A 72,089-nucleotide genomic window follows, 5' to 3' on the forward strand; every position below is an offset into this window, starting at 1 on the left:
GACTTCCAAATATGATTGCGTTTGATTTGGATTTTAATAGCCAAAGATAATAAAGAGATGAATGAAAAGAATGGTCACTACGTCCCCTGAGCATGTGTAAAGCAATGAAACAGAATCATGACAGGTTCCTGAGATGGTAAGAACTATGAAGTCTACATCTTTTGCAAAATTTGGGATGTTTGACTAAGCAATGTAAAGGCCAAGAAAAAAATGCTAGGTTACTACAGATTCTTCCAGGAAATTAAGACTGCAAAGAAAAGAGCTACTTGTGATACAGAACACCACTTGGTCATAGGCAAAAAAAAACCCAAACAGCTTACTAACTGCCAAGAACAAATAAAGCAATAAAGTAGATGGAAGTTCTAAAAATTGGTCATGTTCTGCAACACTTTTTCACAAGGATAAGCTGAACAAAAGTTTATAAGTAGTTTTGGGAGGGAGATAGGAAAATATATCAGAGGAAATCTTTCAGCTGGTTCTGAAAAGACTAATTTCAGACATGCTTTTTCCAGGCTTCCATGTGGGACTTGCTTTCCTTGAGCCATTTTGGAAGCAAGTCATTTAATTCAAACACCATTTCCCCAACATTATGTCTCTCAGTAAGATTTGCTTTCTTCAGGGATGTGCAGATCCAATGGATGCTGCAGCACTGGCCATAGGTTAGGCTAGACTGCACTGTATGGAGCACCACAAAAGTCCCGATTTCTTTCTTTATATTGGAAGTGGAGATTCCACCAAAAGCAAATTGACATCTGGCTCATAGCAGGGCTCCTTGTCTCTTGTGTTCCTATCTCTGAAACCCTGGCAGCTTCAAAGGAAGGGTTTTGGAGCCCTATAAATTAAAACTGAAATAATACAGGGACAACTTCTGGCCCAGCCTTCATTAATGAGTGGTGTTATACCCAAAAGCACGAGGACTGATATCCTAACAATTTTTTTTCCATACTACAGATGTGCAATGGAGGGTCTACAAGTTGTCAAAATATTACTGTTCTTCCTACCAAATTCTTCTCGTGGGTGATGTCTAGTCTTAGTGAGTTCCAGTGACAAATTATGTTCTGAGAGAAGAACAAGTACAAAAAAGATTTCCTTTTGCTAGATATAACTTTAAATGCAACCCACGCTTCAGTCCCCCCACCTGAAAAATTGCTTTTGTTGAGGTGTTAATTAAAACCATCCACCATACGTTTATGGGACAAGTAGGTTTTAAATCAGCCAGAGAAAACGACTTACTGTTATTAAACCCATAGGTTATAGCATGCCTAAAATGCTCATAGTCCTAAACCCACTGCAATCTCTGTTTCAAGGGATACTAATAAAAAAAAGCATTTGGATACCATTAGGGTTTGTAAATAACACTAATCTGTTTGGTTGTCGGAGGTTGCCTATAGGCCTTCCTTATTTCCATACAACAGTATTGAAATCAATAGTCCCTGTTGCCCAACATCATTTCCATGATTTCTAGGAATTGCTTTGATTGTTTCCTTTAGTCTTTTAAAAATTTTCATTCCAAAACTACATAGACATGCTTCCTATGTTGATTTTTGCTTTAAAAGACTCATCCAAATCCTATGAAAACAGCAGCTTCTCTAATGATTGAATCAGACCCAAAAACTATTCATTATGTGCACAAAAATAGTAATGTCAAAGATATCTTTCTAGACAAAAAGTGAAGAGAGGTTCTTGGCCCTACCAAGAACCTCTAATGCTAAATGGTGTGAATGGGATCATCATAGTTACATGGATCCCAAAGACACGGCCTCAGCACCCTCTGAATTTTCTTCTCAATTCCCTTCTGAAACACTTTATAGATGATAAAGGTGGTAAGGAACAGGGAAGTGAATAGCGGGATGCAGGAAGTCGATGGCAGAGCAGTCTGTGGTTTCCTAACCTGGACTGATGCCCTAGCCATGGATATATCACCAATACCTAATTTTAAGCAAGTGACCTGCCCCCCTTTGCTTAAGCATTTTGAAAACTCTAGGTGCCATGTCCTGTTTGGGAGATACAAAGGAACAGGAGAGGAGCTCGGATGAGTGGCACGAGACATCAGAAGGAAAGGGGAGGATGTAGCCAAGTATTCAGTGAAATTAAGGGATTGGAAGGGAAGGGAAATTTCTTCTGAAATTCATGTGGAAAAACGCAAATGGTGAGATGAGGTAGCCTGCAAAATAATGTGCCAGGAAAAGTGATGGGGGCACCAGAGCTTGAGACGTTTAAATTACTTTGGATAAAGCTCTGGGGTATGGAATATAAAGAGCAGTCACAAGTGTGCTGCATGTAACTGAACAGCTCATTTCCCTCTCCTCGGGGCCTAGTTCCTCACTGCCCAAGGACAGGCAGGGTCCCTCCGGCCCCAGGACACGGGTTTCCAGAGCTGTGCTATTCCCTGACACAGCTATGGGGCTGCAGGCAGACAGGGAAGATGAGGAGAGGGACAGGCTTGTCCTGCTGATACACCTCTAAAGAGTGTCTTCTTACCCCACCACTGGCTACTGCATGCACCAAACGGGATGGGGAGCAGCGCCACTGCTGTAGGACAGAGCAGAGGAGAGCCTGGGAGGGTGTTCTGCAAATATGTGATGTCCCTTTTTTCCCCGTAGGGGTGATTAAACCACCTCTGAGCCCCACCTGGCTCCCTAACACAAGGGTTTCTCTGTGCCCACTACTTTCTGCTCTGGCCCAGGACAAACCTCAGGCTCAGGAGCCACTGATACATACAGAGCATCTGTCTTGTCAGCCCCCTCCTTTGCAGAAGATGTGGCTGGTTTGCCTTCCCGGCAAGGGCAGAAAGACCTAACCCCAGAGCATGGCAGCTGTCTGCTTGTGAGTGATTAGCCTGATAAGAAGAAAACCTATAACAAGAAAATGGGCAAGCTCTCCAGCCCTGGTTATAGCTTGTCCCTACTGTTCATGTCTTGGATAATTTGTGTTGTGTTAGAGAGATCTTTGTGCTCCTTCCTTCATCCCAAGGGCCACTGGCACAATGAGAGGATTCCAGGTCCATTGCTTTCTGTACTTGGAGACTTTAAACCAAATCCCACTGGCCGTAGACTGGGCAAACTGCTAGTGATTCTGATGGGAGACAGGCTTGTTTCTTCACTGCAAAATTTTTCTCACTGGTAAGGAAGTCTGATGCAGTTAGTGGTAGGGGTCATGGTAGATATTGTAACATATTCAGAGAGATCTGGGTAATCTGCAGGTATAATTCTAATCTACAAATAGTTACAGATGCTTTCAGGACTCCATCAAAGCTTTATCCACCCTATTTTATTCTCAGCATCAATCTGATAATAGCCTATTGGATTTTCTATCCATTACTTCTTACTCTGCAGGAAGATAGTGGTGCATTTGAAAATAAATAAATGGCTTCAAAAAAACCTGCTTTCCTATTCTTCACCTGGAAAATAAAAGCACAGTAAGAAACAGAGCACAACCTCCATGACTGCAGCACGTTAGAATTGCTAGCAAATGTTCAGAAGGCAGGAGAGGGTAAATTAAAGTGGTATGTGAAACCCACACCCCAGCCCCTTTTTCAGTTTAACCTGAATGGAGATGAATGCAATTTATCATGTGGCCATTGTGCTGATAAGAAGAAAATGTCTTGTAATATTGCAGCCAAGGGAACCCCTTTTGGAAGTCTTTACACACCAGGCAGACAGACCTGCTTAATCTGCAAAGACTGAGGAAGCCAGGCCAGCATTACAGTAGAAAAGGAACACTCCTGTTCACTTTGTGAGACGACTTCAAACCACCTTTGCAGGAGTATGTAATAGCAGGACTTAACTGTGTTTAGATTCTCAGCAAGGTGTTATAGGCCCCGTAATGCTCCACAGACAAGGAACTCACTTCTGCGTGGCATTCAGCTGATCCCAAGATCTTTTAAGTAGAAAGTAATTCTGGCTCTTTCCTTGGCATCTTTGCTTCATTTTGTGGACTTTGTTATTCCTTTGTGTAAAAGGGACCTGTTGGTCAAGTTGCCTCAGTTAGACTCACCAAACCTGAAATGCAATTCTTTTCAAGACTCTATCCCTACTGATTTGAAGTTGTCCTGTTTGGATGACATGCATTAATGCAAGCATATGGACACCTCAAGACCTCTTTGCTTTAGCTAGTACAAGAAAACAGAGCTCTTTCCAGAATAACACATGTTTCTGTGTATTGTGCTTCTCACTTTACTAGCCATCACAAGGTCTGCCATGAGCATTTTCTGGGTATTAGATGAGATTTCTACAAGGAACCAAGGAACCCACTCCATTCGGAATAGGAGTGTATGACTGTTCTTTCAACTGACTTTCCCTGCTCAAACCTCCTCAGGCATGGCTGGTGAAACATCATTTTTAACCTCCAGTCTCTATAGTCACAGCGTTCCCTGACAAGCCGTAGCAAGCAGTTAAAATCTCTCAGTATCTGATTCATTGTTTTGTTTCTTCTGCCTCCCTCAAGAGTCTCGATTTGAAAGAATGGTTCATCTTGAGTTGAGGTATTTTTTTGTCAAGTAGTCTTCATGTTAATGGATGACTATCAGCATCCCAGCCTGTATGGATGACTACAGGCATCCCAGTCTGTATCAGAAATAGTGTGGTGAGCCGGACTAGGGAAGTGATGAACCCCCTGTACTCAGCACTGGTGAGGCCCCACCTCGAGTACTGTGTTCAGTTTTGGGCCCCTCACTACCAGAAGGACATTGAGGTGTTGGAGCGTGTCCAGAGAAGGGCTACAAAGCTGGTGAGGGGTCTGGAAGACAAGTCTTATGAGGAATGACTGAAGGAACTGGGGTTGTTTAGCCTGGAGAAGAGGAGGCTGAGGGGAGACCTTATCACTCTGTACAACTACCTGAAAGGAGGATGTAGAGGGGTGGGGGCTGACCTCTTCTCCCTGGTGACAAGTGATAGGACGAGAGGAAATGGGTTCAAGTCATGTCAGACGAGGTTTAGATTAGATATTAGGAAATTTTTTTTCACTGAAAGAGTTATTAAACATTGGAATAGGCTGCCCAGGGAGGTGATGGATTCGCCATCCCTGGAGGTGCTTAAAAAAAGGGTAGATGTGGTACTTGGGAACATGGTTTAGAAGTGGTTTTGTCAGGTTAGGTTAATGGTTGGCCTTGATGATCTTAAAGGTCCCTTCCAACCTCAGCAATTCTATGATTCTATGATTCTATGAAAGAGCAGGAATCCACATAGCGACTTCCCACTATCAAGGAGAATTCAGAAACTGAGCTCAGAAATATTCTCCAAATTGCCACACAGTGCTTCAAAGCTATTTGCAGCAATTAAAGTATTGATTTGATGTAAGATTTTAGACAATTTGTTTTAATATGCTCATTCTGGGGAATAGTTCCATGATTCCCAATACCACCATGGAAACAGGATCTTCTGAACTATTATTATTTGATAAGGCTTGAAAAGTTACTGTTCTTGGAAGTCTTGTTTTTTGCATCAATGATCTCATACTTTCCACCAGAATTAACAAGTTACCTGTGTCCTTGAGTTCTTCAGTCCCTTCCTCGTATGGGAGGTCACAAGCCGCATGTTTGTGAGAAATTACAAGAGCAGAGAAAGAAGCCTGTTGCTTCTGGAAGGTTGCATGAGACCCCAGCCTCTGGAATGATTCTCTGACTCCTTTGGGATGTTGTACCGCAACACATTTTATTGCAAAAGACATTAGGTAAAGAGCAGTGAATGGCTAACTCTCACTTAGAAGAAACTACAAGTTCAGACATGCCCAGCTCCAACCTGAGCTTTGCTGCAACCCGGAACTGTGCAGCTGAGACAATCCACATCACTGAGCTTAGAATCAGAGAATCATAGTATCATTTTGGTTGGAAGAGACCTTTAAGATCACTGAGTCTAATCGTTAACCTAACACTGCTAAGTTACCACTAAACCATGTCCCTCAGCACCACATCTGTATGTCTTTTAAATACCTCCAGGGGTGGTGACTCAACCACTTCCCTAAGCAACCTGTTCCAAAGCTTGATAACCTTTCCAGTGAAGAATTTTTTCCTAATATCCAGCCTAAACCTGGTGCAATCTGAGGCCGTTTCTTCTTGTCCAATCTTCTGTTACTTGGGAGAAGAGACTGACACCCACCTCACTACAGCCTCCTTTCAGGTGGTTGTAGACAGCAAGATCTCCCCTGAGCTTCCTTTTCTCCAGGCTAAACAACTCTAGTTCCCTCAGCCACCCCTCATAAGATTTGTGCTGTAGACCCCTCACCAAGTTTGTTGCCCTTCTCTGGACACACTCCAGCACCTCAATGTCCCTCCTGCAGTGAGGGGCCTAAAAGTGAACAAAGTATTCAAGGTGCAGCCTCACCAGTGCTGAGTATGGCGGGACAAGCACTTCCCTAGTCCTGCTCACCATACTTTTTCTGATACAAGCTAGGATGATATTGGCCTTCTTGGCCACCTAGGCACACTGCTGGCTCATATTCAGCTGGCTGTCAGCCAACACCCCCAGATCCTTTTCTGCCGGGCAGCTTTCCAGCCACTGTTCCCCAAGCCTGTAGCGCTCTATGGGGTTGTTGTGACCCAAGTGCAGGACCCGGCACTTGGCCTTGTTGAACCTCATACCATTGGCCTTGGCCCATCGATCCAGCCTGTCCAGATCCCTCTGTAGAGCCATCCTACCCTCAAGCAGGTCAGCGCTCCCATCTAACTTGGTGTCATCTGCAAACTTACTGAGGGTGCACTCAATCCCCTCATCCAAATCGTTGATAAAGATATTAAAGAGAACTGGCCCCAGTACTGAGCCCTAGGGAGCACCACTTGTGACAAGCCACCAACTGGATTTAACTCCATTCACACCAACTGGATTTAACTCCATTCACCACCACTCTTGGGCCTGGCCAGCCAGCCAGTTTTTCACCCAGTGAAGCTTACACCCATCCAAGCCATAAGCAGCCAGCTTCTCCAGGAGAATGCTGTGGGAAACGGTGTCAAAAGCTTTACTAAAGTCCAGGTAGACTACTTCCACAGCCTTTTCCTCATCCACTAAACGGATCACCTTGTCACAGAGCTTGACATGATGTGGTGCAACAGACTGAGGTGGAAAACAGCAAAAACTGACATTGTATTTTCCAAACACAGTCTGAGATAGCTGTAACTTTTGCAGGTCATCTCTCTGCTCAAAAGGACAGCCACAAGTGAAATAAAGATTTTGGCTGGAGAGGGCATGAGCTTTAAAACCCTATGGTAGGAGTCAGTGAGAAAACACGGTCTTAATGCACTCTGTTCACAACAGTGAATCTAAAGTAATCCAGTCAGCATCTGGTAAAGGACAGTGCACTGACTGCAGTTAAAAAGAGGGACATTTCACCTCCTCAACACAGCCTCTCAGCTGTTGAATGCGTGGGGTCTTCTCCTTCCTGCTCCCTCCTCAATAGACTGAGAGGGGTTGATGGGGCTCAGTGCCTCATGATTCTGAGAGATCACAGACAAACATGTTTCTACCCACACAGCAATCAGCTGTTCAAAAAGGGGGTAAAAGTGTCCTCCAGGACAAGGACCACAAGGTTCAAGAGAAGCATCTGTGCTCCTAAAAGTCAAAAGATGCCATGACCATGGTCTGCAAGTCACCTGTAGGGAGAAAATACCAGCTATCAATGGGTTCTTTATTTTGATTAAAGAAAACAAAAGGAAAGGGAAAAGATTTTTTTTTAACACCAATGACAACTAAATTATAGCTGTCAGCAGCTTCCCCTTTCTCATTCTTTCCCTCTCACTGGCTACAGATAGAAATCCAATGACTTTGACTCATTTATAGCAATTCCATGAGGGACTTAGCAAGAAGTGACTTCTACAGAACCCCACAGACTGAAACCCCAAATCTCTCAGTTGCTTTGAACCACAGACAAATTAAAATCTGGATTTGCTGCTCCTGCAGAATGGCAGGAACTAAGCTTAATATGCTGCATCCATGACCAGCAATGCACAGTGAGATCCAGACATCCAGAAGTCCACATCCAGTGGATCCAAATGATGTCCCCTTTCCTACATCCGTAATCAATTCCTTAAACCTTATATCATTTATTTTATATATGCTGTCATCTTCTACCACATCTCTTGCATGCATCTCTTACAAGTGAGTAATCATTTTATCTACTCAAGAAGCACAAGTACACCTCCGGTCAGCAGCAGCAGTTCGTGCCAATTGAACACACAACCCTTGAGCATTATAAGTTCAGTGGTACCTGTTATTCATGGTCAAATACTCTAATTCCTAGGTAGTTTCTGTAAGATTTCAGCAACATCAAATGACCTTGGAGCCCATCTCTCTGCTTGAACACCACTGAAGAGCAATGCTGTGTGGAGACTGTCAATCAGTTGAAGACACCATTTGATTGATTTCAACTCATAATTCTGCTGATAGGCTTTAGGAGGTTTCTTCTCTCGTTTTGGTCACGCCAGTTCTCATTCACTGATTAATTTTCTGTTGGATGCCATGCCTTGGAGATTGGTTAGCTGCTGTTGAGTGGCAGGTCATTAATCATAGGACAAAGCCAATTGCTCTTTTAAAGGAAATTCATGCACTGTTTTTGGATGCAGAATAAAGTCATATTCCTTCAATGGCCACAACTGAATCTGTGGTATCATCAATAATGACAGGCTTCTGAAATATCATTCTTTGCAATGGTGTTCCCTTGAGGAAGAAAAGCAGGAAGGGAAATTGACTTAATTCTGCTTTTTCAAAATTATTTGGTTTACTTTTCTTTCTGGCAGGTTTTCCTGTGCCTGTTTCCACAGTGACACTAACACCCCCCTGCTAATTGACGAAATTATCTGTGTTGTTTGCTTTATTATAGCTCAGGCAGCTGATATAGGAAGAGCTGGCTCTGCAATGTCTGACAGGGTGTGTGAAAAAGGAAAATAGGAAGAAAAGCACCAAGTTACTGAGAATTATAGTAGCTCCTGTTCCAGCATGCTCATTGATCTGCTAGGTTCACATGTCTGGTAGGGCTGAGGAGTATAGGGTGGCAAGTAACCTTCAATTCAGCAGTTTGATGTTTATTTTTTGGGAGCTGCCTTCTCTTTGTTTCTCTATCTCCAAAAACTACCTGGAGACAGTCCTCGAGATTGGATTTTTCCATTTGTTTGAAATACACTGTAAGAAATGCTGCAAAGGGATAACTCTGGGTAGAACCAAGCAGAGAAGAAACTTGTACCAGATGTTACAAACCAGTTAACTGGTGCAGCATGAAAAGTTTAATAAGCAAATGTAAACTTCCAGCCTCTTCGCTTGGAAAGGGAACCAGAGTTTCTGACCCTAGAAGGTCTTGGAGCTTTATGAGCTACCTCAGGGCTTTGCATCACAGACACAGGCATACATATTGGGCTATGAACTTCAGGAGATCAGCAGCTGAGCTATTACTGCAACAAGACCAAGCAAGGAAGAGTTACAGGGGAAATGTGGGTCTGGGAAACCCTACAGACACCCCAAAGTAGTCTATTCACACCTCTTAATGACAGTCTTAAGACTGAAATAATTTCAGGATGCAGTAGGGAATCAGGAAATAGTTTGATAATTATTTCTCTATAAGACTTCTCCCCTCTGTTCTCACTACTTTTTAAGCTTTGCAGAAGTTATTTAATACCAATGCAAAATAAATTTAGGGGAAAAAGTTTTAGCATTAAATTAACTTTTCATTGCATTTTAGCATTTTTAATCCAGCAGACAAAAAAATCATTATTTTCTTAAATTTAATTAATTTACTAAACTCCTCACGGTTCATTGAATTCAATCCTGTATCTGCGATCTTTCTGGGTCCATTAAGCTCCTGGGGTTCAACTTCATCTCTTCTAACTCATAAAAATCTCATCAAAATGGAAATAAAATGCAATTTTGAACTTGCTAATGAAGGGAAAAAATGTTAACTTTCCAGTGCTGTTGAATTAATGGATTATCTTTGCCAGCCCATTTTAAAGGAGAAAACTTTCACACTGGGGCAAACTTGTAAAACTGGGAATAATTGCACAAAGAGGCATTAGCTGTGCCACTATTTTTCACCGCTTTACTCTGCCACTGCCTAAGATATTACTGCAGTAAGATTTCTTTCCCCTGAGCTTGCTTTGTCTTCTATCCAAGCAAGATGGATATGAATGTTCTTATAGCATATCACAAATTGTTGTTAACTGCAGAAATAGTCCTAGATGTCAAATGGCTTCAGTTCAGTAAAGCACAGAAACACCTGCAAAATTTTAAGTCTGGGGAGTAATCATAGGTTATTGATTTGGAGCTAGGGGGTTGAGGAATGGAAAGTGAAAATGGGTTGTAATTGCTTAAGCAGTGATTACAGTATTGGGGAGAGGGAAGGGAAGGAGGTGGGGTGACCTTTGGTTTTGGTATTTTTACAGATCAGGTGTTGTTTTATTACCAAATAACTTTTTAGTTTGCTTCCTACGTGGTCTTGCAATTTCAGCTTGGTTTGGTATCATCTTCTGATCTTAAATCAGGGCACCGTAACAAACAGTTGGAGACTGCTAAGTTCCTCTCCAGAAATACCTGCTTTCCAATGCTGTAAGAAATAGTTGGGGTTCTTCTAATTCCCAAGTAGATAAAGGAGAAGTCACATCTGGAAATTATGGAACTAGTCGTATTTTTTCTATAAATTATTTTTTTAGTTGGCCCTTCTAACACAGGACTTTTTTTACCTTATTTGTTTTTTACCTTTCTTTAAGAAATAATTTGTGTATATTGTTTGTATTCTTTCCTTTCCCCATAATTTTGTACTTTGTTTGCCTCCTTTTAATCATAATATTTTTCAAGATCATTTTCCCTAAGAAATAATTGGGAAAAGAGGACCTTGGAAAACACCAATAAATGAAAAAAGATTTTTTTTAAGCCTGCAGAAGTAGAAAAAGGATATGGAAAAATTGAGAAAAGTATTGAGAGCAGAATAAAAAAAAATAAAGTTACTTGCTTATCTCTGTGAAATAAAAACTAATTCAGAATTCCACAAGAAATAAAAAATGTAATTTCTCAAACATTTCTAACATATAGTGCAATATGCATTTATAAATAGATATATATATTGCTGAAGAAATAAGTGCTCACTATTATTTTTACTGTCGTTATCATCATTATTATTATATGCATAACTGAATCATGCTCATGGACCAAGCCACACTAGGTTAATGCCTGTGCAAATCATGCACAAGCAGTGATCCGATCAATGAGTTTTTCATATTAAGAGCACTTAATTACCATCCTTTAAACACAAAACCTGAATGACAGATGAGCAAATCTTTACGAATAACACTGATTATATTTCAGACAGACAAGGAGTTGATCGAATGACCCCAAATCCGTAGATTTGTCTCCTCCCCATGTTCCCCCTTCTGGAGAAATCACACATGGATGAATGAGGGCTTGGTAGGGTGTGGATGCTCTTTTCTGAATGAATGCGTTTGCATTTGGTTCTCAGACAAGGAGATTTTAATCTTCTGCACGTTGGATGCAGACAATTACAGCTTCTTTAGGCAAATGTCAGGATTTCTTGCTCTGGAGAAGCACATCTGAGTGTGCTGCACAGGACGCCTACGACAGGCTCTGTGCCCTGTGCCAACACTAACGAAATGGTCCCAGTGGAGGTGTTAATGTAAGAGCCTGAATCTCTAAGATTTTCCAAGGTGGCTGATTTCTGTGCTCTCTTCAACCCATTTGTGACTGTCAGTTAATTAGATAGCTAATTTTCCCACGTACACGCATGGGTGCTTGATGAAGCTTTGCCACGCTAAGAAATCTTCGGGAGTTCAACTCTGGAATAAACAACCAAGAGCTGAGCTGTAGCCTTTAGATATGCAAAACTGAGACCACAAACTCTGCAGGAAGAAGTTTCTCCCAACATTTTCAGAATTCACATTTATGCTGAATGACTGAATTGCAGAGGAAAAGGAAGGGAGGGAGCCTGACAGAGCTTTGAAGTCTCCCCCTGCTCTGCCCATACCTCCCCACTGCCCATGAGACCTGTGTGCGCTTACTCACTTCTCCGAGACCTCAGCAATGAAAAATCATCATCCTCCCCATGCAATTTTTTCCAGTGCATAACTACCCTACTGTTAGAAAGCTTTTCTTAGTGTCTAACATAAATAGCTCTTGCTACAATTTAAGCCCATTACCTCTTGTCCTTTTAACAATGAATGGGGGGAGCAATTTTCTGCCTTCTTCCATGTAGCAGCTGCTACATACATGTCTGCCTTTGGCTATGTCTTCCTTAGGTTAATCACAGTCAGTTTCTTTAAACTTTCCTAGCAGCAGCTTTCAAGTTTACAGTGTTTTTTAGGCTGTCTGCTTCTGCACAGCCTGAAATATAGTGACCAGACTTAAGTCCTGGCATCCCAGTGAGGCTTTACCGAGTCCCAAGGGTGGTCATCTCAAATAGCTTGCAAGAAACCTTCCTAGTTTATACCCTGGAATGAGATGTGCATTATTTACATGGTCTGAAACTGCTTTATTTGTTATCCTCTCTATTCCCACTGTTCTTCTCCCTAGAAATACTACCTGGCTACCTTGTTTCTCCTGTATGTTTACACTGCGGATTATTCCTGTCAGGCAGAGCACCTTACACTCACCTTGTCGAATTGCATACTATTCCCTTTTACAAATCATGTTTCCATCTTGATTCTCCAGCGCATTTGCAATCTCTTCTCATTCAACATTAGCCACAGTTTAAGAGTCGTATATACTTTTATTCCAACACCCAAGCTGTTAAAAACATTGAGTAGTTTAATGACAGCAGCTTGTGGGATCCCTCTTAACAGACCCTTCCAGTTTAATTACTGATAGCTCACGTCCCCATATGGTTTTCCAGTCTTTTCTCATTCATGGTACAATACTTTCACCCACACCACTCTTTCCTAGCCTGTTTACCCATGCTGTGCTCAAGCTTTCTTTGAGTGAGCCAAAAAACCAAACCCGGAGCTCCACATATTGGTTGCAGAATTAGCACTGTTCACCCATGTCAATTAAGAGCGAGCAATCCAGCCCACTCAGACTGATCTTTAAATCTTCAGTGTCATCACAAAATGGAAATATCTTCCAATACCAACTAGGTGTTAAGTAGTCACTGGTGTTAATATCATTGTTGTTTTTATTAAAGCTAATGCCAAGAAGACTAGTTCCACCTGAGAAGTAGGTGATTTAACAGTTCCTAGCCAGCAAGCACTTGGGGGGGGTTGGGTGTCGTTGACTTCCAGTTCTTACAGCCAGATATACACCATTACCTCTGCAAAGGGTCTGCTGAGGACTTTTAAAAGGAAAGATCTTGTCTGAAACAGGTTGACCCAGTCCGGCTTTTAGTGCTCTGATTTAAATGTTAAGGCCAATTTTAGATTATTAACATTCTGTCTACATTTCACATTTATCTCTCCTACCTAAAATATCAGGAAATAGTCTAATTGGACCCAACCTCTATAACTTCTGTTGTTATAATCTCTTTCCTTCTCTCTCTCTTTTTCTATATCTTTACACAGGACAGGAAAATAAGCAGATTTTCCAGGAACAGCCCAACTAATAGTGATGGATCCTGCTGCCTCCACTTACAATGGGAAGTCTTTCACAGTGCTTAAGTATCTGAATGCCCCTTGAACAGCACAGAGGTCCCAGCACCACGACTGAGTACTCCAAGCAGGTCAATTCAAAAGCAGCTGCTCCTTTCATCTGCTTTGTCTCTGTGTTACCTCTCACCCTGTGTTTGTACAGCATCTTACACGATGAGTCCCAGGTTGGCTTGGGATAGAAGTGCAAATGATAAACAGTAGCAGAAGGAGATACAGTAGAGTTGCCTGTGATTTAGCAAAGGTGGTGCAACAGAACTCCAGGTTACTGAGGGACGTACAACTCTTCCCTTTCCAAATTGGCGTTCGTGGGAAATCCACCCCTTTTCACCAGACCTAGCTCCTCCTGCCTGGGTTCAGTCTACGTAACCTGAAACTTGGCTGAGCATTATAAGCAGCCCAGCCTTATTCTGCAAGCAGAATAAAAGATAGACTCCCCCATAGGACTACCAAGGAGCCCACATGGGTTCTCTGTGGTTGCCTGCTTCTCCCATTGAGTAAAGACATGGGGGTGATCTCATTCTCATGTTAAATACTGAAATATAAATCAAATAAATCTACATAATTTTCTTTTGTTTGCTGCCTGTCCAGAATGGGGGTGTAACCCATGGAAAGAAAATAAACTGAATGAATAGCTGGTTCAGCTGAGATTTCCTGGCTGTGTCATTATCTAATGTCAGTTAAAACCAAAGGCGATGGGGACGCAGGGAATTAGATGTGACACAGAGAGGTGATCTGGAGGAACACTGCTTCCTGGCGTGTTCTGCGTTGCAGTCCCTGCAGCTACAGCCAACCTGGCAACATGTGCCAGTTGCTTCCTTAATGCCAGCTCTTGGAGTCACACGAATATTTGGGATCTCAGCTCTTCTTTTTTAAAGCAATGTTCTAGTCTGAATGAATAACTAAAAAAAATCTGGCAACCGTGGTATGAAAACAATTTCAGGATTTAAAACTTAGAATGAAAAGGAAAAGAATCTCTGAAGTATATAGTTTTTAGAAACCTTTATATCTGAAGATGGTGATGAGAGGCAAGGAACAGCTCATTCATGATTTTAGAATACTTGTTGTCAATACCATCAGTTTGAGGAGTGGTTCAGTGCCCAAACTCCCCACCCAGACAATGTGTTGCAATACCAGCAGTCAGAAAAAAAGCCTCTAAAAAGTAGCTGTAAAGATATTTCATATGCTGTTTTACCCCTGCTTTGATCACACATAAATTCTTTTTGTCCCTATGGAAAGCCCATAAATACCATGCATTCATTTCTCCGCAGATTTGCTCAGAATAACTCAGTGATATCCAGTTATTTCTATTCCATTCCAATTTTTTATTCTCTCCTTTCTTTTTTCTTTTTTTTAGACTATAGTTTTCCTTGCAACATGAGTATTTGGGGAAATCATTAAATTTTGCTAATTTACTGCCATTAGTTTGTCAAAACTCTTATTCCCCCCCTCACTCATACACACACACTCTCATCGACCACTGTAATTATGTTGGTTTTATAGTTCAGACTTTATTAATTGAAAAAGTGTGTTAAAATTACCTCTACCCCACTGGGGTCCCATTGTTTGCCTCATGGAGATTTTATTCAGCTGGTGAATGATGGCAATTAACTTGTGCCCTAATTATTAAATGATTCACTGATATAATTATGTGGTTTATGTCGAGCTACTGATAAACTGATAATTAATAATGCTGCTTAGACAAATAAATCACTTTATCCAAAAGAGTTGTTTGCTACATTTGTACTTTTGGTCGTAATTAATATTCCATTGGATTTGGATCCAAGCTTCAAGGACTGTTGATTTGAAGGACTGTGGTTTTGCTGAGGGTTATCATGCTCTCTGCAGAAAGCAGACTTCTCTACCCTTAAGCAGATCGCACTTGGACACCAGCATCCCAGCCCTGACACTACCCCTAAAGGGAACACCCTGGATGAGCCCCGCTGCAGGGGAACTCTCCCCCTAAAATGGGGCTCCTTTAGGGCAGCTCAAGCCGAGCAGTGGCTTGGGGATGTGCTTCCCAGAGGCCTGTATTCCCCTTTTATGACATTACTGGGGCAACTGGGGCAGCTGCCTTTCCCTGCTCTTACAAAGCCTCCAAGTCTGAAGTCACCACCTCATTCCCCAACATACCTTGAAACACCACCAGTGGAGCCAGGAAGGTGGATACTTGTGCACCTGCACTTAGAGAGGTAATGTCCAGCCCAAAACATTGTTCATGACTCAAACCATCATCTTTAACAGCCCACTGTAATGTCCCAAAATACAAGGCGGGCAAGCTGTCCCTGTAGAGCCCGGTCCAGTTGTACCTTGTACCACTGCACCAGCTATTTATCACAAAAAGCTTTCGGTCAAGTTAATTCAAGATGTATCTTGATGTACTGTCTTTTAAAACCAGGACTATAACTATAAGGAAAATCATTCTGGCAAGTGTATAATGCTGTGTTAAAGTGCATTATCTTAAATCATATCATCTTACACACAGCACTGCAGTGTTTGAATACATTAAATTTCTGCAGCCTCAGTTTGTTAGCCTTCACTTCGGAGAGTTAAGACTGCATACGCTTCCCTGCTACTTCTCTTAACGGGCAATATTTGTGATTGTGGCTTGTATCCACATGGGACTGAGAGACACCCCCAGCCCCTTAAAATCAGCAAATAAGCCATAATGTTTACCCTGTCCCTGTGCAACAGATGTACAACCTTACTAGCCAATACCAGAGCTGTGTGTCTTTTTCCTAAAACAGCAGGAAGCAGAGGTCAAAGAACTTGCCCAAAGACAAAAAGAGGATCTGTGGGAGAACCAGAAATCAGCTAAACTCTCCTGGGCAATATGCCCGAGCTTTCCCCACATGAGAAGTGTTGCTGCAAATGCTTTTAGTCTCTCATATTTAGGGATTAGTTTTCTTATTACTCCTGTGAGAGGTCTTATATAAGGACAAAGAAGACAGACTGATACTGAACAGTTTGCCACCTAAGTGAATAAAATGGTTTAAATTCGATGACTATATTTAGACATTTATTTGAACATTTGAATGACCTCCTCTTTCAGATTTATGGCATGGCAAGGACAGACAGACAGAAACACCAACTGAAGAATGAAACTGAAAAGTAGTGATGCGTAGCTTATCACAGTCAAATTTCCAGATGTTTCTTGAAATTTGACACATAGATTTTTTAGATTTTTTTTATTTTTTTCCTCTGGAAAAGCTTGATGGTCTGCAAACAGCTTTACCAGCCTGTGAAATCTGTTGCAAAGGGGAAAATGTTTCCCATTCCAGTTTTGGATGAAAATTTGACATTTCAAGACATCTACATATATAAATCCAGGGAAGAAATCTATGAATGGATTCATATCTCTACACTGAACTGATTACATTTCAGCATTTTGGCTCTGAAAATGTTTTTTAGCTCAGAAAATGCACATATGAAATACTTTCACCATTTCAAAATATTTTCTCTAAAATATTTCAAGGGGGAATAATTATTAAAAACCCCTACGAGCTTCAGACAAATCAAGATTTTTGTGTGGAACACAAAATCATGCCTCCCTGAAAAAAAATTCTCCTGCAACTCTGTTTGAGTCCAAGACTGAAAACACTTATAAATGAATAGGGCAGCCAGCACTGATGGGAGCAAAGAGGTTGCCCTCAGAGATGCACAAGCAGCTCTTTCCTTTTTAAATGAATTTCTGATACAAATTGAAATGTTTGACCCGATTAAGTTCCTTCTGCTTGGCACCTCCCAGCTGTACTGCGAGCTGGGGGACTGTGAAAGATGGATGGTGCTCACCAAAGTGAACAAAAGCTCTTCCGCTTAGGCAAAGCTCCTAATCCTATGGGCTGATGGTTTCTGAGAGCTTCAGATCCTATGATTATAATCAAGCAACTGTGCTAACAGTGAGAGTTATACAATTTGGCCCAGAGCAAGAAACAGTACATGTTGGTTGTACAATGTGACTGACTTAATGCTGCTGCAGGAACCATAATACCTTAATTTTTTTGCGTTTCTTGGCTGGTTTTAATGTTAACTGTGCAATCTTAATGGAACTGTAATGAACTCCTTTGCTAGACTGCATTTGCAATGCTGTGCTACTAAATCTTTATTTCACACCTTATTACAGCCCTTACTGCATGAGGCTGCCCAAAGTCATCAAGCACAAAGTGGTATTATTGTGCAGATAGTGCAGCTTAGCAAAAATGGCCTAAATAGTAGGGGTGATGGTGGGTGCCTTACAATACCTGCCTTAGAACCAAAAAAAACCCAAACCCAACCCTGCTTCATTCTTGTACCTGCTGACATTTCCAAAAAGTTAATAGTTACTGTCGTGGTTTGGCAGGACAGTTACGAACTGCATTTCCAAGCAAATGGTGAAATTTTTGCTGTCCCCTCTGGTAGGTGCTTCTATCAGACACCATCATCACAGAAGCCCAGTAGGTTTCGTCTTTCTTGATCAGTGTTTACAGGCAACTCATGGAGCCAAAACAACTGTCTCCAGGTCCTCTTCTTCATCCGTGTGTCTTTCCAGGCCTGAGGACAGTGGCAACACTCTGGATTGTGGAGATAGGAATGCTAGGCTGCCGCCAAACTCAACGGTGTAGTGAGAAGATCAGCAAGTCCAGACAAGTCTTGTCCTCCGTCTCTGGCTGCACGGTCCTTCCCCCAACCCTGTGTTACCACAGGTACTCACATATATGGTGTTGGATGGCGTGGTGGTGGGATGGTTAAAGGAGTTAATGAGAAGTTGATGGTAAACTAAGGAAGAAAAAAAAAAGTGTTCTGGTTTTGGCTGGTAACTGCCCAGTCACATGAGTATCAATGACAGCCAAAGCAGGAAGAGGCTGAACCATGCAGCCAAGGCAAAGGACAGGAGCACTGCAACTACTTGGCTGTAGAGACGGGTCAGCAGCCATGGCACTATATCCTTCACAAAAGTACCCTACCTCTAGAAATACAATAAGCTCTCCAGTCTTAGGGGCTTTAAAGGGAGGACGTGGGGCTTAGAACTTACTGGAGCCTTTATTATTAAGCCTAGACCTCTGTGGAGTGTTACTTTAAAAGTACTCCCTCCCAAGTATGCTGCTTCAGAAAACTCCTACAGATATCAGTGCTACTGCTTCTGCCTCATAATAAGAACTGCTTGCATGTGCTTGGGCCACATTATCCCCCACTAGATCCAGTGGGCATTTCTACAAAGCATCAGGGCTGGATTTCCTGCATCAATAATCAATGCACAACTTTGGTACAGACTCCCATACAATTGCATGAGACAATTTATGCTCTCACTGTAATGTTTCCCCTGTCTTCTCACCAATATGAATGTTACATATGTCATATCCAGCCACAAAATATTTGCAATTGAAAATTCTGAGTTTCCAAATGCCTGAGATACCCCAGGGAACTCCACAGAAGGAATCTGGATGGCACTGGACTGTAGCAACACAGGACTAGTCCCATGGAAGAATTTCAAAATGGCCAAGGCAGAGCATACGGCTGGAAAGAATTGACAGAGGATGGCATTTCACATTCATTAGCACTGTGTCATAAATATGGTAATTTCTGATCTGCCTCCCTTTTGCCCCTTGGGATGGTAAAGGGTGAATGAAAAGCAACTCTCATGTTCGATTAAAATTTTAAAGAGATACCATTGGGTATTACTGGTGCAAAAATGAAGTTTTAGTTAAAAAGTAAAAAACATGAAGGAAAAAATAAATTAAAAAATCTCTCATAAGGATAGAAGTGTGCCCTCCATTCATTTTAGTATTTGGTAGAGAGCAGAATTCAGCATTGGTTTTTACATTATTCTTCTTTTTAAAACTGAATCTTCTGTAAGATGTAGATCCAAACACAACTCACTGCAGGTAAAAATGAGTTTTCAAAATCAAAGTAGTCTCAAAATAGGAGTGTTGAATTTAATATTGAGGGGAAAACAGCCATTATTCTAGACAAGTTCTATTTTTTCAGTGTAGAAATGAGCCCAAGTAAATTATGAATATTTTCTAGGTTTTTTTCTGGGATTTCTATATATCCAGCCAGCACAATAGTTTTAACAGTTCTGATCCACATTCAGAAAAATCTAGGCAGGCTCATAATATCTTTGCAAATCAGCTGTACTCCGGATCTGCAATAACTATCACGCTGTTGGGAAGTGCTGAACAGACATACTGTATTCATGCTGTCTAGCTATTCAGTTCACACACAGTAAATCCAGCTGAAAGCTCTGGATAGATTGCACATGCTCCAGATAACTGGGACAAAATGATGGAAATTGGCCAGTAGCACCTCCAATTTAGAATTAGAGATTTTAGCAACCCATGGTAGACGTAATTTGTGATTTTTGGCATTTTCTATAGAACCTCATTTCTGGCCATCAAGTCACTGCCATTTATCAGAAAGAAAAAGAAACATGTAAACAAAAGCTTGAACAGCAAAGGAAAATAAAAAAAAAAATAAAAAAAAAAAAACAAACACAAACATACATTTCTTCTTGAAATAAAATCTGATTTTTAAGTCACTAATGATCCCTTAATGCTTTGAGTTGGCAAAGACCTGCCTCCTTTCTGCCAGTTTGATGCAGTCTGCATGGCTGGTTTACAGTCAAGTGCTAGCTTTAAAGGCTTTTTAAATCTGCAGAAAGTCTTGGATTTTTAGTGTCTAAAAAAATCTCCGTGGTGATGGATGAACGGGCCACCCACAGGTGAAGAGATCAAAGATCCATGATAATTACAATTTAGCAACAAAGGACAAAAGAGAGGGACGGAAAACTTTGTGAAATGAGAATAAGGCAAACATATAAAGGAGCTAGTTAATATCTAGTTTCCCGGGTTTCTAATGAGTCAACTTGGCGCAGGATGATGAATTACCTGCCAGCTTTGACTCCAGAGACAGAGCGGCATCACTCTGAACTGATATTCACTCATGACAGGGAAGAGAGAAGGTGGTTCTTCTTAGGAAACAGTTTATTGCCACTTCCAAAAGCAGCACTGCTACGGATATAAACCTGGGAAAGATAATTTGCATTTCACTATAGCAAAGACGACCCTCCTTTTCAAGCTTTGGAACAGTGACAGAGCAGTAACTTTATACTGACACATCAAGGATACTAATGTGAGACATCTCCATTACTAGTTCTGAAAGAATCTCAACAGGATGGTACCTTGAGGGGAGAGCGGATTTGGGCATGAATAATGCTATGTTATGGTGTGACACAGCCCATGCAAATCTCAGCAGTGTGTTTTTTCTCACGCATTGATAGCAAGACCGAACTTTCCACGTTGCATCTCCATTCACTTTAAATAGCTGCTTGATGCTTCTCAAAGGCAAAAGACATGATGGGGAGGTCTTGGGGCAATTACCTATGAAAATCATATCCTCAGAGACTTGCTCCCAGTCACCTATTAAAGTCAGTGGCCCAGATATGACTGCAAGCACATTTCCAGTCATCCAACTTCACAAGACAGTTACTAAACCAGTCTATGTTTTGCTGTTCCAAAAACTTCAGCATTCATATGGCAGAGCCAGATTCTAGTCTTGTTGGTACAAATATCACAAATGTTACTCTGCTTTTAAAGTGCTCACAGTCTAGCCCTTCACTCTTATTTCTCCCTACATTCCTTAACCTTGTACTCATTTTTTGAGTTGAATGCCTTCAGGGTGAATGCTTCATCCTCTTTTTTTATTATTATTTTTTCTCCAGCATTTCTCTAATGACCTACCCAGAGGAAGAGCAAGGGCTAAAATATTTATGTATGCAGATGAAACTGTTCCTCTAGTTGCTGTTAATGATGTTTGCTTCCATTTCTAATACCCTTTCTCCCAAAATGACATGTATGATCACCAGGCTTAATAATATTCATCTCTCTCCATCTTAATAAAACTCTACTAGGCTCTCTGTCTGCTAGCACATTTAATCCTTCTAATACCTTTAATGCACCTGACCCTGTCTGTTCAACCTGGGTGTGAGCAGATTCTGGTTTTGGACTTATGTATGTCTTCGATGAATTTACTCTCTAGATACTTGATAATACTCCCCTCCCTTCATAAACAACCTGATGGTTAGACTCTAAAAAGAATTAAGTTGTTCTCAGCAGCTGGTGTCAAGGCAGCTGGGCAAAAGGCAGAGATGTGGATGTCTGGATGAGTCCAGTTATTATTTTGACTTAATCTGACCACGAACTTGCCCACACTCATTAGGAAGTGATGTCTGTCTCCCTCGATTTTGCTTGGACTAATTATGCCCTTAGGCTTTGTTAGGCCACTTGATGTCAAAGGTTCAGCAATTTGCCTCTCTCCCCTACAAAACACTAGAGACACGCTGGAGTTGTCCAAAGGTTTTTCTTCATGTTTGTTCTATGGTTAGAGGAAGTTCAAACTCTCACAAAATAAAGTCTTTCTGAACACAGAAATATTGAGTGAGTACTACTTTTCATGGTGTCGTTCAAAGACACCAATTCATGGTGTCTTAATATATGGCACCTATGAGCTCTGCGGCACCAGCCTAGCCTACAATGGCTGGGATTCTGCAGATGTGTTTTGGAGCAGGGCATGGCTGGCAGTCATGCGAAAACGGAGAAGACATCGAGGCTCCTCTTTTTCTTAAATTCATCCTGTAGGCTCAGAAACCAGCACAATTAAATTTGCTGCATGAGGACCTTACATTATGACATTACAGCTGATCCTGCTTTGAGCAGGAGGTTGGACTACTGAGGTCCTTTCCAACTTGAAATACCCTTTAGTTCTAAAGCCAGTCTCTAGATTTGCAGGAGAAAAGAAAGGGAAAGATATTAGCTAATGACTTTTGAGCACTTCTGTTTTGACAGTTCTTAAACACTTTCTTAATTTTTAAATATGCATTTTTACACTATATTCATACAGACATGCATATATGCAGGACATCTTCTGATCAGTGCTGTCACAGCAAATAGCAAGAATAAAACTTGTCAAGCGCTAAAACATAATCGCACATGAGGGGAAAAAGAAGAAAAAATTGAAACTGCTGTGAAAGGGAGATTGTGACAAAGCAACTGGGATACTTGCCTTGCAAGTGGCAAGCAGGCAAGATTATGGGAGGAGAGGAGGCTGGAAGAAATTTGGAAAGAGATTGCAAGAGAAGACAAAAGCTTATTTTGTGTCCGCCTCTTCTGGAGCAACATAAATGGCTCTGTATAACTGAGAAGTTAATATGGCTGCTTAAACATACTACTGTTCCACAGTTTTTTTCAAGCATAATTACAGCTTCTCTTCCACCAAAAAATTTTGCCCAAAACAGGTCGTCTTTCTCTTTTCTGAGTACAGGAAAGCCTGTCCTGGGTAGGCACTTGTGAATTCGTGGCATTGGAAATGAAGCAAAACTTGCTGTTATCAAATAAGAATTCATTTCTACTTGTCTGGCTTTGTGATCTACGCTCAGGCTTGCCAGGGACCTTTCTTTTGATGTTAAGGGGGTTTGTAAGCATTTTGCTTCCCTTCCCTTTGTTTAGACTGACAGGGTGTTTAAAGTGGTTTGAAGTGCAGCATAGCTGCAAGACCATCTCCATTTTTGTATCAGACATATTTTTCCAGTGCACTGTGAATGGGTTTCACCCACATCCAGGTCAGTGTTGTTTCCCACCTTTGTCAATTTTATATTCAACAGGCAAAAAGAGGAACCAAGGTTTAATGATCCGACCCAAAATGTTAATACCTGTTTCTTTGTCTCACACAAGCTTCATGTACGCTTGAAATCTGGATGGTTTTCCCCTAAAAAAAGCAGAAGATGGAGGAGAACTGACCAGAAAGCTGTGCATCAGCTGTGGGTTGCTTGGGACAGCGTAACTGGCAGCCCAGAAGGCTTTTTAACTTAAAACTCATTTTCTAAAAAATTACTTTGCATGCTGTGTATTAAATAAATGAGTTGGGAATCTGATGCTTTCCTCAGGTCTGAGGCTGTGAAGTGATCAGTGTGGAAACACTAGCAAGGAAAGAATAAAGTCAATATCACACTGTCTTGGTCCCAGCTTCCCAGAGGTTACAGAAGAGTCAAATTCATCTCTCTTTCCCTTGTGTCTAACACTGGTTTATTAAAGAGAGTTAAAATCAGCAACTTTTACCCACTCCAAGAAGGAATGCTCATGTTAGTCCTTAATTAAGAGGCTCCCTATAGTTACAATAATCACACTCATATTAGCAGGCAGCCCCGTTGGAATAAAACAAAGGTCCTGAGCAACAAGATACAGACAATACTGAAGCAAGAACATGCAGTAAATTTGGGACAACTGATAGCCTCTGGAGGGGAAGGAGTCAGATATTTTTAGTGGAACCTCTCTGTCATAGTAATATGAGCTTAAATGAATTTACTTGTGCAGTCCTGGCATTACAGTTGCTGTAGTACAGATTGGACGGAAACAATTTTTTTCTTTTGACAATTTATTAAGCTGTAAACCTTAACATTTTAATAAAAATACAGAAGTACAAAACAAAACTCTGTGCTTCATATTTTATTCAAGAACATTGCTGAATAAGAGATATCCCCTTTAGGGCAAAAAAATGCCACTTCCATTTCATACTGTACTTATTTCTCTAATGTCTTCTAAATGATTATTTGCCAAGAAGCATATTATGGGACCATCATTTTTCCCTCTGTCTCCGAGCACAAAGGCTGTTTCCGCTTCTCAGCAATAAGAGATCTGCTGCTGCCTCTTCCCACGTTTTCTTTTTCTTTTTCTTTTTCTTTTTCTTTTTTTTTTTTTTGTGTATGTGTGCTGACAAATTCAACCTGCATTATGAACAGCAATTCTACATGCCAAGCAAGATGCTCTGCAAACTTAGCATTGCGCTCTTTTAGAACAGCATCCCCAGAGGAGTGACTTTACAGGTTATTAGTAACATCCAGAGAAATGGCAACAGATATCCCTGTCCCATCCTTCCTATGTATTATTAATAAGGCTGTAGATTTGTCATGGTAATTTATTGGGTAAATCACAGACTCCTCTCACTGGGGCATAGTCTGTGGATCTCGTGGAGAATAATAGAAAGTTGTGGACATTGCACAATATGTATTAAAGTTTTAAGTGCCACCTCAAGTTGCAGGGAATATGCACTGGAGTTTCTCTCCTTAAAGATAATCCAGATAAGAACAAGAAGAGACTATGCACATCAGGAAGAATTTATACTGATTTTGTAATGTGAATATTCATCTGGTGGAAAACAAACTGAAAACCATGGAAGTGTCAGAAGACTTAGCAGGTGATAATGGTTGGTAAATGAATCTGGAGCACGGGTTATTTTTTCCTCTCTCCTTCCAGTTGCGGCAGCAACATTGAAAATAAAACAGACAGACACGGTCTATTAATACATGGTTCTGTGGCTGGTGTCAGCGCCACAGCACCACAGTTTGGGGTTTTTTGGTACTGGGATGGCCTACATAACACCAAGCTTGCTGGTGTCAGATGGGACTCACCTTTCTCAGAGGGGGAAGAGGGTCTTTGCTCACAGGCTAGCAAGGCTCATTGACAGACCTTTAAGCTAGACTTGCAGGGGGAGGAGGATAATATCAGGCTTGCCTGTGACAAGCTGCGGGACGGCATGGCAAGGTGAGAGGGACAGGGTGCTAGCGAGGGCCCTCAGCCTGTTGTTTTGAGATGTGCTGGCTACATTTTAGCACACTTGAAGTCTTACAGAGATGAGCCAGGGGCTCCTGAGGTTATAAGAGCCAACAGGGAAACACCAGTTAAATACATCAAAGGAATTAAAGGGCATTCCTCTAAGAAGGAAGGAACATGGCCAACAGCCCAGCTGAAGTGCCTCTACACCAATGCACACAGCATGGGCAACAAACAGGAGGAGCTGGAAGCCACAATGTTGCTAGAAAGCTATGACCTAGTTGCCATTACTGAAACCTAGAGGGATGAGTCCCATGACTGGAGTGTAGTTATCAATGTCTACAGGCTGTTCAGAAGGGACAGGTGAGGAAGGAGGGGCGGAGGCATTGCCCCCTACCTCAAGAAATGGATAGAGTGTGAAGAGCTGTCTCTGAAGAATAACCATTAACAGGTTGAAAGCTTATGGGTAAGAAAAAGAGACTGAGGAAACAAAGGGAACCTTGTGGTTGGTGTCTACTACAGGCTGCTCTATCAAGGGGGGCCTATTGATGAAACCTTCTTACTCTAGCTACAGGAGGTATCACAGTCACAGGCTCTTGTCCTGCTGGGGGACTTTAACCACATTGACATCTGCTGGAAAAGTACCACAGGAAGCTGTAGGACACTCCTGGAATGCATTTGGCATAATTCCTCAAACCAGGTAATAGATAGCCCTACCAAAGGGGATATGATACTGGACCTGTCAGTCACCAGTGCAAGTGGGCTAATTGGTAACATCGAGATTGGAGGCAGCCTGGGATACAGTGATCATGCACTGGTGGGGTTCAGAGCCTTGAGGGATATGGGTCAGGTGAAGATTAAAGTCAGGACCCTGAATTTTAGAAAAGCAAGCTTCCAGCTCTTCTAGGAGTGAGTCAATAGGACCCCCTGGGAAACTGCCCTCAGGGACAATGGAGCAGAACAGAGCTGGCAGATCTGTAAGGATGCTTTCCATAGAGCGCAAGAGCTCTTGATCCCTAGGTGCAAGAAATCAGGAAAGGAAGGCAAGAGATCAATATGGGTGAGTCAAAACTTGCTGGTCAAACTAAAGGGCAAGAAGGAAATGCAGAGGCAGTGGAAGCAGGGACAGGTATCCTGGGAAGAGTATAGGGACACTGCCTGATTATGTACGGGTGGGGTCAGGAAGGCCAAGGCACAGATGGAGCTGAACTTGACAAGGGGTGCAAAGACTAATAAGAAGGGCTTCTACAGGTATGTCAGCCAGAAAAGGAAGGTCAAAGAAAGCGTACCCCCCTGATGAGCAAGACTGGCAAACTGTTAACAATGGACAAGAGAAGGCTGAGGTACTCAGCAAATTTCTGCCTCAGTTTTCACTGGCAATTTCTCTTCACACACCTCTTGAGTGGATGGACCGCAAGGCAGGGACTGGAGGACCAAAGTCCCTCCCGCTGTGAGATGAGATTCGTGGCTACCTGAGGAACCTAACATAGAGAAGTCTACAGGACCTGATGAGATGCATCCCAGAGTCCTGAAGTAATTGGCTGATGTAGCTGTCAAACCACTCTCCATGATATTTGAAAAGTCATGGCTGTCAGGTGAATTCCCCGGTGACTGGAAAAACGGAAACATTGCACCCATTTTTGAAAAGGGTTGAAAGGAGGTCCCTGGGAACTACCAACCTGTCAGCCTCATCTCTGTGCCTGGGAAGACCATGGAACAGTGTCCCCTAGAAGTTATGCTAAGGCACATGGAGGACAGGGAGGTGATTTGAGACAGCCAACATGGCTTCACCAAGGGCAAGTCCTGCCTGACCAGCCTAGCAGCCTTCTATGATGGAGTGACTACATCAGTGGACAGGGGAAGAGCTATGGATGTCATCTATCTGGACTTCTGTAAGGCCTTTGACACGGTCCCCCACAACATCCTGCTCTCTAAATTGGAGAGATTTGGAGAGGTATGGTGGACTCTTCGGTGGATGAGGAATTGGTTGGATGGTTGCATCCAGAGGGTAGTAGTCAATGGCTCAATGTCCAGATGGAAATCAGTGACAAGTAGTCTCCCTCAGGTGTCTGTAGTGGGACCAGTACTGTTCGATATCTTCATCAATGACATAGACAGTGGGATCGAGTGCACCCTCAGCAAGTCTGCAGACAACAACAAGCTGAGTAGTGCGGTTGACACACCTGAGGGACGGGAAGCCATCCAGAGGGACCCGGACAAGCTCAAGAAGTGGGCCCATGTGAACCTCATGAGGTTCAAGAAGGTCAGGTACAGGGTCCTGCACCTGGTTTGGGGCAACCCCCAGTATCAATACAGGCTGGGGGATGAAGGGATTGAGAGCAGCTCTGCAGAGAAGGGCTTGAGGGTATTGGTGGATAAAAAACTGGACGTGAGCTGACAATATGTGCTTCCAGCCTAGAAGGCCAACTATATCCTGGGATGCATCAAAAGAAGGGTGGCCAACAGGGCGAGGGAGATGGTTCTGTCCCTCTACTCTGCCCTTGTGAGACCCCATCTGGAGTACTGAGGCCAGCTGCAGAGCCCTCAGCACAAGAAATACAGGGACCTGTTGGAGCCAGTCCAAAGGAGGGCCACAAAAATGATCAGAGGGATAGAGCACCTCTCCCATGAGGACAGACTGAGAGAGTTAGGATTATTCAGCTTGGAGAAAAGAAGGCTCTAGGGAGACTTTTTTTGTGGCCCCATTGTGGCCTGCTTAATGGGGGCCTACAGGAAAGATGGGGACAAACTTTTTGGCAGGGCCTATTGCGATAGGACAAGGGGTAATGGTTTCAAACTAGAAGAGGGTAGATTTAGGATAGATATAAGGAAGAAATTTTTTACAATGAGGATGGTGAAACACTGGCACAGGTTGCCCAGAGAGGTGGTAGATACCCCATCCCTGGAAACATTCAAGGTCAGGTTGGACGGGGCTCTGCACAACCTGATCTAGTTGAAGATGTCCCTGTTCATTGCAGGGGAGGTTGGACTAGATCACCTTTAAAGGTGCTTTCCAACCCAAACTGTTCTATGAATCTGTGATAACTTTCCTTTATTACTAGACTGGGGTGTAGCTGAATCACGGTAGGGAAATGCATCAGATCCCACTTTCAATTCACCAAATCATCAAGAATTGATTTTTCCAAATGCTGAGGTGCCTTTGAACTGAGCATCTAAATCCTTTGTTCTCTCTTGAGCTTCCTTGGCCACACTAAATTGAAATATAAGTTAAAAACTTCAACAGTTTGGAAAAGTACAACTGGATAGCATACATATTTTTATCTCAAAAATAAGAAAACAGAAAGAAAACAGCTTGCAAAAAGAAAGCATACATATATGTATGAAACACACATACATATGAAATTGAGTGCCGTTATCAAATCAGTACACCTCCAGTGCTCTCATGGCTTGGACCCTACCTCTTTTACACTTGTTTTCTGCCCTGTGACTTTAGAGACAGTAACTGAATGATGTGGATCCATCAGTTCTCTGTATGACTCCTGAATGCCACATGCAACTTCAGTCACGTGTTGGAAGGGCCACAGAGTAGGTATAGACAGGAAGACTAGAGATACACAGATACTCAGAGGTTTGGAGTAGCTTCTTCGGGAAACAAAATTAATAATCTGGGACTCTTCAGCCTGGGAAAAGATGACTCAGGCAAATGGAGCAGAGGTCTATAAAATGACAAGTGGCACAGACAAGACAAATAGCAAATAATGTATTTGGTATTTCCCAGCACATGACAACCAAGGAAACAATCAGAAAGCAGTTTAAGAGCAAACAGAGGGAAGAGCTTTCTCATTCAGTACATATTTGCAGTGTGAATATCTTTGAGATGAGAATGTAAATAGATTCAAAAAGAAATTAGACAAATTCAAGGAGGAGAGGCCCATCAGGAGCTATTGATCCAGATGATCAGCTGAACTCCTCAGCTCAAGAAGTCTTATACTGCACTTCTGTGGATGCTGAATAGATGTAGCAGAGGAAGGCATATATATTCTAGAACAAGAACAAAGGAGCTTCAAATTAAACTAGAAGGAGGCAAGCTCAAATCAAATGTGTAGTTCCTCCAGGAGCACGTTATCAGACTGTGAAACTTAGGTTGATAGAGATGCAAACAGTTTAACTAGGTTCAGGGGGAGACCAGAAAAACTAATGAAAGGCAAGTTGATTGAGTTTTGCCATTAGGAAGTCACTTACTATAAATGCTCAAATAACATTCAATGTAATTTTCATACAAACTTCCTCTGTTCTTACTCACTCCTGCTACCACCCCTACTGAAGACAAATCCTGTGGATTTGACCCCACACAGCTGCTCAGATGCCAGGGGTGGCTGAGGGTCTGCAAAGCAGTGAGGAGGCCGGGGGGTATTGTTGGATTGGGTACCAAAAGGTTTTTTGTGGCACTGGATTCACTTCTCAACCCACCAAAGCCTATATGCACATCCACCCTGTGAGTCAGTTCTCTGCATAGGGGATGAAACTGTGCATTGCTCCTGAGCATTGAGAAACCCTTCAATGAAATGAGGCACAGAGCTGCTGCAGAGCTCGTTGCCATAAACATGAAGTGATAGATAGGGTAGATTTTAGATATCAAATAGATCATAAAGGCAAGAGGGTATATTTTCCATACAGCTTAGGATCAGATCCATAAAAGCATTTGGCCTCGTAACTGTCATTGACCTCAGTGGTTAGGATCCTAAATACCTCTGTATCTGATAGCCTGGTAGTGCTGGCAAAGTAAAAAATTTAGATAAACAACCAGAGGGGTGGGAACAAAAAAAAATAAATCAGCATTAAGTAAGTACAGCAACCTGGGAGTCGTCTAATCAGTGGGTTTTTCCTGTGCTATTTATCTAGGAGTTACTTTGGCTACACTTGTGTGCAGTGGATGATATGGCTCCATCTCTGTAGCATTCTGTGGCCAACCAGGAGGAAAAGAAAGTGGTCTGGTAAACGGCAAAAGTGATAAATACACTTGTCTGAGAATGATCAATTCTGTTTTGTCAAACCTGGGCAGATCCTACTAAGTGATGATTTCATTGTGCTGCTTAGCAGTGAATATTCCAGGAGCAGAAAGCTCAAGATGACAAATAATGCTCTGAATCTCCACCCCACACAACCTCTCCAACGAGTGAGACAGTGAATCATGAAGGAGGTCAGTAAATATTTGTAATGCAACACCACTACTGTGAAACAGGAGCAAAAGGAAACAGGCAGACAGACGTTCTTGCATCTGTGGTCAGGTTTCCATCCTGGGCTTTGCTGGGAAAACAGACCAGAGCAGATCCCTTGGTGCTAGCCATCACAAGTCATGGAGCTGGTTGTGGTTTGCCACATAGTTCTGCTTTGCTTGGTTCTACTCCACATTGTGGGCACCTTAGCTTCTGCCAAATCCCAGCCTGAGGATCTACCAACGCCTCCAGAACAGATGGTCCCACAGATGGTCTTTCCTGCCCCGGGTCAACGAGCTGGCACTCATCACCTTTTCCAAGAACAGGGTTTTCTCCTCAGATTCTTCACACACAAGGGATATTGCAGGAGGTGTTTGGCCCGTAGCAGTACAGAGCAAACTCCACACCAGCTTCTCTGTGGTAATAACTTGATTACGTTCCCTAGTTGGGAAGTGGATGTTATCTGTCAAATTCACAAGGCCTACGTATTCAGCAGGGAGGTCTTTGTCCTTAAGCTGAGAAATTATTCGGATTCCAAATATTTGGAAATTAAACTACACCACAATGACAGAATCTAGCCCACCAACTTACAGATGGTGTGATATCCCCATCACCTCCCGCTCACAAAAAATCAAAGCATTCCTATTTTTTTAATACCTGTGAGCTCAGACACGACTAAGAAAAAAGTGCGGAAGATTAAAACCTTACACTGAAATATCATAACCTTGAATACTCCTTCTAAGTTTTAGCATTCTTCAGCATTTTTATCATTCTCACATTAAGATGTTCGTGTGAAAATGGAAACGTTGCCTTCTGGATTTCCAGATAGTCGTGGCCTCACTTGTGAAGCACGGTATCTTTCCAATACTTGTGTGTTTGCAAGGGAAGCGAGTATATTTTTAAGGCACATCTGACATCTGTAGAGGGAAGAAAGTTAGTTCTGCAGTTCATTAATCCAAACAGCAGCTCTTCTGTGCACAAAAGGTTTTGTGATTTTTTTTCCCCCAGCCAAATTGCCATGCCCTGTATATATGTTCAGGTGTAAAATCTGCGAAAGGTAATTACTTTCCAAGAGTGCTATCAAGGCTCAGGCACTCTCCTTAGCACACAAATCTGAGGCAGCCATGCATCTCTCCAAACCTGAGGAGGCTGCTTGAAGAAATATAAAAACTCTGAATTTCCCTTTTCTTATTTAAACACATGTGATTTCCTCACAGAAGCAGTGAGTGCAGAAGCCCCACATAAATGGTTTGTAATGCAGTTCTGAATCAAGCCCTTAAGGATTATTAAAGTAATCCATCTTAATTATAGTGAAAACCTGTTACTGGCCTTACATAATAATGCTTCATTTATAATTTCCACTTAGGTCTGCTTTCCTCCCTCTCATGCTTCCCTCTCTCCCCTACAGTATTTTTCCTTTATCTGCCTTTGAACAGAATTACCTGACAGCTTTGAAAAGTGATAGAATATTCTTAAGGTGTCAGGATGACCCTGTAATTAAGGCAGAGGTCTAAGCAAAATGACTCTTTAGGTTTTCTTCCTAGTTATGTCTTCAGCCAAAGCTCCCTGCTTTATAAGCAACTTTCTGGTCATCCTTGCAGTCCCAGTCAAGATCAGAGATGAATGAAATACCATAAAGGCTCATCTCTTCCCCAGTCTAAATACTGTTTTCTATCTGTCCTATCATTTACATTACCTGTGCTATTGGTGCTAATAAACTATGGCTTCCTCAAAGGGACAATGTATCTCTTAAAGTCTGGTTAATGCAATGAGATCCCCAAAATGAAGAGCAAATTATTATTCTGTGCTAGAAGAATGATTAGGGGGCTAGGACTGTATTTTGATAAAAGAGTCTGAAGATATACATCCCAAGTGTCTCTGTTGACACCACATTAATATTTTCATTCACATTTGAAGGAAGTTTTGTGCTCTGTGCAGAATAACAGATGCCACTTTGGGTTGTGTTTTGGGGCCTGCCACAGGTTCCTTGGGTCATACTATGCCCAACACTTGTACCCCAGCTTCAAAATCTGCGCATAAAAAGCTTGCGGCCGTGCGACTCCTTCTCTGGGCAACAAGCCTGCAACCAGAGGCATCCGAAATTTTGCAAACATAGACTGACACCTAAGCAGAAGCATATGTAAATTTTTGGCTCAAGCAGTTTTAAATGCAGAAGTCTTTGGCGAGCCACGCTTCAATTCTTCCATTTATAAAATGATGGGCAAAGTAACTCAGCTGTCCCTCAGAGTCTGAGTCATCACCAATACAAGGTCATGAACAGGGTCTCCTAGACCGGTCTGAATCACTGCTGCATTCAGCACCCCCTTTGCTACTCTGGAGAAATCGTAGCTGTCCCCCACCTCTTTTCAAACTTATGTGACTGAGGGAATCCTCTTTCTTTTTCCACTAGCTCAGCCAGAGCACAGCACAATCAAGTGACTTGCTACCAGTCTCCACCTCTATCATCTCAGAACAATCCTCTTATCTTTTTATTACCATTTGAGTCCTAAACTCTTGGAAGGATTTCATAGCTATCTTTTCTAGCTTTCTGTAGCTTCAATAAAAGACTTGCATTTTATCCCTACTAAGACAGTAGAATGGGATCAGGCACAACACAGCCAGACAAAAGGTGTTTCTTGTTCAGGGACCTCACTGCTGACAACACCGAGTGTGCATCAGTCACAACACACAAAGCTTTGGCCAGTTGGCTCTGTTGGTTTTAGGTGGTCTCTGAGTTGTTCAACAAACATGTGCTACTTAGCTTTCAAAAAAAAAAAAAAAGAAACAAACCCATGCAAACCGTGAGCTCTTTTTTTTTCAGTTTTACACTTGTACAAAATAACAAGCAAGGAATTGTAATGCTCACAGACAGCTCGGGTAACCACAAGGGAATCTGCTTCTTGACAATTCAGGTGACCTCATGGAACACTCATTTCTTCTAGTCAATTGCAACATCTACATTATTTATATTAATTTCTGTTTTAATTAAAGTTAAGTCATCTATTGTCCGTTTATCATGTACAGCAGATCCAAAATGCTTTTCTGGTAAAGAGACTTTCTTTCCCCATCTTCTTTTGAGTTTTTTGGGGGGCTGTTGATACGCTGTGTTGAAAAAATAAATAATCTCCATTTTACATGCACAATGTTTGGGAAAATAGGAACAGAAAACTAATCCCCTGGGGTTAGCTGAGAATCTTGCTACACATAAATGTCTACCTTGCATAATTTCTGGGCATATTGCAGCCAATATTAGTATGGAGACTTCAAGCTTAGATGCCTTGCCTCATCTATGTGGGAAAGGGAAACCTAGTCTGTGGCAAAAACAGCTACAGATCAACATTTCCAAGATTAAAATTTAATTGAGTCAATTATTCTTCTCTTGCTCTCCCATGGAAGAAAAGGTTAAGCTAAATTTAAATAAGCCATGTTGATCTCTACATTATTCATTCAGTCACTGATATATCACTGTCTTGATAATTTACGGGTTCTAAAAACTACCTAGATGTTCACCGCCCATCCCAACATCTCAGGGAATCATCAATTAAGATGTCCCTTGGTTCCAAATTCATTTCAACTGCAATAGATTTGTAGGAATTGATCAAAATTACTATTCAATCATTTTTTCATGTGGAGCCCTCTGACCACACTGCATGGTATCAGCTTTCCTCTTGTGGTGATGTGGATGTCTCCAAGCTGAAGCTCCTCAAATTAAAAATCCACTATAAATTCTAGCTGTGATTTAATACTGCTGCACTTGTAAGTCTACCTTTTTATGTTAGCTTTACATAAAATGTCATTTATTTAGGAAATTATGACATTTTCCCTTTTGTTTTTAAGTTAATTTTAAGCAGTATTTTCAAATATAAGAAAGGAACACAGAACCTAAGCTCTGTTTTCAAAAAGTATTTAAGTACTGATATCCATCCTCTGCAATGCATTTTGTCCCACTGAGCTGCCTTGGAAACCTTAGCAGCCTAAATGAAAGAATTCACTAAATCTACAACTAAGCGTCAGCATCAAGCCTAACCATACTACCTAGGCTGCCTCTGAGTTCAGTGAACAGAAAGTTAAGCTCTCATGGGCATCCCACCCATCTTAAGGTGTTTCTAAGGTAAAGGGAGAGAAATTGTCTTCCTGATGGAATGAACATCTCTTCTTTGACAACAAAGAGAACATACATAAGGAACTTTGAACAGAAGACCAGTCCAATGCGCAGTCTCAAGCAGTAAAAATATGAAAGATAGTTTATAAAGCTGATGCTGAAACCTTCGCAGCAAGCAACACTACATTAAATAGAGGATAACGTTTCCTCAAATAAATGAAAGAATAATATGTTTTAAGTGACTTCAACGGTTGCAAGCTGAAGACCAATTGCCTTCCAATGGTACTGGGACTTCCAAGGACCCCCTTTGTAGACCTATTTGAATGTCGCTCTGCTTTGTGTTGTAAGATCTCAGCAATATGAATAACTAAGTCCCATTTTCAAGAACGAACTTGGCACTGGGAAAATGTTTCATCTCATTCAACTGTAGTCCTCAAAACCTAGCTTTTTGGTCGCTGTCCTAACATGCACTCTCATGATGCAAAGAGAAATCATATTCCTTACTGCACTGCTCGTAGTCTCACAATTACCAGTGTAGCCAAATCCTTCTTTTACACACTCCTCAGTCTCTCCTTGGTAAAACAGAAAAAAGAAAACAAACAATTAGAGGTGTAACGGATCCGCTCAGCACCAGGCAGTCATAATAATGTGTATAATAATGTATAATAATGTATATAATAATGATCCATACATGGACACTTAGCAGTTCACCCACAGGAGTTATAGAAGGGGTGGAAGAGGGAGGGGACAGACAGAGGAAGGTATTTTTGGAAGAGTGTTGGGCACAACTCCTCTAGTAGGTCTTAATGACAGGCCAAGATCTGCAAACAACCTTCCCTTGCTCCTGCCGAGTTTGTCAGCCGGCAACTAATAGCAAAGGCAACAGCAACCTTTAAAGGCAAAAGGAGGCCAAAAGATTTGTGACAGAAAGCAGCACTGGAGCTATCACGAGCTCATTGAGCATATAGAAGCATGTCAATTATTGTCAGACACTCAAAAGATTAAAAAGGACACAAAACCAAAGTAAATGACTTAACAGTGCAAGTCATTTAATGACTTACCAGTCATTTACAATGACTTAACCAGTATAAGTCATTTACAACCAGTAAGCGGAAAGCAGTGGGAAGCAGTGATTCTGAGTTCTGTAAATGATTTACACTGGTTGTTAAGCCACAGGACTGCCCAGACTACCACCAACAGAGCTCAGGATCTCTAATTCCCGCTGCTGGTGGGTTGACAGGCTAGAAAGTAGAAAGGCAGCTGTCCTTGAAAGACCTAAAAGGCAAAGACAGAACAAGATGTGTCTGCACCAACAAAGATCGAAGTAATGGCTACTCTCAGCTAAAAAGAGCCTTTCCGGAAGGCACAGGCACCACCTTGCCCCACCCCACCACCTGATTCAGTTTTTGATGCTATCCATGAGGTCTGACTTGCTGGAACAGGAGGACACTGCTGTCAGGGTGGATAGCTTGTCTTGCCAGCAGACAGAAGGGTACATCTGGTATGGGTTTGAGAGGCAGTCGCTGCAAGGTGGAGAGAGGGAGGAGGAGGAATTTACCCTTACTGTGACGCTCATGGAATTGCAAAGGCACATGTCTTCACTCCAAGAGCAAAGACTCTTCTGCTCTCTGCCCTGTTTTGCAAAAACTTCAGTCACACAGAGAAAACCCAAATCGCAATGTGCTCAGCTACTCTACTGTGTTCAAGGTGTTAATAAATAATTGACAGTGGCTCCTAAAACAGACAATGTCACCGTTGGTTCCCGTCAAGTAGAAGACATTTGGGAAGGTTTTGTTTGTGTTCTTTATGTGTGTTTGATTCGTTTTTCTCCCCTCCTTCCCCGTCCAGTTGCCCTAAAGCTATAAGAATAATATAAGATCTGTCTCATCCAGTATCTGTGACAGGTACAGCTCTGCACGCAAAGCTGTGAGGAAGCAAGAGGTCCCCAAGTCTCCTGCAGCTGGCTGAGCATGAATTAACTCCATGTCCATTGCCATGCATTTCAGATCCGAGAGAGATTTGCAGCTCAGTAGGATCCAGGCTGCCCTTTTCCCTATCCTCCTTGGTTATTTATGGGGTTTATTTTTCTATGTACTCTGTGCTGCAGCATTTTGATGTGGTAGCGGGGGAACAAGAGAGCTGCCTTCCTGGGTCAGCTCTGGCATACAGGATCCCGCTGCAATCTGGCACCATTCTACTTCCAGTGCAACGCCCCGTGAACTGCTCAGATGCTTAAAAAAAAATTACCCCAGATCCCTCCTTCAGGTTTTGCTTTGCTTATCTGTTTACAACAGCAAAGGATATTGTGAGGATATTGTAAGGTGGGGTGAGCTGTGACCAGCACTTTCTGGGAGCAGGGCAGTACTGGTTTGGTATAGACTGAAGAATAAATCAGCTTGTTCTGAAATGGTAAAAAGGGCTCCAGGTTGTTGCAGCCTGGCACAGCCTAATATTCTGAATCACAGACAGATTTCACCCTGTTGTTCTTGTTTTCAGGCTCGTGTGGTTATGTCTGCACCCTGCGTGGGCTCCTGGAGCATGACTGCAATGCAAGAAATCGCCAACAGCAGCGCAGCCCAATGGTTGGTGCCTCTGCCACTACCTCACTGCACATCCAAGGGCTGCTCACCTACTTTGTCTTGTCTGTCCCTCAAACTGTTACAGTTCATATCAGGGGAGATAGGTGTCTCTGGCCAGTAGAATGGTGCTGTTCAAGTCACCAGAAAAGCAGTTGGTGTTTACTACTTCACATGAAACACCCAATGCATCCAAACTGGGGCTTTTTTGGGATGTCTGGAGACCCCTAGAACCAACAACCAAATACAAAACCGAAGATGAGTGCAGTCAGGCATCTGGACTTCATCTCCCAGAGACCCCCCTTTAGCTCAGGTTGGATGTCTCAAAGGTTTTCATGGTCTTAAATGAGGCTGTTGCTAGGCTGAGAGCTGCAGATGCCCCTTGACATCACAGAATCACAGAATTCACAGAATTCACAGAATGGTCAGGGTTGGAAGGGACCTCTGGAGATCATCTAGTCCAACCCCCCTGCCAGAGCAGGGTCACCTACAGCAAGTTGCACAGGATGGTGTCCAGGCGGGTTTTGAATGTCTCCAGAGTGAGAGACTCCACAGCCTCTCTGGGCAGCCTGTGCCAGGGCTCTGCCACCCTCAAAGTAAAGAAGTTCCTCCTCATGTTAAGATGGAACTTCCTATGTTCAAGTTTGTGCCCGTTACCTCTTGTCCTATCACTGGGCACCACTGAAAAAAGACTGTTCCCATCCCCCTGGCACCTGACATTTCAGGCTTTCTCTGCGGTGACAGGCATGTGAGTTTGAGGAAAGAGAGGTGGCCAGTTGTTCCTGACAGAACTGCATTGGTTTTTCAGTCTCCTTTTGCTAATGGAACCTGAGACCGAAAAAGACAGGGATAGTTCTTCATTAAAGTCACCTGCTCTCTCTGTCTGTTTATTTCCATTTTTAAAAGGCCACCTTCATAACTCAGAGCAGCCTGCCCTCCTTGCTGTTACCAAAGAGAATTTCAAGCAGGCTTAGACTTTATCCTCTTTCCAGACTCTTAGATCCTCGATTTCAAAACACCAGTCTGCACTCTGCAGGACACGGGGAAAAATTGCAGCAAGGGGATTCTCTATAGAAAGAAAAGATTCGTGCTTTCCAGAAGCATAAATTTTCAGCACACAGGCTCCAACTTTTGGCTTTCCCCAACTTAGCCCAAGATATTTTACTGCAAATTTACGATTGCATCTTGAACACCAAGGGTAGTTTCTTGGTCCTTTTTTGTGTTGGTTCGTTTGGTTTTTTCTTTCCCCAGCTGACAGATATCTGCCCACATCTTTTGCTCCTGGCTGATTTAAAGTCGTCTTTGCCAGTCAAATTTAGTACTTGCTCATTCCAAGAAAACTGAAAGTAAGGCCAGGTGTGGGAAAGCAGATTTGAGTTACATTGTGCAGCTTGTCTCTGCATGACTCCTGACAAGGGCTGGGTAGTTATACTGCCTGATTCCTTTGGTGTCTTTTGTAATTCCGAATAAACGAAGGAAACCACCTACAGGGAAGTTTTTAATCTCGGATATTTTTTTTTCCTTTCTTCTTAAGCATTCTGCAGCATGAGGTATTACTGACTTGCAGAGAAAATTGCCCAGGTCCTAGGTAATATGAGGACAAGCCTAGTTTCAGAAGTAAGGCAAGTTATTTCCTGTGTGTGCTTGTTAACCTGTGCTTGGGGACCCTGTGAACTGTGCACATGAGCAGAGAGGAGCTGCTCATCCCACATGCGCACCTTGTTGGGGAGAAGTCAGCTCACAGGTGCGCGGTATGAAAGCACTGGGTAAAGCAAACAATCCCTTCCCTGCCATACAGCCCCAGGTTTTGCAGTCTGCTCACATAAAATTTCACGAGCCAAAGGTTGTACGCCTATCTCTGTGTTAACAGCCTTGGAGGGATGAATGTGTCCAACTGTTTGGGGGTTTTGACCCATTACTAATTGGTAATACTTGTAGCGGATGCAATTACTCTTCCACAGCCGAGCTACCCTTTTCTGTTGCTTTCTTTTACCCTTTTCTGTTGCTTTGTTTTACCCCTCTTGCTTGACTGCTCCACCGGATGCTCTTGTGTGTTGGTGAATTCCCTCTTCTCCTTATTCAGGCTTCTCATGATTTGAGACACCTGAGGTCCAACTCTGTCATGTCAGTTCTGCATTTTGCTCTTTGCTTTCTGTCCCAGACACCCGGGAAGGGTCTAGTGTTCCCCAGAATGGAAATACGCAGAGAATTTCCCCATGCGGAAGGAAGGATTATCCCAAAGAAAGAGCAAATTCAACCTCAGCGACAAAAGACCACAGTAGCCTGGGAGCATACATCAGAAAAACGCGATCCCTTCAAGCTGGGTTAGGACGTGGATATTTGCCCTTCTGGGAGGCCTCCCTCACCATTAGCAATGTCCCAGGTATCTCAGGTTTTCCTTGGACAAGCAATAGCTACCGGCTCTCACAATCTGCTGCCAACTGCCATTGCCAAGGGACCACCCGGCACCATGCCCACCTTCTCAAGGCACTAAGCACAGTGCTATGGCCCCAACAACACCAGACTATGTCAAAACCAGATGGGGCACATGGCTGATCCACCTACAGCTTTCTGCCCCGTGGCAGCATGGCTGGGTGCAACCATACTGTGTAATGACCACAAGACCGGTTTGTTGGTGGCAGATGCCTCCTGGAGCCAGGACAGCTTTCTTAGAAAGTGCTTGGTTCTTTCTGTAGAAATACTGCAAGTTAAAACTCAAACTGAAGCAGGCAGTTTGTATGGAAAAAATAAGCACTCCTAATTTGGGGCCAAAAATATACATACCTGGGAACGATGTGTTATCATGGAAGGTGTTAGGGAATCTAAGCCAGAGAGCAAACTCCTACAGACATAGGAGTCCATTAAAGGACTGAGCACAAATACCATATATTTTTCTTTTCATTTTTTTTTCTTCCATTCAGTACTAGCTGATTCCTTACAACATACCCAGGTATTTTTCACATATTTATGGCAGGGTATTTTGGTCCCAGCCCATCTCTACTAAACAGGTGAGAGAATAACCCTTCAGTTTTCTGCTTTACAGTTGCTATAAGGAAACATAATTCAGCCTTCATGTACAGCAAAGTTCTGATGAGATTTAATGGAATTGTAAGTTCTCTTTATGTACATACTGGGAACCAGTGGCAAGGCTGTGAATTCATTTGCTGAGGGACATTTACAATCCCTCCCCACAAAATAAAGACAGAATGTTTCATGCTTTTTTGGCAGAAGTCTGATGCTTACTTCAGCAAAAAGGGAATAAATAATATGAGAAACATAATTTCTTTTAGACCTCATGCAATGCTTAATGTATATGTTATCTATTAGATATTTTAAAGCATCCTGGTTAATGTCCTGAGAAATGTATACATTTTGCAAATTCCTAAACTGGCAGGTATTAACCATAGGGAGGCTAGAGAAAGTTCTTGTTCAGCTCTCAGAACCTGTTTCCAGCATGAGGATCACAGAGCTAAAATGTTTGATCAGCCATGATCAGTATAGCCAAGGAATACATTTTTAGAAAGCATTTTTGCAGGGTGTCCTTCTGTTTCACCCTTTACAAAACCTACCCCCTCTTGAAGAAGGTTGGAGCTTTGAAGGTTAGGGTTTTGCTGAAAGAATTTTGGCAATAAAATTAAAATCAGAGCAGTTCCTCTCTCCTTCCCAGTTAATTTCAAGTCATGAAACTGTGCGATGTGGCACAAAAGGCTATATATCTCTGCGTTTTTCCTGTGTGTTTTTTGGGGTGGAGACAGAGTTCAGACATGCCACTGACCCTGAATAAATGGCCCAAATCGTGTAAAGGTATGAAGATAGACACTTTGTGCAATGGGTAAGGTTAGATAAATGCATAAATCTGTGCCAGATCATTGCTGGCGGGGTTTCATCAATATAGATTTGTAAACAAATTAACCCCCCTCATCCGGAGGGCCTGGTTTGCTACTGCTGCAATTTTTGAACTTTAGCGTGTACTGAAATCACAGCAGCTTAAAACCAGCAGAACAGAATGATATCTCAGGCCTGGTTTGCTCTCATCTCCTTCCTATGAAAGTATATTAATAAGCAATTTGTCTTATCCCACAAAGCATTCAGGGACAAAGCATGACATTAGACCAAGGAGGATGATAAATTACCAAAAGATCTGCAAGCCATGTTTGTGAAGATTGAAAAAGATGGTGTTATTTAACGTTATGTGCTAACCTTGTGATCTATGTTTAATATGCATGGTTGAGCCTTTCCATGGGGGGTATTTACTGGGTCACTATCTGTAATGGCTTTCTTTAACATTAAATTGGTCCTGCACCCACATTTTGGATTCTTAATATGTTTCATTAGCCCTTCATCTCTAATCATTTCGAGGAAATGAAGTGTAATGAGTGATCACCACTTGTTCAAAACCGCCTCAGTGAGAATGAAATTCAGCAGGAATTTTCTTGAAAGTTTCTAAGATGTTCAGCATCAGGGTTTTTTTTGTGACGGGAATACAGTGCTTGAGTGATAGGAGAGCAAAAGGTCTATTTGCTGCATGCTCCAAGTGACAGGTTCTAAGTGAGAAGAGGGGGGAGGTGAAGCTGATGTTAATGAAGTATATCTGGTGGTAATGTGACCCCAGAGCCCATGCTCTTGTCTGACATGACAGCTAAGGGAAATCTTCATCTCTATCCTGCGGCTGAAGGAGGGAATCATAGAGAGATGCAGGCTCTCCCGACGCTGTCTTTGGTGGGAGCACAGAAACACACCACGCTTCCCAGACCAAGGGGCATATCTTGGTTGTCTCCACTCCAGGGGATCCTCTGGGCTCTTGGGGCAATCTGGTTTTGCCTGTTCTGAAGACAAGGGACATGACACGAGGTCACGACAGTCTTAGTTCACACCTGGGTCCACTGCTGGGGTGGGCACAATACGGAGCAGAGCCCATATAGGAGCGATCACAGAGGCAGCGTGGACATTTGGAGGAGTAAGAAGCAGGGACAGCATCTCAAGAGAGGGAACAGAGTTTAACCAACCTGCCTTAGGTGACAGTGGAGGAGCGTGCGAGAGCAGAGCCCAGATCTCTACGCCTGGACAGTGTCTGAGGGGCAATCCCCATGGCACGGCCTAGCCCGGCCCCACCAGCAGTGGCAAGGAGCAGAGTTTGCAGCTCCAGAAGACTCACTGAACTTCCAAGGGCTACTGAGCTGGAAGAAGCCTTTTTTATCCAAGGCTAACACAGCCCACTAGCAAAAGGTTCAAATGTAGTGCAGCTCTTGCCCGCGTTGCGCACTCACTGTTACTTTTGTGTCCTCATGCAGGGCTGCCAAGCCAGCCATGTTCCAGAGAGGGGAGATTTGCAGAAAAGCGGGGATTTAACATCACATTAAGAAGCTATTTACTGAAACTGTGAGATGCCGACTGAAACTTGGCATGAAGCAAAACTGACTGCATCTCATTGCCTAAATGCTCAGACTAATAATGGTGTTTATCTGTTGAGTACAATGTAAATTTGCAGAGCAGGGGACAGCAGAGGCCTAAAGTACAGGGTGTTCTGCAGCAGACTCAAGCTATTTTTAAGGCTTCAGCTTTTTGAAACAGTTGGTTGCAATTGCTGGGATATAATAGTACTATTAATTAAAGCCTGAAAATCTTCCTTTTTTTGCTTAGTCTCAAAACTTTCTGAGAAGCATAAACAAAAATAGTGAGAATGATACAGGGTCATATTTATTGTGATTACAGTTATTACTTCAATCATCATTATTATTATTATTATATTTCCCTCTACCCAGGATCCAGACTGAGACTAAAGCATCATATTTGAATGTTATCACCCTCTTCAGTATTTTAGAGGTGCCCATTAATGCTGGGTTTGGAAGGATGCTTATCCCACAATAAAACCAATTTCTAATTGACATCATGCTGTTTTAATATTCCCTCTGGCCTTCTGCCCTCCTGGGGTCCCAGTGTGCTGCAAATGATTTTGTGCTCCAGATTTTCTTCGGCTCCCGTCACATTTTTCAGTCTCATTTTGGGTCTTCAATCAGATTTCATCAGTGAGTGTGAGGATGAATTCCACCACACCGCACCACGCTCTTCCTCCTTCTTCCCATAAAATAGCATGGCTCCCAGCATGTATTAAAAGACAAGCATCTACCAAAAAAAAAAAAGTATTGTAGAATTATAGTCTTGCTTTTTCAACTTTATCTGATGAGTGCTTCTTAAATCTTTCTCAAAATCGAACTATCATCTATGCTATTTCCATCATTGTGAGAGTTTCAATATGCCACACAGCCTACAGGACAGGGAGGCTGCTCACTCATCTGTGTCCCCTTCCAGACCTACATCCAGCCAGGATTAGCAAAATAGATGGCAAAAGACAACTTCAGAAACTTCAGGGAATTTCAGCCTGTTTTCCAGCCCCAGCCCAGCTGTCCTTTCCCTCTTAGTTCTGCCAAACACATTTCAGAAATTCCTCCGCCTTTCTTCGTTTGAGCAAACCAGGTGATACTTTCTGGGCAGCTCAGACAAAAATACCACTTTTCTGTTTGTTTGAAAATATATTGCTTCTGCCTACAAGATAAATGCTGATTGATTTCTTTTAACTAATTTCCTGAATAAAGAGACAAAAGCAACAACAACAAAAAAATAGCAAAACCAGCTCAAAAGTGAGGTGCCAGTGAATTAGGCTAAAGTATTTCACATTGCAGACTTACGACTCATCTGGTTTCCCTTGGTGTTTGAATTCAAACACATTTTCTTCCAACTTGCAAGCTTAAATGATCACATACTGCCCAATGAAATACTCTCCAGAGTGGATGATACTGCAAAATACTGAGCACTTAGATAAATAATTTGTGCCTTTCTTCAGGGCAGTATGGACTCTTCATTCCCAAAGAAACTAAACAATTTCCTTGTATTTCTCATCATCTTTCAAATGTCATATTTATAAAATCAAGGGCTGATCAGGATTAGGCTCTTGCCATCCTCAAAATACCTTTCATGATTTAGATGATCTAGTCCATGCAATTAGCTAAACTACAGTTTAGGCGATTAGACTTCGTAAACCTGAATTTCTCACAGCCCCAACTATATCCTCCCTTTCCCATCACCTTCATCACCTCCTTTGCCTCATGAAAGACGAAGGAAAAAGAAAAGTGAAAATTCCATCAGTGCTTCCAGTCTTAAAGTAAGAAGTTGAAACGGTGATTTTTTTTCTGAAGCAAACGTCTCAGAAAGAAATGTCATTTGCAACATTTTGGCTCAGCTTGACTTTAAGTTATGTCTGTTTGTGCCGCCAGAGAACTGCAGCCTGCGTGGCCCATGCCCCCACAGCCATCAGCCACGCTCCTCCAGTGGCAGGAAGCAGAAGCTTGAGGTGCTTGACAAAAACTTCACATTGGGCATTGTGGCAGCTCAGGGAAGCACAAACTGACCTCGAGGCAATCTGAAACAGCATTTCATCCTGGTTTTCTGGCACTTTTCTTTTCCCCCAAAAAAGTAAAGTCTACATTTTCCTATGGAAAATATCCATTAAAAAGACTGTAAATGTTTACCAGTAAAACATGGGAAAAAAAAATTCTCAGTGGAACTACAATGTTGTAATCCCACACTCCGCAAATGGTCAATGAATCAGTCCCCATTTCTTTAAGTGAGTTTTTCTTTTTGCCACCTTCAAACAAAATAGTGCTGGGCATGTATCATTTAAAGAAGGCTTTAAAGCACTTTGGAGGGTAACATAAAAGAAAATGATTTCTCCTGAAAAAAAAAAGGGACCTTAATTTTTTAGAATGCAGTAGCTACATCAGTTTTAAATCAGACAGCTTGCAGGCCTTTAATTGAATATGATTCTGTGTGAATGCATTTTCTTTGCTGAAAGAGAGATGGTATTTTCTGTTAGGGAAATTGTATGCTGTGTGAAACATTGTGGGTATGATGAATCAGAGCGAGATTTGATTTTTCCAAAGAAAATGTCATTAAAGAAATCATTGCCATTCTCTCTGAGACATTTTAATGTTTTATTTAAAAAAAAAATTGAAAATCAAAAAGTTTCTGAGTTTTGCTTACATTTGGGTTCTTTTTTTGCAATGACATCTTCAGATTAATGCAGAAACCTCGCATACATAACATGAAAAATGTTTACAATCCAATTTTCTGTCAAAAATAGTTTAGATAGGATATTTTTCAGTAAATCCTAGTGACAAAATTTTGACTCTGCCTTTCAAGTTATACATCTCATTTTGAGAATAATTTAGTCTCTTCACTGCATACTGCACGTAGGTTTAGACAACTTTGTTGAGGACATAGTACATATCGCAGAAGACAAGTGAGAGAAAACGTTTTTATAACTACATTTTATTACTTTAAAAATTTAAAAGGACTTTAAAAAATGAGCATAACATTAAAGGAACAAAGATTAAATAATTATAGAAACAGAAAAATAAGGAAAATCCACTCTCGATGCATTTCTTTTTGCAAGACATTTTTTTTATTATTTTATGCCAAATTTGCTGTGTTTTGGAAATACCATGTGTTTGTCTTTATTAAATGTATTCTTTATGCAGGTGAAAAATAATTTACTGCATGGGACAACTTGTCACATGAAGTGCAAAAATGTTTTCCATTCACCATGTATGTCCAGCAAAAGTGTAAGGGAAAGTGACACATCTCGTGTCCTGCTTTGCTTTGTCTTTTTCCCTCCAGGTCCGAAAGTAAAGTAACTGTTAGCACAGCTCTGCTGATAAATTCATAACCTGTCCTCTGTCTTACACGGTAAAAAAATAAATAAATAAAAGAAAGCAAAACTTGCTTCTGCTTCCGTTGAAATGATAAACTCTCAGTGACTTTGATAGGTGATGATAAGGCACTAAATAAATAAACATGAGCTAATTCTTGGGATTTCAAACTCTAGATTTGCTATCAGAGTGCACTCTTCTAAGAAGGGTTGCTCTCCAAAGAGCATCTGCAGAGGAGTGCAGAATATATAAACTAATTACATGTACACACATGAGCCTCATGTGGCTGCCTCCTGCCTTGCCTTGCCACCGGAGCCAACAGCACCTTGTCATGGGTATGTTTCCTTTTGCTCACCCAAGGAGGGCAGCAGAGAGATTCTTCTCCCTTTCCCTACACCCATCGTCATGGCTGAGCTCAGGGAACCCCATGCCGGGAGGCTGGAGCCAGCGTGCCCAGTGTGGGGGAATATCTCCACTTGGGCGGGTATCAAATCCTAATGTCCATCTGGCCATAAGTATACAGCTGCAAGCACTCTTGCAAGGCCATGGATACTTCATTTCTTGAAGAAAAGGTCTCCAAGCCAACTGCATGGATGCAATGCTTACCCCATCCTGCTGTAGGCAACTGGGAGCCATGGTAGACCTTTGTTGGTCGCCACCAGTCTCACCACCATAATCTCCACAAAATATACTTTTTCTTTTCTGGCCCTCTTCTCCCATCTCTTTCCAAGTGACATCTTGTCCTGATTTGAACATCACAGGACTAATTTATCTTCTAATTCTTGGGAAAATGCACTTTTAGAAGACTCCAGTGTCTGAATTTGAGAAAATATTTTCTTTATAGCCAGCTATGGTGTGGGGGTTTTAAGGTCTCAGTGTTTTTTAAGCTCATCAGGTGCAGGGATAAGGAGGAGAGAGACCTGGGCACTTGACCCAAGCTGGCCAACAGGATTATTTCGTACCATGAACCTCACAGTCAATATAAAATAGAAAGTTTGCTGCAAAGTGCTCTCTTCCCTTTGATGGCAGCGATCCAGAGAACTTCTTGCCCCAGTGCCAGACCCCTGAGCCCTTCCCTTCCTCCCGAAGCTGTAGCGCTCGCAGTGTCCCACGTTTGCTGTCCACTGCTGGGAGTGCACAGCTTCCTACGGATAGAATTGGCTGGGTATAATCCTTGCATTTTTTATATTGTTATTGGTATCATTATCGGTTCTTTACTGTTATTAACGTTAATTATCTAATCTTATGCTGTTAAATCAGTTTATATTTCCTTGTTTTTTCCCAGTTCCGCTTCCTGGGTGGGGAGAGGTAATCGGGTAAGAGAATAATTGTCTAAACAACAATAAAATGTTGTGGCTTTCTCAAACCATAACACCTCTGAGCCCCCAAAGTTCCTTCCCACTTCACCCTACCAAGGTATCTCCTGCTGCAATCGTCTGACAACTGATTTCCCGAACACTCCTTGACATTCACATGCATTCACAGATGTAAATGTTGATAGCAATGAGCTTTAAATCCAGCCTTTGCCCTGGCAGATCATTAGACTGTGAATAAAACATGGAGATAGATACCTGGATTTCCGATCAGCAGTAGGTATGTTGATGACTTTCATGTGAGGCAGGAATTGCAAGTGTGACAGGACTCATTATCTATAAATCACTGGTTGGATTGTGGTTAACTTTCTGTGGTAACAAAGATAAAACACACTTTCTCCCTCATTAGCTGAGCACTGACAAAGCACTGCAGGGATTTTCTGCTGCACAGAAAACATCTGCCTGGATTAAACTTCAAGAGATCGCTCACAAAAATCTTTTCATCCGCGGCGCCTCTCCAGATGAAGTCACACACACGGGAGAGGAAGGTCTGTTCCCTGCCCCTGCCCTGGGGCAGCACAGCCACCTTCACACACACAGCTCACATTGATCCACTGTGTCCCAAACCCCAAAAGCAAAGCTGCCACCTGCAACAAACCTCCGTTGAGTCAGAGCTATGCGACTCACAGTTGCAAAAGTAATATTCAGGTGGGATTTCAAATATGGCTCCATCTTCTGTGGTTTTATTTACTGAAGAGGCTTCAGTTCACGCATGCTCTGGAGAAGTCCAACCCATCTGTGCGGTTTTCTCTCTGGCTCCATCATGGTCTCACCTGCTGCAATACAGTACCTGTAAATCTCTATCGTGCTGTTGGGCTGCCTCTTTCTGCCTCTCCTCTTTCAATTTAACTTTGGTGCCCGTGAAATACTGGACAAAACTGCTTGTGTGCTCAATATGGTGGGACCTAAGTTTTCTATCAGTGTAGTGTTGTCTTGTGTTTCATTTACCTTTCCTCTTATGGTGTGAGAAGGCAGTAAAATCCTTGGAGCAGGGACTGCAGCTTAGCAGCATGCTTCCACGGCTCTGGGTTGAACACAGCACCGGTCCTTAACTAAAACCCAGAGATGCTATTGCTGTGCAAGGATACCTGCGCCCCCATTTGCATTCATGAATTCACACACTAGACAACCTGCACCCTGCTGAGACCATTTCTCCCTGAAAATAAATCTTTAGATAACTACATCTCAGGGCATAGAATCTTCTTTGGATAAACAGCAGAGGATCTGAAGGACCAAAGAAATGGCTGGAGAAGAGAAGGCTACAAGGTAAATTGCCCCTGATATTATCAGATCAGGGGTTTTTTACAGGTTTGGGTTTTTTTACAGATAATATTAGTTATTAAAAGATTAGTAAGGACATAACTATTGCTGGGAATATAGAGTGCAAAAGAACATTGTGCAAATTATGAGTTAAAGGTGGTATCCTGCCATGGGGACCTGGAAGACCTAGTTTTTCTGCTGCTGTGCCCTTGTGAGAGGCAGTGACTAGAGGGTAATTCAGAAAATGGAAGATAAGTGCTTGTTGACCTCCAGGTCTGGCAAGTCCCTTTTCCATCAGAGAAAACCAAGAGCAAGAAAGCATGTACTGAGACCAGGTACAAGGAAGAAGGAACAGGCAGGTGACAGGAGACAAATCTCTTCCTGCTGTTGCCGGCAGCAGCGAAGTCCACTGCTACAGCCTGGGAAGGTGACAGCTACTTTCTCCAAATAATCTCGTAGCATTTTTACAAGGTATTAACCAGCCTTCACAATCCTCCAGGTGGGTAAATAGCATGTTTATCATGTGGATACACAAGTTACAGGATAACACAAAGATTAACTCAGATTCTTACAGTAAATTAGCAGTAGGTTTATAAAAAGCACTTTGTTGCTCTGAGCTTTCACTCCTAATTCTCACATCCCCTTTCTGAAATGGAAGCACTTATGCCTTCATTAACTTTTGCTAAATAACAAATAAAACCTAAAAGCCCTCCTACTTGGCCACAAATCTTAGGCTGCTTGGTCCTGACCACACTTCTTTCCAGGCCAGGGGTTCAGACTTCCTCGCTTTAAGCAGTGGACTATCCTCCTACCCTTGCTGTGACTTTCTTCTTCAGCAGCTGATGTGTCTCTCTAGGCAGCCCACAGATCAGGGAAACTCATACCGAGTGGTGGATGTCCTCCTGTTCAGTTTGGCAGCAGGTCGTTACGGTTGCATTTGCAATGCTGCTTTCCTCCATTTCTACTAAGAGCTTGATCCTGGGAAGTGGCAAGCAGCTCCTAAGGTATGCCAAGAACCCCTCCTACCCAATGGTACTTGCTACAGAAGGCAGGAGACGTTGGTCCCAATTATTACCTGGTCTATTCTACCTTGCTTGTTTTCAACCCTCAGAGTCAGATCTGGGAACCTCCACCTTTCACTGGCCATCTCTCAAGGTACTTCGACATTTTATTCCCAATCTTATTATAACTCACCTGCACCCCTTTCTAAGTTTGTTGTTGCCACTTTTTATAGCTTCTTTGTCTTTGCTGTACCTTGTTACTGGCCATGCTGATGACAATATTGTAAAATGGAACTGGCAATTTTTGAAGTGGCCGATAATGTAGAGAGAAGGCCTAAGGGTGAATGAAAGACAACCCAGCGTATGTGGACTGTCAAAGAGGATCCATGTGCTCGTGTTGAGGAAACCCAATAATAGTTAACTTTTATGGGTTGCAACTGTGCTGATGTTCCTCTCTCCTTCCTTAATCACACACATTTACCTTGTATTGATGCTGAGATGATTTGTATGCCATGGGTTTCTGCTGAATTTCAAGAAGAAATATATTAACCCAAAATGAATAGCGTTGTGTCAGTTGAGGGTGAGTATTTATTTCTGGTGTGTTGCATTTCTTTTCTGCTGTGCTGTCAGATTGTCTGCAGGGCAGCAGCACCCAGCATAGCAGGTGAATCACTGCACTTCATTCCACAGCGTGATTTATACTTCTCCAGTTTTGGTCATGCTGTTTCTGCCTCTAGTATTTATTGCTCTTTTTTCGGGCATTACACTTAACACTAGGATCTTGATCCTCTGTGCTCTCACAACTTGTGGCACCATTTGGGCCTACCAGGGCAACAAGTCATTGGATTGGAATGGCTGATTTATACCTAATTTGTACAACAGGGCCTGTTTTACATAGAGACAGAGTAGGCAGTTGTTTACAGTGGCAGATTATTGAGGGCTAGAAGACTAGAGCCTTTAGTAAGCATGAAGAGAGGAGACCATCTGAGACACACGACAACAGCTATGCAATGGTGGAAACCCTGGGCTTCATCTTCCTTGAGGGTCTCAGGGTCGTTAGACTACCGAGAGCTTATCTCTGGTAGAAGGTGATACAGTTTTACCAAGCTCTCTTCTCCACCTGCCTCACTTCCCGAGGGAGATGGAGGTTCCAGTCCCCACAGAACCTCTCTTCCTCTGGCTGTCAGTCCTGCACTGCCTGAAGTGGGTCTGGCAGATGTGTTCAGTACCAATGCAGGATGAGAGTAGAGGGAGGTACACAGTGGGGCCAGGCACAGCGTAGGAAACCCTCAACTATCTGTTACAGGAGCCAAGGAGGTTTCACAGTTACAGCCTCTTCACCTCTTGAGAAGGTCAGATTTCAGGATAACCGCTCTATTGCAGCCTTAAACACTGAACTACGATGAGAGCAAAAGGTATTACTCTGTTATCATCTTTGGAGGTTACACTACACAATTTTGCCTATGCACTAATACACCTTGTTTCTTGTAAACGGCAGGGCACGCTGCAGCTGATGAGAATCTGCTCCACGCTTGTGCCTCCCAAATCCTTCAAGGATCATCACTGTTTGACAAAGAACTTTGTATTGCGGGAGGAATGCAGCCAGCCAGACTCTCTTCTTCATCCACTCCAAAGGCATTAAATCAGAGCAGCTACAGGAACTGATCGCAAGAACAAGCTTGAATCCGCTTTTAAAACACCATCATTAGTAGCCTGGCTGCTGGCTGAGTGCAGCTGGTACAAGGGGCTTCATATTGCAAAGCAATTCTTGATGTTTATTAAATTCTTAACGTGAAAATAAAATCATGCAAGTGGGGGGGGCAGGAAAGTCGCCTAGAAATTTATAAACTAAACTATTAATTAACCATATGTAATTTCACTTGCTGGAAGAGCAATATTTTGCAAACAGTAGAAAACAGAGATGTTTGTGGGGCTCTTTTATTCTGGGTATTTACAGGGGCTAGGAGAAGGAGCCTCCTTACTACAAGATAAGCAATAAAGCTGTGTTCCTCAGTCACTAACAGGAGAAAATAATGTGCAGGCACAGAAGAATATGCAGTAGTATTTGCAAAATAGGAAGCCTTCAAAACTGTTGTTGAGTGCTACAAAGAGGACCATTTTTAACTGCCTTCTCCACTCTCCTAACTAAAGGAGCATCTTCCCCTTGTTCTTCTCTCATGCAACCAATCCCCATGAGCAGCCATTTCATGGCCTTTGCAAAACAGGGTAGAGCTTACCTACAAGCACCTATATACTAGGACCTATGTAATAACCTGAGCTTCCCAATGTCCTATAAAAGTTCTCCAGTGGAAATCTGGGAATCTTTTAACATTTCAACTAGTCTTCCCACAATATTTTTTTTTTTTTTTGCTAAGCTCCACTTCTGTGTTAAATGATACGATGCCTGCCGCTACCCAGGCTGGGTTTGATGACCCGAGAGGTCTTATCCAGTCCTACATTTCAGCATGTCATATTTGTGACATTTCCAACAGGCTGCCACTGATGCACAAATAACCCCAATTAATCTCTTGAGAGATAAGGAAGGAGAGGGCATCAGATCCATGCAAAGTGCAAAAGCAGTCAAAACTGTCCTAAAACCTTGGAGGGGATAAACATCACTCTTTTCATGACCTTGAAACCTGAGAAATCCCCAATACAACTGAAAATGGATAAGAGAGGTTTTGCTTTTTAGTCATCCAGAAAGTGAAAATCCATTTGACAGGTGTCACAACATCCTGACTGCTGGCTAACCCCCAAGGACCACAGGCAATGCGTTTACTTGGCACCTTGCTACTGCAGGTGTCAATCCCATCCAAGAGGAAACCCCACACCAATGTTCTTGCTCAAGGTCCAGTGTGGAGGGCAAGCAAGGTAACTGAAGGTAGCAGTGCCCCTGAGTTAGCTCTGCAGATGGAAAAGCTCAGATGGAGACTCCACAGCTATTAAAGGGTGGGTAGGTCAAACCTGGAAAATACAGCCAGTTGTTCTCTAATAACAGGCTTCTCTCTCCATGAGCTGGTTTTAAGGCATCCATCTACTGACCTTTTCTGGAGTGTCAATGAAAAACAAAGAAAAACCCAAGTAATTTTTTTTTTCTCAATTTTGGGTGACAATAAATGTGCTGAGAATCCAGAATTTTCTCATAGACTGGACATATTAAATTTTATGCAGGTCCAGCAGTAACACTTGTGTTCAATTTCAAAGAGAGTTCCTGGGAAATAATAACTGTCAGTCACAGTCATGTCAACTTCTCTATACTGCCTTGTTCACTGAATGTCCTCTTGAAACTTTTATTCCCCCAGTGCATCCTTCAGTCAACCGCTGCCACTGAGCTACCAAGGTATAAAATCAGAAGAAAGTGAATCAGAAGAAGTGAATAGAAAAAAAAAAAATAATAAAAGAAACAGCAAGGTGTGAGAACAAGCTCTGGAAAGAAATTATGAAAGCGGGCCACTACCCTCCTGATTTTTCCCGAAGGCTGCAACCTGCCACACTCCCTATATGTCCATATGCCATAGTCTGTATCTACAGAGACCTTATGTTTGTGGAACTATCTTGAAAAGGTGAATATCTTTCTAATGAAGACAACATTTTATCCTATGTCAGCTATGCATATCCATTCTTATCCCTGATTCCTGTTTACACATTTGTAACCCTGGCCAGGAACAAAAAATTACAGCTCTAGAGTGTTTGTTCTGTGAAGCAGATTGCCTTGACCAAGAATTTCAAAAGCCACTTGACACAATTTTAGGTGTCCAGCTTGAGATTTTTTGCAGGTTTTCATGACTCTACTGGAGAAACCTCTCCAGCTGAGGACCCAAAAAATCAATCCTTCTCTGCAACTCCTGGGTCTTTTTCTCCCTTGTTTGCTTTGTGATTGGATTTGTTCTGAGGCTCGACATGACCTGTAAAGAAGTGGTTGTTAGTATTCCAAACACCAGGAATAATATTTAGAAACACAGATTTTTACTACTTAAGGACATCAAAGAACTAAACGGATTTCCTGGGTTACTACCTTCACTCCCTGCTGCGTGTCCTAAAATCATAAATTTGTACAGTTAACAATCTTTGCTTTCCTGCTCATGCTGCTTCTTTCCCAGAATAGATTTCCATACTACTGAGAAATCCTCCCACTTTCACGATCTCTCGCAGTGTTCCCAGCAAACACGAAGAAGAGCTCCCTGCTGTGCTTTGTATTTGGTCACCCTTCAGCTCTGCTTCTTCCGGGCACCAGCCACTCTTCTTCCCACGTGATTCATTTTCCAGTCCTTTTACTGTTTTGCTTGATTTCCCTCTCACTTGTTACCACTTGATCTCTCTATTTAAAAAACCCGCATTTTGCCCCCAAACTGACTCTGGGTAAGTTTGCAATGGCAGTGGAATAAATTCCCTCTTTCTGCTTGTAATACATGATACTTTTATTAACACAACCTCAATACAGCATTTCCATTTTTTGTGACTCTGTCATCTCCAGTTTATCATCCCCTCCATAAATTCTAACTCCCCCATCCTTCTCAGTGGCACTGCTGCCTCTTCAGGACAATTACAAACTCAGCGGTAGACTACCAACTACTTAAAAGCAATAAGAGAGATGTGCTGCACTTTATCTCCAGCTCAGGATATGTTGGGATATCTATTCTTTATTGGCTCTATTTCTCCCTTCTTTTTTTTTTCCAGCTTCCAGCAGCTGCTTGCAACAATAGCAACGATAACAATGAAGCAGCTGAAAATGTTGTTATTTTGTTTTAATGAGCCCTCTAGTCTGTAAAATAGTCAATACTTCCCCAAAATAACATCAATACTTCCTGTAAGACTACAAGAGGGAGCAGAAAAGCTTATGATAGTAGTAGAGTCCTTTCTCAGTCACTGTTCATCCTTTGGGGACTGATGGAAGAACAAAAGGCGTATGTTGTTTGATGCCTGGTAAACCTAGTGTGGGGAGTAAACGATTCTGATAACTTCTGCGGTAGCAGAACAGGATTTTTTATCTGAAAACAAGGACTCTTAACATTTCTTACGTGATGACAGAATGTTTTCACCATAAACAGGGTTCAGTGGTGCCTCTCCATTTAGGCAGGTGCCCAAGACAAAAAACTCCCTGCAAAGAGGAACAGCCCACAATGAGGATGTGTGTGTCAGCATGCATCACTCAGAGCCCAGGGCACCGGGCAGCATCCATCCGTGCTTACTGAAGGTCTATGGATCATTCAGAGTGGAAATAGTTTGCAAAGAAACGAGCGGGAGTGCAGGGGGATGATAATTTTAGGGGCAGGAACAAGTAACAGATTGGTGAGCAGCAAAAACTACTACTCAGTCCTTGCCTGAGCTTGCAGGTAGCATTGGAAGCACAGAAAACATTCCCACAAAGAGGAATAGGGGATAAAAAAAAACTCCAATGGGTCAGTCAGCAGAAAACTGCATCTTCCTTAGATATGGGCAATTTGATGATTACATGTCTCTTTCACATCACTGTGAAAGACCTGGCTTCTCTACGTGTACATTCCAAGCTGAAGCTTCCTTATCTATTAACCAGACATACAGCTCTTCACAGTTTTGTAGATACATTTACATGAGATGAAGATGAAAATCTCTTTCAAAAATATATTCAATCATAATAAAACAATGACCAGCACTGAAGAATCCAATGTAACTTTTGGTAGTTCAGTTTCAGGACTACTTAGCCTAACAATTTATTTCTTGTCTGAACGTTAAGGGTGAAACATGGCTCCTGATATCTCATCAGGGACACTTTCAGGCAATGACAATTTATTATTTGCAAAGATTTTTTTTTTTCCATGAAGGCATGATTATTTTTTTCTTCATGTTCTTGATAACTTAAGATTTATAAAGTAGAATTTTAATGAATGGTTTAGAGAACTGGCAGACAAGATAAATAGTCTGAAACAGAATAACTAAATCTAGGAAAAGGAAAAAGATGGAAATTATTTGTGTGAGAGCAAACATGTAGGAAAAACGTAGAAGTCATTACCAAAAAATTATGACCCTGTAAATTAAGATGTCTCCATTCAGGAGCTGAGAGAGTTGGGATTGTACAGACCGAAGATGAGAAGGCTCTGGGGACACCTTATAGCAAATTTCCAGTATCTGAAGGGGGCCTACAAGAGGGCTGGAGGGCAACTTTATACAAGGGCATGTAGTGATAGGATGAGGGGGAATGGCTTCAAACTGGAAGAGGGGAGATCTAGATTAGATATTAGGAAGAAATTTTTCACTCTGAGGGTGGTGAAACACTGGAACAAATTGCCCAGGGAAGTTGTGGATGTCCCATCCCTGGAAGTGTTCAAGGTAGGATGGGGCTTTGAGCAACCTGGTCTAGTGGGAGGTGTCCCTGCCCATGGCGGGGGGGGTTGGAACTAGTTGATCATTAAAGTTCCTTCCAACCTTAACCATTCTATGATTCTATGATGTTATTATGATTCACCAGAATCAAGCACTGATGTCCATGGCTTAAGTGTCCTCAGTTTCCATCCTTTTTCTGTTAGACAGAAAAGCCATCTCTCTCCGAGCTTACAACGCGCACATGTTTAATTATTGTTGTGACTCCTCCTAACCACACTTCACGGCGTTGAGGAAGGCACAGGTCTCTCTACCCCATACAGAATCTCAGAAATGGTATCTGGACATGGACATCTCAGACACGTCCTAAATGGCTCTAGGTTTCTGGCTTAAGCAATTGAACTCAGTCCCTGTCTCACACGCAAACATTTACCATTGAATATTTATTCCTAGAGGTGTTAACTTGGAGCTGCATCCCACAGAGGCAAGTTCCAGTTATCCAAGCATAGGTCTCTAGTGCCATTTGAGACATCCACTAAGGCTGCCAGAGATGGGTCAGCACCCACAGGAAAGTCATACCATTCTGGAGCACAGTGGTAAGTCAGGCAGGTTATACACATTACACTGTGATGGGCAGCGCAGAATTGAAATACCCACACTACCCACCGTTTCTCCATGAGATCAGTCCAGTTAAACTCAATCAGTTTATTGATTAAGGATCTGCAATATTATACTAAGTCTTACAGGAAAAGCTTATGATTCCAAATACATAACCTTTGATTTTGTCACAGGTGCAGCAGTAGCTCAAAGCAAAGCCAGATTAATATGCAGAAATCTCTAACAGCATTTATCCTCACTGTTGATTACACTTAACAAACTTTCCATCATGTCACTTAATTCCCCCCTGCCTCCTTCAGAAGCATAAATTAAAATGTCACCTACAAGAACACCCTTCAGAAACTTTCCTTCAGAAACAGAGTCAGCATTCTTGCAAAAGAAAATCAGAGAAGTATGCAGAATACAAGCCTCATCTATGCTTCCCGTGAATAGGAATTGGAATCCACAGCTTAATGAATTGCAAAAACATTTAATGAAACTGTGGTTTGTCAAAATATTTACCCAAGCTCCCAGTGTAACTAGTAAAGCATTATAGAAGTTTGGTTCATTGCTTGTCCAGACAATACTAACCCTTTATCCTAATAAACACAGACACTAAAAGAAGTGTAAATAGTGTAAGTAATAGATGAGCCACCAGGGCTCTGAACAGGTTAGTTTTGATATGAGAAACAGGCTGTTTGTAATCATATCAAGCTTTACATAAGCAAGCTTATTTTGTTCCTCGGTGGTTTTTCAATCTGTGCTCTTTGTTTATAGCCATCTCAGGCACTGTGCAGTGTAGACATAGTTATAGAACAAGCATGGTACCTTCCCAAGACAGATCTCCTACAGTACGGCCATTCATGTCCTATTGAAGGCAAATACATAATTATCGATGCCCATGTTTATTGCTTTTGCTTCCAGGTTTTTCTCTGCTGCTTTATCTGCCACAGAGGGATGGTGTTGTGACAACAGATGCTTTCTGAGCTCATCAGTTAGTGCTGCATATTCCCACTTGAATCCCTGGTTGTCGCTTTGTCTGGCTGTCTGGTTTGCTCATTTCTAAGGTATTCATCTATAGCAACATTAGTTATTCTGGAAATGATTAGCAATTGAACAAATACCCAGGTTTTGTCTTGACTTTTAAAAGCAATCCTCCCCTTCACACTGAATGAGGTAACGGTAACCGTTGGGCTCAGAGCCATGCAAGAGCAAAATTAATCTTTTGTGCCATAGGACTATGTCAGATGCCAGTGACCTTTACTGAAGCACAAACATATGGGAAATATGACCTCAGAGGAGAGACTGAAAGAATTAGCATTGTTTAGTCTAGAAGAAAGTAATGAGATACATGACAACACCATTCAAATACGTAAAAGGCAGTTTCAGTGGGCAATCTGTTCCCCAGAAGCCACCTGAGAGACAACAGGAAGCATTGAGCTTGAAAAGCAACAAGGGAGGTTTAGACTGGATATTAGGAAAAGCTTTCTCAGTGTAAGGATAGGGAAACACTGGGAAGCAGGAGAAAATTATGTGTATAAGGCTGCCTGTCCCACCTGTCAGACAAACATCTCCCAAGCATGATTCGGGTCAAGCTGCTCCTGTTCAGGGGCAGCAGACAGGACTGAATGACCAAGGGAAAGCTTTTCCAATAGATTTCTAGGATGAGATGGTGCAAAAGAGGGGAGGAAATGGTGGCACATCTGTAACATGTTAATATCCATGTGAAACCTCAGTTCCAGGTGCTCCCATGGAGAAGGCTGAGGCTGCGCACATGGACCTAGTTGTTATTCCTCCCTCTGGATGAATGGGACGCGTGTGTCTCTGAGAACAGGGTCCACAGCCAAAATCCACTGTCTTGGACCTTGGTTAATTTTGAAACCTATTGCCAGACCCTTCTAAGTTAGATGCTATATTTGAACACTGGTGACAAAGAAACGGCTGAAGAGCAATTTGGCATATATCATACTGGGGAGGGTACGTCTCTAAAGACAGTATCACCTATGTGTTTTGTGATGTGTTTCTTAGTCCCTTTGCATTTTGCCATGCAGCTGGAGCATGTGATCTTAGCCAGGGAACTGCTAAATGTTGGCAAATTCACAGCACAAGACAAACTCTACCTCAGCAAATGTTTCATGTTATCTAGGTTTATCTTTCTCCCTGAACCTTCTTTGTAAACAGAGAGAGGCAGAATATAGATTCCCTGTCAGATAGCTGAATCCAGTTCCTGTCACTTTCCAGCTGGACTCCCCCTTGGAAAAACAGGAAGCAAACTTTTATCATTGAAATTGCTGAGCTGGGTCCGAACCAAGCTGGTGCCCCGGTGACATTTGAGTAGCAGTGAGTTTTTGTTGTTGTTTCAAGTATGACTTTGAAGCAGCAAGATTCAGTGCTCCACATCTCTTATTGATTTTGGCTGCTGAATGTTTTATGACAAGGAGTCGCCCTGCATGAATTCTGAAAAGGAGATCAATAGGCTGCTTAAGATGTCGTACTGTGTTTAGCTGACTGACGCGTTTCCTTTCCATCACCACCACCACTTCTAACCCTTTTCCCTCGACATCCCATTCCAACTTTGGACTTTTTCCCATGTGCACCCCTTTAAAGGTTTCACCTGTGGTGTTATTGCCTTCCTGATGTACAGCCTAACAGATCAGAGGCTCAATTGGCCTGCAATTTTTCTCGTTTTCGACATAATTAGCACAAGGGCACAATCTGTAGGAAGGAAAAAAGTGAGCTCACAAAAAGTCTGCTTTCCTTGCATCTTCAAAGTTTCAATCCGTAGAAAAAAAAATCCTTTGCCTGAGGAGTACATTATGGCTTATTTTCTTTCCAAAGAAATACAGGTTTTTGCCTCATCCTTACTTGGGGACATTTTTAGGGATTTCAGTAGACTAGAGCTTTTGGAAACAGCTGTGCTCTTTCTCAAACTTGGTTTCCCCGGCTGTTTTGGGTCTGGGAACAGAAGTGCTGTAACCCAGCTGGAGAATAGGTCCCTCCTCTGAGAATCAGAAGTCTAGTTCCCTCGTGCATACCTCCCCATCTCTGAGCTCAGAAGATAGCGCAATGACAAGAGAGACTTGTTTGGCTGTGCCACAGCTCTAAGGAGGCAGTAGGCAGGGGCTGCTGTCCCTCCTGCAGGTCTGGGGTGAGCAAAGTACCATCCCAAGCCCTCCTAGTGGCAAGATGATCTGTAAAGCCAAGTTTCCAGGGCTTCTCCACATCACCTAGCCCCAGCTTTGCCATTTCCCCTTCTCATGAACAAGCTCAACTGCACTCCTTCATCCTTCAGGGAAGCAAAATGCAATTCTGTGTCACTGCCTTGAGTCAGTTCAGGTTCAGGAATTACCCATCAGATCGTATTTCAAGGGAGAAACAGAACTCCCACCACTGAACTCTTCTGTCCCCTTCTGCTTACTCAGAGGGATAAATCAAAAAGCTCAAAAAGTTCAAAAAAAGCTGTAGTTCAAAAGCTACATTTGAATTTATAAGCAGTGAATAAATATCCTAATGAATTTTTTAAAAAGTATTGGCTCAAAAAAAAATCTTATTCTATTCTGTTACTTGCATTTATAGTGGAGAAGGGTTTAAGGAACAGAGCTCAGTTCCTATCCCAGGTTCTAGAGGCTATGGTACTTAATGCAAAGACTATTAATGAAGCAACCAAGAAGTCGTTTTAGTGGCTTTTTCTCTTTCCAATTAAAAAAAAAAAAAAAAAAAAAAACAACACAAACCCAAAACCAACCAAAACCATAACACAAATTTCAGGAAGAAGGAATCTGTCAGGCAAACAAGTCAGAAGAGAATACACATCTAAGTATATCTGTTCTGCACCATTTCCAAGAGTAATAATTAGTCATCAGTCATTAACAGCAGCTGCAGATCCCCTCTTTCTCTGTTGTCATTTCTTCGTCTTTATTTTCCCAGGAGACAGAGTAAGGAGAAGCGACAGTTCCAGATAATTCCTATAGGACACGCTTTTATTTTCCCAGGGGTAGCTCCATTAAAGCCTTTATATAATAGAATATTTTATAAATTATTATACTGACATGGCAGAGCACATCACAAGAGACACACATAATCATTTTCAAATCTGTCTCCAAAATATGTTTTCATTTTCCAGCCAGGCTCTGCAATAGATTGGAAAATGTGATCAGTCCCATGTTCAGAATAGAACCAGCAAAACTGGAATCAAACTGCAATTCACAAAGTGAATCAAATATTTGCTCTTAATGAAAAATGTTGACTTCCTTTAGAAATCTTTTTCATTAAAAATGTCTTGAGCTTTCCACATATTAAAAACTACAAAACTTTGTTTATTGTCTTAATGCTGCCAAAAGTGAAGAATTTTGAGGTTTTCAGTTGAGAAAAAATAAGAATTTGAAAATAACGTTTTAAAATCATTCTCATTCAACTTTTTACATACTAAAATATTATCTTTACATACAGTTTTATTTAATGCCTTTTAGTCATCAGTAATATCAATAGTATCCTTTTTTATTAGCCATTTCTGGCCCATCAGGAAGTGGGTGACTGGGCCCTGGAGAAATCCCAGGGCCAGAGCAAGGAAGGACCTGCGGTTCTGAAGGCTGCGAGATGGCTACAAAGAACGGCAGCATGGTGCAGGTTTCTCATCAAAGAATAAGAGCTGGGACTGTCAACAACATCTGTCCCTCTCTGGATGTGAAAGAGAGAGTGCCAAGAGTTCCTTCAGTTGTGAGGAAGGAATAGCATCAGCTTCAACTACCACAGTGCTCCACCTAGCCCCAAATCCTGGTGGGGTGGGCAATGCGTACAGAGCTTTTCAGAGGAGACTGTAAGAAAGAGATGACTAAATGCCTTTAGAAGCACATCAAAAGCTGCAAATGTGCCTTTTACTTACTAGGTGTTGTATCAGATGATGTTGCAGGTCACAAAACAGTCCAGCCAGTTATTTGCCAGACAAGGAAATTAGTAAAGCTGACCTTAAAAAAGACTGCATTATTTGCATGTAACCTAACTTATGTTGTATAAAATGAAAACTGAACTAGGCTGAGGCATTTTGAAGATTCAGCAATTAGATGGAAACTAACTTAAGAAAGCTTCTGACTTTGAAGTAATCATTCTGCATGTTGCCTGGGAGTCCATAAGGAGTGACTGTGGGGGCAGAGGAGCAGAGAAACAGTAAAAGAAAGAGAATCCTGAGCCTACAATAGAAGGACATGAGAAACAACACAAATAATGCAGACTCTCCTACATAGACACATTCAATATGATCAAATATCACTTGACTGTGACTTCCATGTTTGTAGCAGACGTTGACTTAATTAGGTATCTTCAGGAGTGAAATCACTCATTAGGTGACTGCTTATGTAGTGTGTAACTTTAGCTGTGCTTTGCTGTGGTGATTTGTATTAAGTATCTGCCATACCATAGGAGTTGCCATGCCCACCTCATTTACAAATCAAGGATTGAGTGGGCAAAGTGTTCCCTTAATCACCTGGCCCAGCTGGGGAGAAGCATCGGCCCTTGGCGCAAAACAGCCATGACTGCAGGAGAATAGATCTGGGACGACTTCACCCAGAGCATCTCTCTTCCACAAATGCTTATGAGAGCACGACATTGGAGTTAAAGCACTGAACTTGAATGTAAACTATCCGATCAGCATAGCCTGATTATAATAGAAATAAAATAGGGATCACAGAGACGCTAAGGAGCCTTGTACTTTGGTCCTAAACTGAAATCCAGATGTGTTTCTCAAAGACAAGAGATCCACCACTTTTCATGAGCAAGAGGACATCTATGTAGGATCCCCTCAAAAGCCAAATACCTCTTCCAGGACTAGAGAAGTGGAAAGAGATTGTGTGAAAAGAAGTTTGTGGCATTTTCATCCCCTTTTACCACACTTCAGTGTTTTTTTCAGGAAGGCAGGTTAACTGGCCTTGAGAATGGAAGGGGGACCTACACTGGAGGCACAGAGATCCTGAGAGCTCAGGAGTAACTTGCAATGGTCTCAGTCAGGCTTTCTTTTTTGTTACAGCAATCATGCTGATGTCCCACATATGCTTTGTAGAACTGCTTATCTCGTCTGAAAAATCTTTGTACTTCTTTAAAGTTCTTAGCATGGCTTGACTGTTATTCCGGTGTTTCTGTAATGGACACAGGCAACATATTTGGTAGGCATCAGATAAAGTATGAGAGCATCCTTGGGAGTCTCCCTTGGAGTTGCTGCTCTTCAAGAAATTACCTTTTGCTTGCATGGATTCTTTAAGCTTAGCGTAATCCAAGCTAATGGGAACTGGCAGAGAGAGCACAGAAGAGACCCCCCAGATGGAGAAGCATAAACTAAGCAGGAACTCCACACGCTTCTCCTTAGATGTTAATTGTCTTCAATTTTAATATTTTTTCTGAGCTAACTGATTCTCAGATGAAATCTTCTAAAGCTCCTCTTTAGAAAGGAGCTAAACTGTCTCCTGCTGGGTATAATCCAAATGGAGACTGTGCTCCCCTTCCCTACAAAGAGATTTGACCAATCTCCTTCCCAGAGATAGGGATGGTCTGACACAACAATTCTGCTCTCCCACACAGACCGCTCAGAGATGCTTTGATATTCCTTGATATTGCTATGAGGCTCTAAATCCTCCAGCCTTTTAATCTCTCTTCAGGGGCTTTCACCAGATCTTCTGAATATAAAGAGCTACTGATATATTCAGGCAAATATTTACAATGTCTCAATTTACAGCAGGGCTGAGACTTCCCAAACTGTCTCTTGGAGCTGAATGACCAGTATTTATGACTGTTAATGGAAATCAATTGCCTCAATACCCCAATTGTAAGACTACCCTGCTTTTTTTCTTTCTCTACCTATTAGTTACCATCTCAAGCAAGTTGAAGTCATGGAACATGTGTCCTTCAAGCACAGAATGGTTTTGAAATGCCACACAAAATTTCAACCCATGCAGAAATATGGCTACTTTAGTGAATTTTCAATTTTTCCTTTCAAAATAATTTCTGTAACTGGGAATGTATTTTCTTTGATATCACAAATGACCAACACATCTTCCTGCTTCTTGTAAAAAGTGGCAAGAAACCGAGTACAAGGATTAGTGCGATTAGTACAAGAACAGTGTTAAATGAACAGAATTTTGACACAGAGGTAAATCCCTTAGCTTACAAATTTGAGGAAATTGTTTCTAGTTTTCTCTCCCCTAGAAAAACATATATGAAACCTCTCTGCCATCTTCAACCCTAAAAATTATTTGTCATAATTTATATGGAAAAGCTCAAGGTTTTGTCAAAAGATAAAAGACCCAATGTTTTCAGCTGCAAACCGTGTCAACAAATGTTGACAAAAACACAAGAATGAATCTACAAAAGACGGCTAAATTTTCTCTAAAAGCAAGGATCTTCATTTCACGATCTCAAAAAGATTTTTTCTATCAAAAGAATGAAAACATTTTGTCCTTGATTTGTACTTCATTGAGTCAAATTTTCTTGCACATTTCAACAGGATCTGGAGAGAAGCTTTTCCTAGAATTTATAATTTTTTATAATTTTATAATTTTTCACCATCTAAAGCTATTGACTTTTAAAGATTAGGATGGAGTTCCTCAGAGCTCCCTGAACATTCAGCATCTCTCCTTGGTTGACTGTGAAGGCTCCCACCACAATCAATCAAAGGAGGAAGAAAAGTATATTTCCAGAGGAGATTTATTTTGAAGCAGGGGTACAGCACTGCTAGGAGGAATCACACTATAAAGTTGTTTCTTTCTCTCTTCTTTCTTTCTTCTTGGAAAAGGTTAAAGAACATGCAGATGGGGATGATCAGACTGGACACTTGCAGGAAACTAACAGGGAAATAGAGGGGAAAAAAATGTTTAAAAGAACAGAAGCAAAGTATAATAGTAAATAAGGAATGCTCACAAGGGATGAAAGTCAGCAGTGGAGTTCCACAAAGATCTGTGCTGAGAGTTATGCTGGTAAACGTATTCATAAATTGTGTGGAAAAGGAGACAAGCATGAAATAACAAGAGTTTGCTGATGACAGGACTTATCCAAGGTAACAGGGAAGAAAACAGATCATGAAAAATTACAGAGGAACTTTAGAAAATTAAGTGACTGAATAGTAAAATAATAGGTGAAAGTCAATGTAAATAAATATTAAAAAAAATATAAAATGGTGCATGTGAGGAAAAGCAATCCTCACCACATAAAAAGTGATGAACCTTGAGCTGACCATTACCATTCAGGAGCAATACCTTGAAGTTATGACAAATAGTCCTATGAAAACATCAGCTCACTGCTTGGTAGTTGTTGAAAACAGCAAATCAAATGTTAGACATGGTTAGGAAAAGAATAATAAACGAAGCAGAATATGTGACTCTGCCTCTATAAATCTACAGCTTTACCACTTCTTGAATAGTCTGTGCTGTCCTGGTCCCCATACCTCTAAAAATATATAGTAGAACTGGAAACAATATTGCTTTTCACGCAGAGCATTCTAGAACAGAGGAACTCCTTTCAAAGGATGATGAAGCCTCAAGTTCATAGAATTTTAAGGAGATATTGGACATGTACTTAAGAGATATCCATGGAGAGTTAAAGAACAGCCCAACCACAAAAGGTTCAGGCTCTGAAAAGGATGGTAGAATGTCATATATGTATCATAAATGTTTGTCCTGTGCTTACTTGCCCTTATGGCCAACACTGGAGACATGATACTAGGCTAAATGGACTCTCTATGTTCTTTGGTGGTCAGTTTTTTAAATTAATTTAAATCCAGCACCATGCTTTGATGTTAGAGTTATGTGTGTGGAGAGTATATAATGAAACTGAGGAGCTACAGCACCATGGTAAAACAAAGACAGCCTCTTTCTCTGTCTACTCTAACTACTTTAATCCACTCTCCCTTTCTAATTTACTTCTAAAGTCAATGGGTCTAATAAGTCTTAGAATTTCCCTTAGGAACAATAACAGCATGGATACATCTTACAAGATTTCTTGAACTTCTGAACTTTTATCCCAAGCAGGTGGTCCTTACCTATGTTAGCCAACAGCCTTTCACTGAGAGCCTTATTTCATGTCTCATCTACTGGATGGTTTTTGCCCTGAGAGTCAATAAAAGCAGACCATTGAGAAAACCTGTAAAACTCAGCTGGATAGTAGAGACAGTTCCTTTACAAACTGTCAAATTCTAAATACTCATTTCTTTCATGATTTACATTACTGATATTTTAGTTTACAATAATTGAAGGAAGAAATCTTCTCAGATAACTAAAGACTACTGAGTGTAGTTCTTTTGCAAACATCTCCAATGAAAAAAAGTCACATTCAAGGCCACTGAAGACTAGTTAGTACTTCAGCTATTAATCTGGGGCTGGTTCTTCATTTTTCTTATTGAATTTTCATTCCACTAAAGATCTGAATGACTTCTGCCTGGGATATAGCTCAGTTCAGCTCCAATTTACTTACAGTAAGTAGAGTGCACAAGTGTGTAACACAGTCACTGCAGACTGGCTTGAAGAGAGTTCACATGAAACTCTATTTTTAACACCTAAAGTGACAGCAAATGTAATCAGTGAACCTCAAAAAGGAGATAAAAAATCAGGCTGTGATTTAAAGAAATGTCAAAGTGAGTATTTTCCAACCCAGCAGATTTCTTGTTTGAGCATGCAAACCCAACGTGGTAATAACTAGTTAATACCATCAGATCAAGCAAGATGTGTGTGGTGTGTGGTGGAGGTAGTAGCTCTCAAGTACAATCCGGGGATGCTAGGTGCTACACCCCCAAAAAGAGGGATTCTAAGGAATGTGAAGTGCAACACTTGGTGGAAAAAGGAGAAATCTGTCCATGCATGTGTTCATTTTTCAGCTTCAAATACTACTGGTTTGTTGCAGACCCTCTCTGTTGGTCTCTCTGGTAAAGTGAATGAACAGACAAATAAGGTGGACTGTTAGGGAGTAGCTGCATCAGTCAGCAACGGAAAGTTATACTGAGTTATTAGTTACTCAAATTTTGCTGTTCAATCGCAAGTCCAGATGTGAGAGAGGATTAGCAGTCTCAGACAGCAAGTGACAAGATTTTCTTAGCAATCCTGATGAAAGACCAGGCCCATTTCCCACAGCCATGGACTCCAAAGTCTGTACTTCTCCCCAGCAGGGATTTGTGCCATGCCCTCAGGCTTCCAACCATTAAGATAACATTTACATTGGAAGTGAAAGGCTCTAACAGAACAAGCTTTGTGACCCACATGCTTTTTACCTGCATTCCTGGCTGGGGCCTGCTTACACACCTCATGCTCAAAGTACATGATTAAATGTAGATGTCTACTTTGTGAAGGCCTTCATCTGAACTAAGTGCCCAAGGAAAAGCTATTTATCTCATCCTAAAATAGACCTCTTAAAATCCCCGCAAATTTCTATTTCCCTGTGTTGACTATAAAAAGAGCAGCTTAAATGGAGACATCTAAAGTTAGGCAAAACAACCCCAACCCAAGCATCTTCAGTATTTAGGAATGGACAGGACCCAACTATTTGTTGGGTGAAGTAGACTTTATTACCTACAACTGATCTGTCCTTACCACATACATGAGACTCTGGACTGACTAATGTGCTAAGCTGTCCATCAGCTTTGTGTCCATGTCAGGATGCAAGTGTGAGGGTTCACTATAGATGGTAAATTTACCTAGTCCTTGGGGGCAAAGTTGGACTTTGAGTTAATAAGTTTGTGTACACTAAATCTGCCTCCATGACTCAATCAGGGGTTCACAACATCCACATACAAGAACATTCCCCACCAGAATTTTATCCCTTCAGACTTTCAGCCCCAGTATTACCTGCCAACTTAGCAGGAATTGTGACCTTAATTGGGAATAGCACTGTCTCTTATTAGCCTGCTATGTGCATTACTGAAATGATTTGTACAACCTGACTGACACATACAGTTAAGGAGAGTCACACAAAAACGTCTCATTAAGTCCTTCAATCACCCATCTCCCACACTATTTGGTAACAAGTAATTATTTAGGTAAAATGCCTTCATGAAAGTTTTGTTCAGTGCGGTGTCATCATTTATGAAGCAACAAACTTTTCTTCCCTGGGAGTCAGACATAATTTAGCAGCCGGGCTATTTATCTTTTAATCTAAATTCTTTCCAGCTCTTCCTTAGTTCATTACTCCTTTTATCATGTCTTTTCTGTACTTAAAACTGAAAATTCATAAAGCACACAGTTCTGTTTTAACTTGCATATCGCATTTGCCATTGACAAGCAGAGATGATAAGATATTCTGCAAGTTTTTAGTTTTGAATGTTGATGAGTCTTCAACATTCAACAAGAGAAGGTTCTTCCAAACTATCATGTCTTTTGTTTAATTTCTTTTTTGTGTTTTGTCTTTGTTGCTTTTTATTTTAAGAAGAGATTCATTGCTGCTGCCCAAATTAAAAAAAAAAAAAAATGCTCAAATACAATAAAATAGAAAGGAAAAAAGAAGTGTAATACAAATAAATAATTGAGTGCAGATGGCTGGGGAAAAATTGCTCTGCTGTCCCGGGAACTAATAGTTACATTCCGTCTCCTAGGACACCTCTGTAATCCCTCTGAAACTAGTAGGGTAGTTTAGTTCACAAATATGAGTTCACAATGTGATTGTTTTAATTTTAATTATTTTAATTTAATTCTATTTTTGCACTATGATAAATCTAGGGGAGAAAAATTGGGTTTATACTTACATAACTGAGATCAAAACTTATCTCCCTATAGCTATGACCATCTGATACCAGTCCTGCTCCTCAACTCTCCTCATAGTCTATTTCAAAAGGGATTAGAGAATAACAAAATCCAGATTACTTGTACAAACATGAAATGGAGGTTCTGCTTCAGTGTTGTTCTGCACTACAGTTACTAGTGACCTGTCTATAAAGTACAAGGGGAGAATAATTTAGTTCACAGGACCTAATAGATCAAACTTGCTACAAAGCAGATGACCACAGTCCATACCAGCATGAGTGAATAATTCTGGGTAGCCATCAAAAATGAAAATGGCGTAGTAGGATGTCAATAGGATCATCTTTGGCAAATTACACCAGTCCTACTCAGTACCGACAGTCTTGACTGAAGAATTGTGTCCACTTTTGAGCACTGCACACCACGAAGGATGTTGACCAGTGTGGAAGAGCACACAGCAGAGTGATAATGATGGTCAATTATCTGGGTACAATAACTCATGGTGCTTCTTTCTAAAGTATAGAAGGCAGAAAATGCAGTTTTACACACATGAAAAGCAGCCCCAAGGAAAGAAAGAATTCTCTCCGTGGCCATTGACAATAGGACAAGAATAACCAGATTAAATTGCAGCAAGCGGATCGTACTAGGCATAAGAGGAAATATTCTAACAACAAGGACAATGAAGAGCTGGTCTTGATTCCCTGGGGACTGAGGTTTGCAGCACTGGAAGTCTTCAAGATGAGGTGAGACAGTCAGTGGGGAATACAGTTTAAACAGAAAATTCCTGCATGGGGAGCAAAAGGATGAATAGCATGACCTTCTGAGTCCCTTATGACTCTCTCAACTCTGCAAAATTCATGACCCCAAAGTCTTCAGCTTTCCTACACTTATACGTTTTTTTTTTAAATGTGTGGCTGTGTATATACTCACAGCTCTGCACCACAGTGACGCGAGCTTCAAAATGTGCAACACCACCAGGCTTTATTACACCAGTCTTTTCTGCACAGGCAAAGAACCACTTTGTGGACCAGCATGTGCTGGATTTATTTGAACCTGAGACAATTTTTCAAGAAATCATGAGTCTCCATGTCAAAGTCCTGACCTGGAAAATCTCTAGAGCATGACATCAGCAGTTATCTGCCTATAATATTTTACTTTACGCAGTAATATAAAAAACAGTCCTATTTCTTTGGGTTGAAGCTCTCAATATTGGGAAGCTTGCTCAATCATGAAATAGGGGGAAGCACACCTGTAAGAGCAATATTTACATAGTGGGTCAGAAGACGGTAAACAACCACTAGACATGACAGACAGTTCTGATCTGAAGCTAAACCAACCAGCAAAGGGCCATGTCACTACTCAGGGATTTTTATGCCTCTGTATTTATTTCCCTATTTACAGAATAAGTGACTTGGCGACTTGGCAGCCATTCTAGGAAGGTTCCTGTTGCCCATCTCTACATCCATATTTTGTAACTAAATGAAATAATTTTTGTTGCCATGGCTACTGGGCCCTTTTTATATTTTTCTTCCCTTCTTTTGCCTCCACAAGCAACAATACCTGCTAACCAATTAAATACCAAATAATACAGGGGAACATAGGAAGGCATGGGTTTCACGTGTCCTCATCTCTAGTTCATTTGAATGCTGACTGACTACCAAGAAGGGGACTTGCAAGTTTAGAGGTTTCTAACTGAACCAATAAGTAAATGAAAAACCACAGAGATTTGAGAGCAGCAGTATGTGTGCAAGGCTTTTGATGCATGATACCATCTTAGGCAGCTAGCAAAGTACCTGGAGTGGTGTGGTAATTCCAATCAGGTTTTAACTCTTGCATTAGGACAATCATGCATTGTCTAACTATCCCCACCTCCCTGGCCCAAGTTCATTATGTAAATAAGCTCCCTTCAGAATGGATCAGGTCTCTATATCCTTGTTGATCTGAGTAATTCTTCACAGAAAGGGTTGCCAAGCGTTGCAACAGGCTGCCCAGGGAAGTGATTGAGTTGCCATCCCTGGAGGTATTTAAAAGATATATATATGTAGCATTTAGGGACGTGGTTTAATGGTGGTTTTGGCAGTGTCAGGTTTATGGTTGGACTTGATGATCTTCAAGGTCCCTTCCAACCTAGTCAATTCTGTGATTTTATGATTCTATGATTCTAACTAATCTGGCCAAAAAAAAGTATGATTTAAAAGAACTGACTTTTTTGATCAAATACACGGACAAATTCAGTAATAAATTTATACTGAAGGAGTTCATTCAAAGAGAACACTTCTGAGATGTTTAAGACACACCTATTACTATCAATGTGTTTTTCAGAATAACGTTGACCAAGTGGACCAACAGGTGCCACATCAGCCTGAAGATACCATGGGCCAGAGCAGATGCAGTCCTGGTCAAAAAGACGTGACAGTGCAGACTGTGCACAGTGGGGGCTTCCATCTGCCTGCCTAAGGGGGCAGACATAGTAGGACAGGACAAATGGGGCCGTGTCAGAAATCTTTAAGCGCCACACTCCCTGTAGGCAGAAGTCTGGGGGTCGTCGGGGCACCACAATCAATATTCACTCACACCCAGCTCTGACATTTCTATGGGGCGTCAAAGTAAACACAGCCAATCTAAAACTAGATTGAGTGCAGAGGCAGAGCTAGCAGACAGGCTTGGGTCCTTGGGGGATGTCCCACAGGTTGATGCTTCTTTCCTTCCCATTCTGGAACAAAACAAAAACCTTTCCACCATTCTTCCATAACAAAGTTGTATCAGTTAGCTAGGTTTGGGATCAAAACCTTTGTTTTGGGGTTGAACGAGACTCCTGCAATACCGTCTGGTGCTTTGGGGCATTAGGCATTCTTCTGCGGCCTAAGAAGTGTAGATCTGTGGAGAAGATATCTTCTCCTGCACAGCCAAATTTTTTAAAACAATAGCCACTCTCCATTGCCCCGTAGAAATTATGTTGAAATTGCATCCAGCCTTTTTATGTTAAAAGTTACACTGCCCAAGATAAGCAAGCCACTTCATGCTATGCGCCGGGAAGGTCAAACTTCTTTAGCTCCTACCATATGACACATTTCTACAGATCCTGGTTAATAGTTTCTGTGTTTTTTGAATCGTGTCCTATCCAATTTTTTTTAACCTCCTTTTAATACCTCTCCCAATAGTCTTACAGAGGGGAAACTGTCTCGCTAGTCTTGGATTGTTCACTGCTCAGACAGCTTTAGCAGGACCCAAAGCCTCAAGCTGCATCCCCTCTGCAAGCTTATCTGTCTCCCACTGTTGATAAGTGATGATTTCTAAAACTTTTCCAAGTTTGCTACATTTTAAGACATATGTCATATATATACACCTTATATACCTCATAAGATATATCTCATGAAATGTTTGAGAGTCACTTTTTGGTGTGCGTGTTGGTAGTGGATGCCAAAGTAAACTGTAAGAGGTGGAGAACATCAATAGGGAAGGGCAAGGAATTGTACCTAAGTTTTGTGCTTTCTGCATTCTCCACCTGCCCCTGATATGGAAGAAAAGCTGCCATAATGCAGAAGTCATCACAGTTGTGTTTTTCTTACCTGGCCATTGTTTCAGGGGGAACTCTATAAATGCAGAAACAAAATCCATCCTCAAGTTTTGCTGGAGAAATGTGTCTTTTTACTGCCACAGTCTCACAGCTGACTCATGCAGGCATAATCAAGCACTAAAGCAATTAAGCTACTTTGGCCTTCGTTAGGCAGTTTGAGACAGATCCATTTCAGCACAATTCAAACAGCACAAAGGAAAGCTTTTATTATCCTGATTTATTGAGTTTTTCCATTTCTCTTTTATTTAAGTCCAATGTCTTGCATTCAGTTTAATGACAATGATTCTGTAAAGCATTAAAACACCCGGTGACTGTTAAAGGAACATTTACTGAGGACTAATAAGAGACAAATCAACTTTTCATTTAAGTGCCTCAAAAATAACACAAGCAATAAATGGCTGATTATAAATGTAATGATACTGTAACTTATACTGTACCAACAGAAAAATCTTTTGCATATCCAATTTAACACTGTTGCCCATTGTTATCATTAGGGAAAATGTTTATTATTATTCTAATTGGAAGCAGCAAGTCAAAATCTGTCTTCATTTAAAAGCAAATAATGCTGTTCAAATGCTTAATATG

This window comes from Vanellus vanellus, assembly GCF_965231255.1.
Source record: "Vanellus vanellus genome assembly, chromosome: 5".
Lineage (NCBI taxonomy): Eukaryota > Metazoa > Chordata > Aves > Charadriiformes > Charadriidae > Vanellus > Vanellus vanellus.